We start from the raw sequence: 72,089 nt of genomic DNA, 5'->3' as shown, positions 1-72,089 counted from the left end.
CCTAATGCATACCCTGCTTTAAATATCGTCAAATATAAAATTCAGGGAGGCCAAAATTTCACAAATGAACATCATACTGCATTGAAGAAGGCTTTAAACTAGCGATTGAGACCATAAACACATTTTGAAAATGTTTACTGAGGTTAGAAATCAAGTGAGAAGTTGGTGAATTCTCCATTGACTTGTATAGAGACGGAAGTCCTTTTGACGCCAAAACGGTCGCCCCCTGGTGGCCTTTTGATAGAATGCAGTTTTAAGTTACTTCCAGACAGACAATGATCGCTCCCCGCCCCCGGACCACCAACACCTAGTGTGTCTATCTATTGTGAATGAACAAAACTTTTAAAAAAAACTTGCAGTGTGCGTGTGGTTACGACCCACAGGTCGCTTTAGCATTTTTTCATGTATTATTTGTATGTGCTTTAATTCTGTGCATTTGTTGTGGATCTTTCTCTCCCTCTCATGAGTGCGTAATGGGCTGTGTGAGCTGGGCTAGTTGAAGGATTGTGACTATGAGTCTGCAGGCTGTTCGTGGAAGCTGATTGGTTCCTGCCTCAATTTATTGAACTTGTTAGGGCAAATATCACTCCTTCCTAGCCGTTGGATGTGCTGGACTGTTTCAGACCAATATCATTGCAGGATCTAAGGAGCACTGTCAACTATGAAATCTTCTTCCTCCATCTGACAAATCTCTTAAACAATCAATAAAATCCACAACAGTTCTCTATCCTTTTGAAGCAAACTTCAAAAACCTTCTGCACGCTTTGGCCAAAAAACATCACCTGACGTTGGATATTATTTGGAGACGCCAACCATTTTCAGGTTAAGCACTGAGACTGGGCGAGTATCAGTTGTGTCAGTGGGCATCTTAATGCTGCTATCAGAGAAGCTACATGGAATAAGTTTAAAGGTCTGGACTCAGTTTTTCTCACCTCCATTGCTTACTTAAATGGGACAAATATTGTCAAGGAATGGTGCTCTCCCAATCATATTTCAAACAATATAAATTTTTCATATTTCATGAAGCTCCATCTCACCATAACTAGCATAATTGACAAGCATGATAATAGACTACACATATGTAGCTACCTTTGAAGATGAAATTACTCGCCAATTGAGTAAGCTTCCACTTTTCAGCTTTTCCTCAGCTGGGGTGCATCTCTCCAGTGATGCACCCCATCACTGGAGAGATGGGGTAAGTTTGGAGTTGGTGGAAAAATGTAAATTTGCTCATCTTAATCTGTTGTCGCTCTGTCTTCACATGTGTGTGTGCTATAGTCTGCAAAAACATCTTAAATTGGCTGTGGTAAAATCTCATATGCATGACCCACATACGTATAAGGTTTACTCACATCAGGCAGTGACAGGAAACATTAGTATGAACTCCAAGCTTTCTGGCAAGTAACATGCAAATGTGTTAAAAAAAACGGACAGAAAGGTGGATCATATGACAAATTGACATTATCATCATTATGTTATGCCATTGGCAAGGTAAGGCAAAGGCTTAGCTCTGGCTTGAGTCCAACAGACAGACCTGATGCTGTTTGTAGTTGGGAAGCCGGCCGGGAAAACTTTTGTCACTTCACCAGAATCTGGTCCTGAGGTCATAGTACCTGTTCACAGGGTTAGTTTAGAGAGTTAGCATTAACTGTTTTACTGCCCATACTCCATCCTGGAGCAGCTGTGTATCAAAGCAGGTAAATGGGAGTATACACCCTCCACAGGCCAAGATGGTGCTGCAACATTAAAGGTCTATTAAATTGAAATAGCACATCATAGAGTAGAGGCTTATTTCCATCCCCTCATGTAGTCATTTGAGAATGACCTCAAAATAATGGTCAATAGACAGAAGAGCTGATGTAGGTAACAACACAAACACACACATACATTTCTATTTAATAACAGGTACTGTACTGTGTTTAAGACTTTTCATTTCATCATCTAAACTGAAATCAAACACTGAGGCAGGTCATCTAAGGACAGGTGCAATGGAAGTGAACTGCATTCAGTCACTTCATTGCTGAATAACTGCTGTGAGAGCTTGGAGTTTCCATTGTGTTGCTCGGACCTCCAGTGCCTCTGGTACTATGAGCTGCCTGATTTATACTTATGCGTTGAATTTACGTTGTGTGGTTCCCTACGCTGTTGCCTGATGTGCACCTCGCCGGAAGTGTAATTAAATGTAATAGTGACACAGACCACAACAACTGTGATTGGTCCGTATGGTAGCATCGCATTTCCTCCAACGCATTTCCAACTGATGGATCGAACATGGACCAAATCAAGGAGTGGTTAACTGAAAAAAATGCATTTGTACAACTATGTTTTTCCCAGGTGTCATTCCATTTTATTTCATTACTTATTTCTATTTATCTTCTTCATCCAGTTTGAAAATCAGTGGCACCAAAAGTCAAGTACAGGTGGAGACAATTTCCTCAACATTGTATTGTTATACCCTACAACACACACAAGGACACACAAACACACTTGAAGTCCAACCTCCACACATACCACTCCTTTCCTTCATCTTGTGCGAGTGCATGTAGGGTGTGTGTGTGTGTGTGTGTGTGTGTGTGTGTGTGTGTGTTTGTGTGTGTGTGTGTGTGCATGCTAATACGTACATGTGAAATATGATATTATGTAACAGCTCTAACTGACACGTGAAGGGCTTCCCTCATCTGTGTTTGCTAGTGTGTGTGTTGCTATGTAACGTGCACCAGACCAAACAACAACCATGCGTGCGGTGTAGGCTGCAATGTCATGACTTGCCGACCTCACACTCCTTGTGACAGTGTTAACTAATGTAATGAACATAATGAAAGGCTTGGCTTAGCTTTTTTTCTTTCTTTTTTGTTTTGTGGGTTAAAGGTGCCTCAGATAATCATTTAATAACCAATTAAACTGTCACCTCTGCAGCCGGTGTGATGTATGACTGCGGGTTGCAGGGAAGAGGATGAGTCCTGGCATGTTCTCACAGAAAACTCACAGCCTTAAAAAAAGGACAACTAAGCAGGACCCTGCTGGAACAAATCATGGCATTGCTGGATTTCCCAATGCTGCACACAATCCACTTCTCCTGTTAAGTATATAATAGCAAGATGCACATTTTTGAGGAGTTTAAAATAATTGTGCCTTGTTCCATCAGGATTGAGAAATGATGGGGAATGTATTGCAGCAGGCAGACAGACAGGCTGTTTTGACTTTATATTTGTTTCAAGTACAGCTGTCAGTTCAACTCAGGTAAACAGACTGCTGATATTATAACGTGAGAAAAACAGGTTCAGTTCAGTTTATTTTCATTCATACATGTTAAAAACATTTGTTACTCAGGTCCAGTAGCATACAAAATAAATAACATTAAAAATAAAAATAAAAATAGACCCTAATATAAATAATTAAATAACCTAAAAACCTATGATAAATAGAACACAAGTTTTTGCACAGTGTATATTCTGACAGGGGGGTGACAGTAGAAGCTAACATAGTGGAAGACATCATACTGTGTGATATACAGTATAGGAGTATCTTTGCATGAGCTCCTCAGTATGCATTAACCTTGGACATGTCAGCTGGTACAGACAGGTATCAGGAATTCAAAGTGTTAGATTATCTACCAGAGGTTATATGTTTAATTAATTAATTATCATCATGATTTTTATACCGATACAAAATATTTGTGCATGTCAATATTGACTCATTATTGTTTGCTGTGTATTTGATTATCAAGATTATCTTGAAAGTGACATGTTAAAAATGTCATGTTTGTAAAATGGATGAAGTGTATTTAGTTGTTCATTTGGACAAATATGATGTATAAAGCTGCAGAATGCACACTAAGCCTTATCAGAAGAGCTAAAATGACTTGATGATGATGATGACACATGTTGACACAACCCAGAGAGGACCTTCATCTAACAGAAGTTGGCACAGCTTTCATTTTGTAATATATTTATGAGCCATTACAGGACATCTGGATGGGACATTCAACAGTCATGTCTCAGCGTTTGTTGGTAATATGTTCTGATTACCAGGAGAAATGACTAGTAACACCAGTTAATGCTTTGCCTTTTTTAAAGTGATTTCTGTTGTCCAAATGTGGAAGTCCCTGTTTTTTTGGCAGGGCAGCATTAAACACAGAAACATATAAACACAATCACAAAGGCAAGGCAGTTTTATTTATATAGCGCATTTCATACACAGTGGCAACTCAATGTGCTTTACATAAAAGAAACATTTAACAGAAAAAATTGAAAAAACATGGAATTTGAGAAATAAAAATAAAACCCAATCATCCAACACATACATACCCCCCCCCCCCCCCCCCCCCCCCCCCACACACACACACACACACACTAATAATAAAAACAAAGTACAGAAACATAGAAAGAGAGAATAAAATACTATAATATTGAGTATTAAAAATAAGATTGCAGCATAAAATAATGATTTGCTTTAAAATCATTAAAAGGACATAGAGTGCAAATGAAAGATTAAAATTTAAAGTGCTTTGAAAGAGCTCAATCATAAGCACAGGAGAAAATAAGTGTTTTTAACCTGGATTTAAAAATATTCACAGTTGGGGCTGATTTCAGTTCTGCCGGTAGTTTGTTCCAGTTGTGTGCAGCATAACAGCTAAAAGCTGCTTCACCATGTTTAGTCTGAACTCTGGGCTCCACTATCTGACCTGAGTCAGTAGATCTCAGCCAAAGGCCAACATATCTCTAAATTTGAATACACTTTTATTTTTTCATTTATGATGGATATAGGCTGATACGTATTATATGCATTTGAAACGTTGGAAGCAAGGTTGAGATCTCTTTCTGCCAACTTCTCTGAGAAACTTCAGTGAGAGTTTATAACATATTCATGATACACAAGAGTCTCTCTTTGCATGAACTCCTCAGTATGCATTAACCTTGGTCATGTCAGCTGACATGTATCAGAAATCAATGAATCACAGGACCTCACAACTAATCAGTCTTCATAACAGTTCACCTTCAGTACAGACACATGTTAGGCACGAGTCCATCTGGCAACAAGAAGCACAGATCCCCAAATCCTGCTGTGCTTATTGTGCATTTATGTGTTGTCAAGATAATCACATACAGGAGTTTACTACACTGTAAAAAAAAAAAAAAAAAAAAAAAAAACTACAATCTATTCAGTATAGTTGGTATTCTGAATTGTTCGAACATGAAAATTTAAATAGCTATACTTGACTAGAAAATACACATCAGACCAATAACGTGCACCTAAATATGTCATTGTGGGGCACGCAGGTTGTTAAGAGCGCATGCCATATACGCAGCGGACCACGGTTTGAGTCCCGGCCAGCGGACCTTTCTGCATGTCACACCCCTCTCGCTCCTGTAATTTCCTGTATCTCTACTGTCAAATAAAGGCGTCTGTGCCAGAGAAAACCCTTTTTTTAAAAATAAATAAATATGTAATTGTGAATAAGCTGAAATTGCAATTTGTTGTTGGTACAACAAAGTTGAAAAAATAGTTGTGACGCATGCGCATAATGCAGCTCAGACGTTGACCCACTGGGTTTCTCCCGCTTACAAGAACTCAAGTATGACCGAGAGGATTTAACTCAAAGTGGAACCTTCAATCAACCTTGGAAAAGTAAGTATTTTGAGTGAAAATCGACGTGTTGGCATTATATATAATAGTGAGTGATTTTGGGGATTTTACTGCTTTGCCAAATGCACTTGCTCGAGTAAATAGGCTACTTGGTCAGCTAAATTAACAATCCATTTTCCACAAAATCACAAACAACTGGCTTTGTGCTGCCTATTTTTTTGAGTCTCCTCCCGTCAGGTCATCGTGCATGCAGCTGCACACCACACAGATGCTGTGGCGCTTTGTTCTCGTTAATTTATCTTTTAATTACAGTTTTAGTTCTCTTTAAAACCATTTTGTTCAGTCATGGAGTAACAGGTAAACTCAGCAGGGTATTAATGGCTGAAAGTATGTAAACATGATTAATGTCATCTCAATATTGTTCAAAAACAATCATACAGATGTGAAGACTGTCCACAGCGGCACAGTCCAAGGTGCTGACCCCCCCCCCCCCCCCCTAACAAACATACACAGTAGTGGAAGGCTCATTCTCATGTAATCTTATTTTTACAATTAATTAAATATGATAAATATTATGACTAACCAATATGACATGTATTTTTTAATATGTTGATGTAATAGACCACTTTAATTTATTTATATTTTTGTATATTTGTGCTTGTGTAACAGGCAGAGTGTATGCTCATTGTGAACCCGCCTATTAAAATCTTACTAATGCGCTCTTAAAGTAACAGTGAAATATGCGACGGTGACTTCAGACCTGGGTTTGTTTGGTCAGTGGCGCAATCGCTTTCCTCTGCCTTTAAATAGCAGCGTGCTAACAATGTACCAGACCACACTTCATTTTCAGACCATCACGTCCATAGGCGCACAGATTCGTGCAAGTGCGTTTGCTATTTAGACAACGTGGACGCAGGGCGAGAAAATGACAACTGCATCAGTCTGAAACTAACAAAGACATGTGTCGCGCCTGCCATCCGCTGTGCACCGAGTTCAAGACCTAAGTCCTAACACTGATACCTGTCAGAGTCTATCAGGAGTTGAATCCAGGACATTGGAGAGCCAATCAGCACACAGGAAGCAGAGTCGCGGGCGGAGTGGGAGTTTGAAAGCCGGAAGCAAGCCAGGTAGCCTGGTAACCAGGACAACAGGACAACGTGCCCGCTGGTCACCGGACGATAGCTGAGCCGACGTTGGTATCGACAGGCCAATTCTACATTGCTGGGCGGAGGCCCTTTTTAAAAATATATCTTACATTGGTTTTATAGGTTAATCTTAAATTGTTTTATTCCCCTTTTAACCATTACATGTGTATACTTTGTGGGACTGCTAGACTGTGAAAAATAAATCTTCATTCATGCATGCAAGTAAAATATGTTTGCAAAGGAAATGAAACATCTGCTCAAAAAAAGAACCTTAAATAAATGAATAATTATGATTATTTCTTACATTTCAGCAGTTGTTCAAGTTGTCGTGTATACTACCTCTGAGCCTGTATCTGATCACAGGTCAGGTCTAATTTTAACGTGTCCATTGGATTCAGAAATTAGTTAAAAATAGTTATGGTTATTAGATCAGTTTGGGGGTACGGGTTTACAAATGAGATCCCTGGAAGGTAAAAATCATCCTCACACCTTATTAAACCTGTTTTAGCATGTTTTATTTTTATTGTGGCATATAAAATGAATAATTGTGTGGGTAGCTATTTCGGAAGTGTGGTTATTGTAGTCCTACTCTGCTTTAGAAGAACGACTCCAAACTGCAACTGTTTCAAAACGTGACTGCAAGCAGCAAAATGCAAAACTCATTAGTGTGTCAGGAGATTTACATTATGACTAAAGTTACTTCTGATGTGCCATCCCTGCTAAAATTACACAGGTCACTCTCTCAAATTAGAGACTGTACATGAAACACACAAAACATTCCTACTGCTGAGTGTAGCTTTCTATTCCATGGTATAAAACAACCCTTTAATTCCAAAGTGAGGAACGTAAGTGAATCCCAGAGACACATGGTGGGCACCTCACCCAAGAGATAAACTGACTGATTTTTTCTTGAATAGCCACCTTTATTTGACAGTAGAGAGACAGGACAGAGAGGGGGATGTGACATGCAGAAAGGTCCGCCGGCCGGGACTTGAACCAGGGTCCGCTGCGTATATGGCATTAGCTCTTAACCACTTGACCACCTGCACGCCGAAGTGACACCTCTTAACCTTGCCCAAGTGGAGGTTGGACAGTCTGACACTAACCATAATGAATACTGTGACAAAATGGAGACAAAACAGACTGCGTGAGAGACCATTTCTTACCAAATAACTAAAATGATTGCCAGAACCAAAGGCTTAATTAAGAATGAATAGGTCACTGGAACTAGATAACTCCACACACATTGAACCAGAAAACTCCCTATGTGGTCTCCTTGTCTCCACAGAGCACAGTCATGACCTCCAGCTCATATTCCTGAGTTTAATTTCATGTAGATTAAATATTAAATCATTATGCAAATCATGTAATGTCATAAAATGCATACAGAACATCTTTGATATGTGACATGTGACAGTACTGCCCTCTATTGATTAAGGTAGAAGTTTATATTGAATTTTTAAATGTTATGATAGGAGTTAATGAATATGTATATGGTCATGTATGGTATTTTAAAAATCACACATTTATCTTTGCTCTAACAACCTGATCGACAATTACACTTTGTTAGACATTAGACAAGAGGTCATATTGAATTAATGAAGTTTCTGGGATAATGAGAATGTTAGAAAAAATGTTTGAAGAATTTCAGGTGGAAGGTTTCTTTCATCATGAAATAACAATCACATTAAATATATATTTGGAATTATATTTCTGTAAATTGTATCTAGTCACATAATTGTTGCTTTAACTTTTATTTCACTATTATCTTCATTGTTTGAGAAGTAAATTAATGAAGGAATAATTTGTAAATATGATGATATAATGTTAAATATTTGGTCTATATATATATATACATATATATACACACACACACACACACACACACACACACACATACAATGTCAATAAGAAGAATTGGAAGAATTTATTGTTATTGTGATTATATATGTTATTATTATTATTAGTATTATTATTATTAGTAGTAGTAGTAATATTATTATTATTATTAGTATTATTAGTAGTAGTAGTAGTATTATTATTATTAGTAGTATTAGTATTAGTATTAGTATTATTATTATTATTATTATTATTATTATTATTATTATTATTATTATTATTATTATTATTATTATTATTACTAACACTATGGCTTGAACATCTTTCTGGTCCCTAACAAAAATACTGATATCAGCATACTACTAGAGGTAGGTGTGAAGTTCCATGTAAAGAAAATACCTATAAACTGAGCCTCATTCTACACAGCAGTGGTTAAATAGCTCAACTACACAGCTGCCCTGAGATTGGACATTTCTGTCTAATCCACCTTATAATGGTCTACTTACCACCTTAATCATACAATATGTCTCACTATATAGTAACTTCACCCACTTCATAAAACCATCCCCCCAAACCAAAGACTTAACAATAATAATAATAAATAAACATCCACTGTGTCAAAGGCCTTTTCTTTATCAAGAGATCAAATTCAAAAATGTAAACTATACAAGTCCAAAATGTCTCTAATGAGAAAAAGGTTATCCAAAATGCATGTCTGGAATGCACTTTATAGTCAGTGCACATAACTGCCACCAGTCACCAATCTAGCAGCACTAACCCTATCATCAGTAACCTTGACCCATGTGTATTGTTTTACAGTTGGATGTTTGATTCTCCATGCATCTACCATGTCTAAATGCTGGACCATCTTCCTAAAATGTATCCCAGAAAGTAAATGTGGCTCTTCACCTATCATATTTAATGTAAACTCACTACAAATCACTAATGTGTCTACACTCTCCAGTTCCAGATGCCACATCAGAATCTGTTACATATTCGACATCACTCAGCAGTTGGCTGCTAGGATGTGAGGTCTCTGCAGGCAACAAGGTGATGTCTTTTCCTGTACTGCTACCCTGCTCCTCCCCCCTCACTGCTGTGGACCTGACCTCATTCACCAACTCATCTGTGTGTATTCCACATTATCACCATGTCCTTTATTAACATTTGGCTCATCTGCTGCCACAGTCTAAGCCTGTTCACCCCTCTTAGCCACAACGCTTCCTGTGCAGGATGAGTCAGAGTGACTATCAGCAGCCTGTCCCACCAACTTTTTATGTGGACAGGCAAATATGACAGGCTTCATATTTGAGCTTGCATAGACCATATAATAACCACCTTCATGTTTCACCCTAAAAAACACTTCCAGAAATTGTGTTGAGGAGTCCAAAAACATGTAAAACTGTCTGCAGAGGGACTTAACATGAGAAATGTCTTTACACCCCAAACTCACTGTCTTAAAATCACTTGCAAATGTACCAATGTTTGTACCAGGAGCTCAGTCCAGTTCAGTCGGGAAGACAGGGCTGCTGCTTAATCTTATTCTGGTATTGATGGACATTATCCAAGTCAAACTCTATGTAGAAACATAGTGCTGGCAGTAGGGTGTGAGCTGCAGCAGTTCAGTGACGCACACACACTGTTTGATAGAGATAGGCAGTGTGTCCCAGGTGTAAGGGTTAGCTTGACACCTGCACTTCCTTACACACATGCCAACTAGCGCACACACACACCACACACACACACACACACACACACACGCGCACACACACACACACACACACGCGCACACACACACACACACACACACGTATCCACACACACAGTGAAGGTTAGGTAGGCAGAGCAGGATGGAGATCAGTATGGCCTGTTCATGGATACTGCTCTACCGCCTAAAGAACACAAGCTATGATTTCTGTAAAGATAACAATAACACACACGCACACACACACACAGTCACAACGACACATATGACTTTTGTTATGGAAACAGAGTTTTGTGTGCTTAAGGTTAGGCAGGAGAGTGTTGAAACTGTTCGGCCCATAAGTCCAGCATATCTGGATTTCATTTGCTTTAAATCAGATCTAATTTAAAAGCTATTAGAGCCAGAGCCCGTGGCAGCCCAGTGTTTCTGAGGGTTGCTAGGGGCAACCAGGGGCACTCTGGAAACAATAGCACAGCTGTATAGTAAAATGTGCTGGCATATCTCTAATTCTGCTAACATGCGAAAGTGAGTTTACAGAAATTACCTGCCAAATTCCGTTAAGCGTGGGCTGTTTCATGGCAGGTATCATATGTTGTTGCTGCACGCATGCATGCACCCCCCCACACACACACACACACACACACACAAACCATGGATGGATTACTAAAGTTGGATAGGGCTCAGTCTTGCAGCCAATTTTGCCCAGTGGCCATTTGCAGCATTGCAATGAAAATCCCCCAAAAGCTTTTTCCCTATAGACCACCATTGTAAAACAGATGTCTGTAAAACTGTTGACAGGACACCTCGAACTGCCGACAAGTTCAATTATGACTGTCTATTATCAATTTTTGATTCATGGAGGTTTTATATTTGTAAACTTTCCTTGAGCCGAGAAAACCATGATATCATTTCAATGTAAAGTCTCTGGGCCGACACACACACACACACACACACACACACACACGCATTTAAATGCTAGCACATCTCAGTTTAGCACAGTAATTTTAGTTTGGAAAAAAGACTGAAAAACCAACATTGCCATCCCTAGAACCATGCCACTAGCAATGCTGCTAGCAAAAAATCAAGATATTAACAATTGGATTAACTCTAAATTTAATTTTAGATTTGAAAGAAAAGGACTACTCAGTTACTACAGTTACAGCAAGGGCATCTACACTAACTGTGATGTGAAAACATCACCACAGAGCCCCTCTCCTGCCTGTTGCTGACAGTGATATCAAGCTGAGGGTTGATCACACTTGCAGTAGAGGAGGAGACAGCAGAGACACTGGTGGTATGTGTTTGTTTAAACAAAGGTTAGCCAACCTATCTGCATTTAACAGCGTGAGGTGAGAGATGCTACTGCTCCAAATTCTACCAAAGTTGAATTTGCTCTTTTTTCACTTTGCTTTATCAATCAATCAATCAATCAATCAATCAATCAATCAATCAATCAATCAATCAATCAATCAATCAATCAATCAATCAATCAATCAATCTAACTTTATTTATGGCACCTTTCATACATGGTAATGTAGTTCAAAGAGCATCACAGTTGATTGACTTGACAAGCTGATAATAAGACAGAACAAGTGTAGACCAAGGACAACATAAAGAGGAAGAATCAAAAACAAAGAACAAATTACTAAAGGAAAAAAAAAGAGACAATCTCTAGGTCTGTGATATAGCTCCCATCAATGTGTTTGGATGTTAGGTTAGGTAAGTTTTATTTTTCCGATCATTTACAACATAAATTAACAATCATTTCCATAAATCATTTCTTGAACAAATGTTCATGCAAACAAATCAAAATAAACAAAACACTTCATATATCATCATCCCTATATGATTCTCTTTCAAATGAATTCATCTCTCTTTCATTCAGGTGTAGACTGAAGCCTGAGCTTATTTTGTCTACCCTTTTTAAAATATGAATTACATTTCTTAAGTCAGTAGTAGTGACTTTTAAATATGACAAAGTAAAATAAATTAACAATTTAAGTTCTCATAACAAACTACAAGCATAAATATCCAGATGCTTGATTTCAACAATTTACAAATCCCCATATTCACTTCTTACATAACTTTCGAATGTTTTGGTTTTAAATAATTTCTTAAATGAAAACATATTTTTACTTTCTTTCAATTCAATGTCACAATCATTCCATAACTTCACTCCATACACTGACACACATCTACTTTTCATATTCTTGACCATTTCCTTTCAAAAATGAAATTTCCCCTCAGTGGATAAGTGCTTGTCCTCTTTGTGAATAACACTTGGATACAGTCTGGAGTGTTTTATAATGTGCTCTATACATTAACTGTAGTGTTTTAAAGTTAACCAAAACCATAAACTGCACAAATAACATATTGGTGGGGTGTGTATGTTCAACCTTGTTAACCAGTCTTATAGCTTTTTTTTGCAACAAAGAAAAATGCAATTTGTATTAGTTTTGTAAGTATTCCCCATATCTCTATACAGTATGTAATGTAAGGAAGAATACGTGAGGAATACAAAATAAATAATGATTTATGGTCCAAAATGTCCTTATATTATTATAAGGACATTTTGCAATAGATTTATGTGGGGTTTCCAGTTTAATTTGTGGTCTATCACTACACCCAGGAATTTGTTTTCATACACTCTCTCTATTTCTACTTTGTTAATCCTGAGTTTAATATCATTGTTGATTTTTTTGATTTCCAAACACTATGAATTTTGTTTTAAATTCAGTGACAGTTTGTTCACATCAAACCATTTTTTCAAATTATACAATTCACTTTCTACTATATCCAGAAGCTCATTCAGATCTTTATGTGAACAAAACAAATTAGTGTCATCAGCAAAAATAACAAAATGTAGCAGCTCTGATGCTCTGCACATATCATTTAGATAGAGAATGAAAAGTTTAGGTCCAAGCACTGACCCTTGGGGAACCCCACAGGTGACCTTTTGAGGCTCTGAATTTTCAGAGTTAACATTTACATACTGGTACCTGTTATCCAGATAACTCCTCAGCCAGGAATATGCTATGGATGTGTTTAAGTAATGTTTCATTCTGATACCAAGTTTTCATTTTGGAAACGATTATACCTTGATAAAACAAGTTTGGAGGTTTACAAATCTAATCAAATCTTTTGTCTCTACGCTGTTTTTTATTGGCAGTGTGTAAAACATTCAGGCAGCAGACATTTTTTGGCCAGCTGACGGTTTAAATAACAAACATCACTTTTGGCAGATTATATCAGTTTGTTAGCTTGTTAATGTTAATGCTGTATGTTACTTGCCAAAATGCCCGTTGCCTGGTTCATTGGCATCTAGTCATGCTTTAAAATGGGGGAGCAAACTTAGATGGTGGTGCATTAAAATAGTCCTTGATTTGAGATAATGTAGGTTAAAATGATCTGATTTTGAGTATTATTCTTTCCTGTCTAACAATACAACTACATCAGCTAGTGGGGCAACTGAGAAGAGCCGCCACTAGAACCTGCAACTCAATCTCATTGCAGTTCTTGAAATAGTCAAATGTAATCTATAGATTTGTGTAAATGGATATGACTCTTCCATTTTTTTCATGACACGACTTTCAAACTAATGTAGGTCAACTGTATTTCTTTATTTTAATTTTATCAGTCATTTTCTCAATGGTCCATGTCAGTGGTTGGACATGCTTGAAGCCTGACAATGATGGATTATTGCATGATGCTTATTGCGAATCCCACTTGGAAGGTAAGACAACAGTAAAATGTGGTTAATTAGCTCTATGTTAAAGACATACCACTCCATAATATCACACTATGAGTGTGAGATAGAATAATATCATGTCAATATTTTTGTTGTTGTGAATCAGGACCTCCATGAATCAAGTAGCTTGTGAAAAATAAGTTGTAAAAGACACTAGGCTCCAGCTGTTATTATGTGCCAGATACATATTTGATCAACATTTGACATCCTCTGCTGGTCAGTTACAGATTGTGAACATTAATTAGGTTCACACTACAAACAGTTATGCCTTCTCCAATCAAAAGTGATAACATTTGAACTGACACGTGGTAAAAAATTAAAATTAAAAAAATTAAAAAAGGGTTCAGATTCAAAGCAACATTCTGTGTCACTAATACACATTAGTATAAAATAAGTGAGCCATAGTTCCAAAAAAGGGGTTGTAGGTACTGAGTTACTTTTACATCAGCAAGTATAGTCAAATTTACACAATAACTCATTCCTACATGTCCTGTTTGTCAGGACCCGGTAGTGTTGTTATGCATTTGTAGGTTCAGTTTTTGTCTTGTCTACTTCCTGTTTTATTTTGGTGTGTTTCCCTTGTCTTGTCTAGCTCCCCTCCTGTTTGCCTCCCTTCCCCTAATGTGTTACACCTGTGCCTCGTTATTATCCAGGGTATATATGTGATGTGCTCTTTCTGTGCCAGATCGGCTTGTCAGTTTCGTGTCAGAGTTCCGGCGTTCATATCTTGATATATATTCTAGTGTATCGACCAGTTTTGCCTTTTGGATTCCCGAGTTTGCCTAGAGATTTTTTTTTTTTTACTTCTGCCCTGTGTTTTGGATTTCCTGGTTTTTGACTTCTGGACAGATTAAACTACTGAGAACTCTTCATCCCTGTGTCCCTGTCTCTGTATTTGAGTCCACCTGGTCTGTGCTTGACTGTTTTCTCACAGTAATGTGGTTTCATGTATTTAAATTAACAGACAACCTGAGACAAATTTATAAAAATGTTGTAATTTCTGGCTGAAAAGACTGCTGAAAAAAATCAGTGCAAGTTTAAGCCTGAATTTTAGAGAAAAGCCAGTTAGCGATTGTCTCCATGGTATATTTAATTTACCCGCCAAAGCCTGCAAAATTCAAACTGTTTTCCTTGGCCCAGAGAGGAAGATGGCTAGGGGAAGGCCAGAGAAAGACTTGCATGACGTTGTACCTGCAGTGTACCACAGCGTAGCCAACTTGTCTAGCAGCATTCTGTAGTCTGTTAGTGTATTTCTAATTGCAGCATAGCAGTTTGCTGGGTTAGACAATGAATGGACTGCAGTGCTTTTCCCCCTCCTCTTACCACAGCTTTAACTGCCTGTCCTGTAACCATCAAACACTGCCACTGGTTTCCTACAAGGCTTTGGAACGAGGGAACATGAAAGGAAGGAGAGGAAGACAGCTGAGGTCTCCACTTCTCCTCTGGATGTGGTAATAGATGGGTAGGGCTGGAGGCAGCTGGTAATTGGTAGCTAGGTGTTTAAAGGGAGTCCTTCAACTGGAAAAACCTCACGGGAGGTCTTTAATTTAAGCCAATAAATACCCTCTCCCCCTCGCTCCAAGTGATGATGCATGCAATGTAGAGTGAGCGTGTGTGCTCCACATGCACTGTGTACTGTACATGCATGCAGTTCCACATTGTGCATTGTAGGGCCTTTGCTGATTCAAGCTTCTTGATTTGGTATTGTCTCAAAGTCACACAAGAACACACAAATGCACACACAAACAAATGTGCCACATGTGGTGCTCAAAAAAAGTCAACAGTTCGGGGGTGAAACCACAGGTCTATTGGAGTGGCGTCACCATGTCACACCACACATGTACATACATACACACACACACACATTGTCTGCCTCGTGTCATTAGAAGCAGCATGGACCATTAAGTAGTTTGACCACATCAAAGCCAGAGGCCTCTACATAAGTGTGGCACTGCTGTTCTGTCGGTCAGCAGACTTCTTAAAGTCAGTGCAGGTATTCAGCAACGAGTTTAACACTTCACCTTGATGGGCTATATACATTTTGGCAGTGGAGTCAACTGGGCCCCTCTGCACTTCTGTAGGAGGTTACTGTAAAAACTGTACCTTGTTGTGTGTCACAATATAAAATTAAGATATGAGAATCAATATAACACATTTATTTTCAGTTACACTGAAAACATTTTTATATAAATAAAATATATTAAATATCAATATATTAAATATTTCATTAGTACTTTACTAGTATTTATAATTAGACAACTTATGATTAGACCCTACCTTACAGGATCTTTAACATTTGTCTTTCATTGTCATTTTCTATTTATCCCTATCAGCTGAGGCAGAATTCCCCTTCTCATGTGCAAGCATTCTTAAATCATTACTTCCATCATTCATGGCTGTGGTCTCTGGCAGCAGCCCAGAGACGAAAGCAAACATAAACATTTAGGAGCAAGGCCGTGCACAGGGTCCAGGCCTGTTCACGTGGGCTCCCAGAGGGCTTTTCTACCTTCGTCATTGGCTGACCTGTGAGTTGGCGGTTGGTCAGAATTGCTGACAGGGGAAAGCTGAGGACTTTGAATGGCTCAACAGTGAGCTCTCTTTAACTCTTGATGTCTTTCCCCTGATTCATTCAACATGTTTTCACTATCAGAAGTATTTTTTAAAGAGTTTACTCCATTCTTGTGTATTAGTATCTGTTTTACCTGAGCTTTATTATATTTATTTTATTAGATCAGTTGCGATAGCTAGCACTGTGTTGAAAAGGGGGTAAACTATCTTGTATCAGTGTTGGTAAGATATACAATGTGATGTTCTCCAGCTGCCTCCTGGCAAACCCTGCTCCAATATGTCAGTCAACTGCTGGTAGATGCCCACTCAAAGGCTTAGATACTGTTTCCACAAATATATCATCATAACATTATGACTTTAATACTGAATCACTTTGGCTTCATTTTTATACTAGAAAACAGACTTATCGTTAAACATGTTTATATTTCTCAAAGTAAGGCATCAATTAAAGTTTTGTTGGGTGTCCAATTCCAAACTACCTAACTATGATTCAACCTACAGCCAATTCATCAAAAGCTCATGTTATGTTACAGTTATTGTCTTTACAGGTGATGTGATAAGATAATTCACAGATCCTGGCAGTAACATGTTGAAACTAACCATGTGATTTAATTAGCAAGTGATCTCTGACTTCCTCTTCTACGACTCTTTCTCTCTGTCTGTCTTGTCTGTCCATGTGGACATTGAGAACTTTTCCCACTGCTGTGTTATACTTTCCTCCAAATGTGTTTTCCTTTCTTGCACTCTTGCAAAAGATTGTATCAGTGTCAAGAGTTGCAGCATCACTCTTTAACTGTTTCAGCATGTGGACAACTCAAGACCTATTGGCCTGATTATACAGTTCGATGCATAAATAACGCAGCTCTTCAGGGATTTAAGGCTGCCATGCTTAATCATGGCTCTCTGCTTGATAGCTATCATTAGAAACATCAGTTCACTCTGTTTTTTATAGTGTTTGTTAAAGTGAATTACATTGGTTCATGACTTGAGGTCTTGTTGGATTTTACTGTTGATTCGCTTCCAACTTTGCTTCATGTTGGAGCTGGGATTTGAGAGCCTAGATGGGCTCTTTAACCCACAGAGATCTGGTTCCAATACTTTTTGGAATCCAAGCACATTTGGTGAGCACCAGATGGGACAGGTTTGCTTGTTTATGACTAAACTAGATAGTCCATCAGCACCAATAAAAAGAAGCTAAAACATGTAGAAAACCCTTGGTCAATTTAGTCTTTCTGGTCATGCATCAGTCCAGAATTACATTAGAGAAATTGTCTGTTAAGCCTGCACAATTCAATTGTATTGTAGAGCTGGTCAGATGTGTTCTAAGCTAAAATCTAAGTTACTCCTCCACAGAGGACAATGTCTGTATACAAATATATCATCTTCCCTTACAATGCATGGGATTTAATGTGTATTCCCTCCACATCATCAGATTTACCGTAACAACTAAGCTGTAAGCTACTTATTTGTTATTACAACATGAGTTATGTCCAAGGCGGTTCACATGGCCGTAGGTCCATTGATGTTGGAGAATAACAGTTATCTTTCATATATATATATATATATATATATATATATATATATATATATATATATAATGTGTCTGTTAATCAGTCACTCAATAAAAATTGAACCCCAGACAATTTCAATAATAGATTCTCTAGTTGCAGCTTCTCAAATATGAGGTTTTCAGTTTTATATCATTGTAAACTGAACATCTTTAGGTAGTGGACAAAACAAGATATTTAAAGATGTCACTTTGAGGTTTGGATGAACATTTTTTTAAATCATGTTCTGATTTTGTATTTACAGTTAATCAATAATTCACAATGATACATGAATTATGAGGTCTTTATCAATCTGTGTTGTTGTATGTAATGTTCCAATACACAAGTTCACATTTCACCAAGAGCAGTTCAAATTCACACAGCACTGTGTGCTGTTATATGCCAAGTTACCAAGTCCATGGAGGCAGAGAGATGCTTTGTTGCTTCTTAGCTGGAAAATCCGTGGGTGAGTCAGGCTGAGAAGGGTTTGGCTTCGAGGCTGAATGATGCCAGCTTTGCTGGATAGTTGGTGCTCAAGTCACTGAGGAGGCAGGTGATTGTCCCTCTGTTGCTGGATACTAAGCAAGCTCTCACATCACTGCTTGTTTGTGTGTGTCTTCTGTGACTCTTGAGCAGGCCATGCATGACGACAGAGAGCTGAACAGCTGAGCTGCAGCTGCAGTAGGAGAATAGAGCTGTTAGAGAAAGAGAAAGGTGAGAGAAGTTGCTCTGGTATTATTCACATGATGACATGATAGGTCACATGCCTGAGTGACCAATGCTGGGTCAATGGGCAGAGTTAAAACCTGAGTGCGAACAACCAAGGACTGTGGGAGGTCTAGTTTCTTAAAGGTGCAGTTTGTAGAATATATTGATATCTAGCAGAAAGGACTTGGTAACAATGGAATATGATATTCATAAGTATGTTTTAATTTGTGTTTAATCAAACGAAGATACGGGCCATTGTGTTTGTAGTATTTGAGAAATAGCATTTTAATCTACATAGGAGCGCGTCGCCGTTTACGGAGGCGCTATGCTGTACTGCCATGGCGGCCTACGGTAACATCGAATGGACAAACTTGAGCTGGCTCTAGTAAAAACTGTTCATGTTTCAAATTTAGTAGGCCACAGCATTTCCTCTCCCAGTCTGTAGGAATGTCCATACAGTTACTGTCAGTACATCTTGGCAGCCATGGCACTCCAGTGAAAGGTGAGGCACAATGTCTACACTGATGCATCATCATGGCATCAACAATGAACCCTGGCTGAGTTCACCGGTGAGCTGCATGTGCTCCTCCAAGATCATCCCTTGAAGAAGTGTCTGTAAAAATATCACAAAGGAAAAACCCAGATAAAGTTTCCTCAGTTGTAACTTTCATGATATTATGTTGGAAATATGATAATATCAGTGCAGAATATGGACTGTAGGCTGTCCAGCGTTTTCCAACATGTCTACAACAATAACATGATTTTAAAAATCTAAATATAGATGATACTGGTCCTACATGGTATTTATATAATCATTCAGTAGTGTAGCGTAGTGTGGAATCACAAGGTCAATAAAGATTAACATAGAAGTTGGCTATGAACTTGGAAAATAACATTACTGTCTTCACAGATTGTGTCTTAAATTTTTAGTTTTGTTATTAAGTTTATTTCTGCTTTCTAATTTGAAGAAGTATCCGCTATTTTTTTCACCCTCCTCTAACCATTTACGTCGAAAGCGTATGAAAGCTCTTCTAGCCCTTTTTGCATAGATTTTATCCAATTCCTGTTGTCAGGAGATAGACTAGTTTTCATTGTAAAGATCTGAATACAATGCAGAAATATCTTTAAGTATTTTTTCTATTTTAGATTTTTTTTTGCAGACACTTTTTTTTTACCATATAAAATGGCCAACTTTCTAATTTCATATTTTAAAATTTCCCAATTCTTTCTGTATTCATTCATGTATTACAGCTTTATTCCAGATTACTGATTTCAGATACCAGCTGTTCTTCTTGTAGAAGGTTCCAATAATCCACATTCCTTCTATTATTACATTTATTGAGATTCAGTTTAAATTTCACTAATTTGTGGTCTGTTATAATAGCAGGAGAGGTGACTACCTCACTTACATTAGGCTCAAGCTCTGTTGAGATCAGCCAAAAATTGATTCTTGACTGAATAGAGAAGTCTTTATAAACCCAAGTACACTGTCTATCTGTTTCATTTCTATGCCTCCAAATGTCCAAGATGTTAAATCTATCTTTTCAGAAATCACTCTCCGTGATGCCTGGCCGTCATAGATATTGGACCAAACCATATTAAAATCACCCCCTAATATAAGTTTAGCCGAGGGAAATTTCTATAAAAGGGAATTAATTAGTTTCTCTAGTTCATTAAGTAATAACACATCCAATGCAAGAGAGTTATAACCATATACATTACCTAAAACAAAGTAAAATCCAGTGGCCATTTGAATCACACTTTGATTCTAACACTGTACCTTTAAATCTGTCTTTTAAAGCGATGGTTCGGCGTCATTTCAACCTAGCGTCATATGCACCATGAGGTCTATCTAATCACCGCTTAGTGCAAACGGACCCCCCAGGGTATCTCGTAAATTACTCCACTAATAATGCCTGTATTGTTATCAAACTTCTACAGTATTAAAAAATCTCGTGTGGTCTCACTGAAACCCCGCGCAACCACACAGGATTTCAGTGAATGTGCGAGATTTCGACAATTTTTACAGCTTTAGCACAGCAGAGTAAAAGCCATCATCAAGTGTTTATTTTAATAAACTCCTGGTTTACTTACAAACTTTCTAATGCATCGATTTATGAGTAAAGACCCTGTTTGTACTACTGTAGAAGTTTGATAACAATCCAGGCATTATTAGTGGGGTAATTTACGAGATACACTGGTGGGTCCATTAGCGCCTGTACTAAGCCATTCGGCTGATGGCTCTAACTCCACCAGTTTGCGACAAATGAAAAAAAAAAGCGGAGCGGGTGGTCAGATAGACCTCATGGTGCATATGACGCTAGGTCGAAATTACACCGAACCATCGCTATAAGGTGGCTACCCCAGCAGAGTGATTTCAGTCATGTGATAGCCAAAGTTTTAAATCATCTGAGCATGAATGGCACTGCTATAAAAGATCAAATCTGCTCTAAAAATTAATAAAAAAAGCTTTTCTCTTTACGAAATCACATAAACCTCTTGTGTTAATAGACATCAACATTAACTCCATTAAACCAGGTATCAAACAACTCCTATAATAAATCTATAACCCTGTGTAGAAAATAAAAGCCTTTTTAAAACTGTGGTTTGTTGTCAAAAGGGCTGTTCTTATGTATTCTTCATAAATAAAGTCTATTCCTTTAAGATATAGTTTAAAATATATATAGGTAATTAAGGGTTGAATAAGAACCAACCAAAAACACTGAACAAAAATGAAATTCCTTCAAAGAGAAATCATGTCTTATGAACATTTCTAATAGTCTCAAAAACATCTTAGATAATAGCCAGATATAAAGTGTTCAAAGCAATGCAATGCTAAATTATTCATTAATCATTCCATCCATATAGTATTTTTTTTTTCCTTTTTCTTCTTCTTTTTGTTTTTCATTCATGCTGGATTGCTTTTCCGTTGATGAAAGCCTTTGATCCAACAAAGTCTGCCTTCTGACCATCCTTGCGGGCTTTTTCAACAATAGGCCATAGAGCAGCTCTGGCATCTTTTTCAATCTTTGTTAGGTCCTCGGTCCTCACCGAAACAAATCTTCATCTCTTTCAGGAAGCTGTTCTTTGCTTTCTTCCAGATGAAGTCTCTTACAGAACAAAACACAAAGAGGATGATGATTGCACGTGGTTTTGTGTTTGTGCTCTCTCGCCTGCCCAGTCTGTGTGTAACATCAATTCCCTCCACTGCTCTCTCTCTCCCCAACTCAGGGACCACCTTTTGACAGATCCTAGATACTTCCTGTTTCACATCCTTACCCTCTTGCTCATCTACACCATCTCCGTTTGTAGCGTTCAGCTTCTGTCAGTCTGTCCGTTAGCGTGTTGATGTCAGTTTGTTGCTTTTCAAGTTTGTCCAACAGCATTTTCTTTTCTTTTTTAAAGTCACTGATCTCTTCATAAACAAATTCTAGTGACTTTTTAAGTTCCTAGATGGTGTTGGCGTTGTTGTCAATCATGTCTTCAAGCTTATCTGCTCTTCCATTCATTTTGAGAGACAGTGCACGTATTATGTTTGCCTGCAGTTCATATAGAGAGAGATGGATGGTGTTGCTTTTTTTTGGAGCTGGGCTAGAAGATGGAGATTTAGATTCAATGATGCTCACCTCAGAGTAGGGATGATCAGTTAGGAAGGGTTTGTTGTTAAGCGTTATCGGCGTTTTATCTTTTCTTTTTCCGCCGCAACTGTTAGCTCTTCTACCATTCATTTTCCGTTTTTTTTTTTTCCCCCACAACTGTTACACCAAAAAATGAGAATCCACAAACACACACAGGATTATTTCACCTAAACATATATAAAAAAAGTCAACATCCAATCTCCAAGTAGCGGTAGATAATAGTTTGGAGTTTGGTTGCCTGGAGACGTTATAACAGAGCTGCTACACAGACGCCATCTTGGCCGCCCTTTCACTGCTAGATACCCTTTGTTAAAGTCTTGACATGTGGTCAGCTGGTGAGACCCAGAAATTGTAGGAAAATTACATGAACATTTTGCAATTTGGCAAATATGTTAATTAAAAGCATTTTGTCATTATGTTGATAAAAACAAGATACTAAACTACTACATATTTGTAGCTGCACTGCAATGCTATTTATACTTCTGGCCAGTCTTTATTTCAGTTCTATAAATATAATGAGTTCATTACTGAAATATCAGAACAAAGTCAAACAGAGCAAGAAACAAGTAAAAAGTTTATCCAGATCATTTAAAGCACTTATTATGAAGATTAAACTGAAAGTGAGCATATCTGAAATGTTGGTGATAACCCCTCACTGTACAGTCCAATATAATAAATAAAATGTTAACATTACTGAGAGAAAGGTTCTTGTTTGTGGTTGTTTGAATCAAAATGTTAGGACTCAAATTGAAATAGTATCGTGTGTTACGCAGCAAACAAATGCCAACAGAAACTGTATACCATTTTCCCACATAGAAAGATGGCAGTCAGGCTGGTGTGAAAAAAAACACTGAAGAAAATTCACAGAAATTAATGAACCTCCAGAAAGAATTGGCACATCTCAGTCTCTGTGGAAAACTTAATGGAATGTGCTCAAATCATTGTTCAATGCCCTCAAGAGGCATAACAACTGCTGATTGCATAATGACCCATGTCTGATTTTTGCACCACACACTAAAACTCAAACTTAAAATTACTGCAAGCTTGTTGGTGAGGACTCAAACCTCAGGATGTCTCCAGGATTCAGTCCCAGATATAAATATCATGAAAACATGAATGAGGTCGAAACATGAGAACATGAATGAAGTGATGACAGAAAGGACAAGAAAGACAATGGGGGGAAACACAGAGCCAAATGCAGAGCAGAGAGTGAGAATTAGACTTCAGAGAGAAAGAAAGAAAAACAGAGAAGACAGTTAAAATGTATACACAATAGAAATGTCATCACTTACACCAAGGACATTAAAGATGACACAGATAAGAGTAAATGTTAGAAGAGGCAGAAATCAAGGAAGAGAGGAAGGGCAGGAAGAGGAATTGCCTCCTAAATCTTTGCCAAAGATAAAACACTGAATCCAATCGGTCAGGAAGTTACAGTGGAGGCGAGATATGACACTTTGTGTAAGAGTCCCCCCAGAGCACAACTCACATCATATAAATAAAACTGATGTTTTTATACATTCCATATGGCAGCGGATGATTTTAAGCTCTGGGAAATGAGGTTCCATAACACCAGGGGATGCATGCATCTGCACAGTCAATGTAACAAAGAACTTCATAAACCAAAACAGCTTCTCTCACACTGCTGTGACAGTGCACACATTCAGTTGTCTTCGTGAATTAAGACTGTAAAGAGCTACACTGGTGAATATTGTTTAAATATTGTTACAATGGCTGTTGCAGTCTGTATCTGCATCTTTATACAGCACATTTCATTGTCGCTGGTGGAGTCAACACTTGCAGGGCATGCATACACAGACAAGGAAGTCACAGGATTTTTATATTGGTGCTTTTTCTCTGCAATCAGTGTCTAATATTGTGTTGTTTAGTTCATGTTTATAGTACCATTAATATCCACCATTTAATTGCTTTGTCTTGTATTATTATACTTACATGTTTTAAATATTACGTAACAGTGTTGTTTATTAGTGTCCTGTATGATATGTTTTACTACCACTAATATGATTTAGGGTTAAAAGGAAGTGCAGGGATTGGAGTAAGTACAGCAGACCTTTAAATAATCACTGCCAATGGTGTCTCCCTATCACCCAGCCAGACCAAATGTTACCACAAGCAGTGTGATCGTCCCTGGAAGAGAGCTAGGATCAGAGCAAAGCTAACCCAGCTTGGACCTAGGGCTATTCCTCTACCCAGCATACTTCTGGTTAATGTCCGGTTGCAGAAAAATAATATGGATGAAATAACACTGAGGCTAACTCAGCAATGGGAAATCAGATGCAGTTGTGTACACATCTTTACAGAGAACTGGCTCCATCCCAACATCCGGATCAAGCTATTGCACTTGATGGGCAGACCATGTACCATGGCAACAGAACACAAGACTCTGGTAAGAGGAGGGGAGGCAGATTCTGTGTGTACATCAATGATGCTTGGTGCTCAAATGCAGTCAAAGTGGATGGACTATGATTACCAGATGTCAAGTTTTCTTTATGTTAAGACATCAATCATATTATCTGCCCAGACAATTCACTAGTGGGTTTGTTGTTGCTGTTAACATTCCTGAAAACACACATTTAAAAAAAAAAAAGCCTTACAGGAGTTGTATGAGGTCATCAACATTCACTTAAAAAAACAACTGAATGGTATTTTTATTGTAACTGATTAATTCAATCAAACTGATCTCAGAACTGTTTTATCTAAATTCCATCAGCATGTCCACATATCCATCAGAGGATGTAATACTCTGGATCATGTTCACATGAACATTCCTTGCTCTACAGAGCCCTCCCTCATTCCCATTATAGTCTGTGAATGTATGAAGAGGAAGCTGGCATCAAGGAGGCAAAGCGGAGACATCAGCAAAGACTGGAGAAAGACCTAAACTCCAACACACCAAAGACATGAGGCAGACGATCCAGAACATCACAGGATGCAGAAGCAGTAGTGCCACCATAATGTGTGTGGCCATTAGTGTTGGGAAAGTTACTTAAAAAAATGTAATATATTTTTAAAGTAATGCATTACATTACTTATTTACTCCCTGTGGAAAGTAATTACATTACTAGTTTACAATTGCGTTACTCCTTAGCAATGCCAGTGATGTAAAATAATATGAGTCTTGACCATCATAACACCATGTTGTACAAATAATAATTGCCTCAAAATAATACATAGACAACCTGTTTGAGTCAGCACTAGACTGTCCAGGCTGAAGAGCCTCTACACCGGTCCACTAGATGGTGTTTCCATCCTGACATAACACCGGTCCAGATAGCTCATGAAAGTTTTCCTGTCTATTGATGGCCGTCCGTTCACTATTATCATTACTGTGCTGAGTTTGTTTCTGACAGACAGAGATTAACGAACAATGCTCAAGCTTTGGCTGCTTGGTTGGGGTCTGCACTGAGCCTGGGCGTCACTGCCGGTCTGCAAATGTTTCGTTACTAGCTTTGTGTTAGCATGAGAGGTCAGGCAGTTGTTCTGCAAGCGTGCATGAAACCTTGGATTAGTTTTTATCTGCTCAATTTATACACAATAATTGAAGAACTAATGTAACGTAAGTAACGCCACGTTTCTTTGTTTGGTAACTAATGTGATTACTGACTGTAGACACTAACGTGTTACAGGTAAATGTAGTGCGATTACAGTAACGCATATCACCCAACACTGACGGCCATGTTGCCAGATGAGCGTAACTCATTCTATGCTCACTTTGCTATCTTCACCAAAGAGTAGCAAATAGCTGTTAAGTCTACTCCACTTCCAAAGGACCTGCCACTGTCAGTATCCACAGCAGAGGGGAGAAGAATCCTGCTAATAAGAGAATATTAATAAAGCTGCTGGGCCTGATAACATCCCCGGCCATAGCAACAGTGTTCTACTTGCTGCTATATAAAGAAATATATAATAACATGGTCTGTCCTGGAACCGTACCGAGGCGAGGCGAGGCGAGGAACTGTGTAGTGGAAAAGCGTCATAACAAACTAAAGATACACTGTGGTTGTGTCTCAATTCAGGGGCTGCATCTCCGAAGACCGCGTGCTACTGAGGAACCTCAGAAGGATGCATCAACCGTTGTGAAATGGGACGGTCTAGCCTTCGAAGCGTTTCCTGGTTGCGTCACCAGCTGCGTCACCTGCTGTTCCCGCCCAAAAAACACAAAGAAGTATAAGACAAACAGAAGAAAGAAGAAAAAAGCAGATAAATTCAACGGAAGAAGGAAGACAGACACAGAAGAATAAGAGAAACAGAAGAAAGAAGAACAAAAATGTTAGAGTTGGACAAATTTGTAATTGTATTTTTATTAACTATGTTGCTGGAGGAAGAGGAGAAGCGGCGTCTCCGCCGGCTATTATGTCTGCAGTTAAGAGGGGGCCGAGAGGTAAAACTGTCATTTTCACCCACAGTAATGTTATCATGATGTCACCATTATCATTATTAGCTAGTAAACAGTCAGGGGTAATTAACGTACCAATACATTACGTTAATGCTAAAAAGGGGGGGCAATGGATGGCTTCTGCCCTAATACCCCATCCATGAGGACAAACCAGGGCCAGGTAGCTGCAGTGGGCTTCCCGCTGGTCCCCTCTCCTGTCCCAGGATATTTGCAATCCTAAGGCGGTGGAAGTCAATCACGTCAGCAATTTTCAGCACAGTATTTAGTAACTTGCATGGGCAAAAGAAATCCACACCTGCACCTACTTTATATTGTTGTCCCATTTCTTTTTTGCCTGCTGGGGCTGGACTGTCCCACCCAGGCCCATCTTTTCCAGTATTGTTCTAAACACAGAGGGAAACAAGACAAAAGGTGAACACAAGATCACATTAACACAGGGATGCAAAGATTTACAAAAAGGGACATCAGCCATACCTCCAGCCAACAGCGGCCGAGTGACCTGGTGGGGGAAATCAATCAGACACCAGGGGACCGAAATAAGTTTACATCTAGCAGCTACAATAAACAATCAGTGCTACATACACACAACCATACACAAAGCAACTATGAAATACCCAAAGCAAATTACAAAAAAATGTGACCTACAAAACACTTGCCCCATCAAAAGTCTCCAGTCCAACCAACAGCATCTGCCCCAGCATACCAGACTCTTGCTCCTCATTAACAGAGATTTGCCTAGGATTTCTGTGAGCATTTAAGAGGAGAAAGACAGGAGGCAGGAACCGACACAGCAAGTGGAACAGGAAGGGGACATAAACTGGTAAACGTGTCCTAAACATACTAGGCCCCTCTCCCAACCCTTACCTAATAGGCCCTAGAGAGATTCTCCAATCCCTTTATATACCTAATGTCTAGCCAAAACCATCACCAAGAAAATCTAACTTTCAATTTCAGGACTTTGACAGTGAGTCCGCCCCCCCCAATTTACAACCAGAGGCAGCGAACTTGGCACCAACACAGCCATAGATGCACCTTTAGCCCTAGGTTGAGAGACAGACTGGAGGTTGGAGTTTGACTTAGCTTTGAGAGCATTTTAAATGGCCCTTTTTGTAACAGTAGTTAAAAGGTTCTTTCCTCACGACTACGAGCATCATGATCATTTGTAGCCTCACATGCAACCCCTTTAGCCGAACTGCCCACTGCATATGAACCTGAATGTGTCCTGTCTCCATGGCCATTACCATTATGAGCACGAGGGTGCTGGCTAAACACCGCTCACCAAATCCATCTCTGTGCCTCAGCACATATTCATCTGCCAACGCAGCAGCGTGCGCAGCGGTTTTCACTTTCTGGTCGCTGATGTGATTAGCAATATGTTCAGGTAACGTGTTTTTAAATTGCTCGAGAACACCAGCGGTCAAAGTGCCTTGCCAGATCACCCGCCAATTCCAAGTGAGTTTGCTTCTCACCTTTCCGCCACGTACAAAAACGTTTGCGTTATGCATCCGGAACCAGCTCAAAAGCTCTTAACACCGCATTTGTAACTAATGAGTACTTCTTACTATCCTCTGAACTTAAACTTGCATAGGCCTCCTGAGCCCTGCCAGTAAGCACTGCAACATTAATGTCCACATGGACTCTGGCCAATTACAGACCTCAGCGACACGTTCAAAGAGAGAAAAGAATGTCTCTGAATCTTTTTCATTGAATTTTGGTACAAGGAAAATATCGAAATCCTGATCATTAAACCCTGAAACCCACGAACTACTAGCGGATACCCCAGCTGCAAGTTTACCCTCTTATCAATTCAAGTTTAGTTTTTTCAATGTCAAGTCTGGATTGCTCAGGGGATGGTGGTGACGTGACCAGTCATCTGGCAACGCCACCAAAAACCATGGACATGCTCCCGAGACGACTGCTCTAACCGCTGTCACCCCACACTACAGACACGGACAAGCAGATTCCAAAGGGAAAATGCTGTAAGCCTAACAGGGGGAACGCATCTAGTGATGGGCAAACCGGCTCTTTTCAAAGATTCGGCTCTTTTGGCTCGGCTCCCTTAGAAGAGCCAGCTCTTACGGCTCCCAAACGGCTCTTCATTTAGTATCACTCTGAGCGTTCTACATTAGCCTTTATTTAGCAATTATGAATGGTTTGTGTATTGCTAAGCAAGTTTTCATTCAGTGTTTTCATAAAAGCCTTATTTGTATGCATTTTTTTCATTACAAAAAAAAGTTACTTTTGTTCAAACCTTTGAACACCTGAAAAACCTTGAACTGAACACAGAACAACTGAACACATCGACATGCTTGCACTCACATCCTCCTCTGTCTCTGCTGTCTTTGGAGCGTCTGCCCCCCTTCCTTCTTTCACATAATGGTGTGATTCCTGTCTGTCCTCGCATGTGATTGGCCGAATGGTGTGCCCATCAAAATAAACTCCCGCCACTGCCTGCATGGATTCTCAGCCAAACGGACTGCTGAGCAGGAGGCTGAAGATTCGGCTCTCTCCGACGGGCATCGGCTCTTCTCATTCACTACAAAGCATCGGCTCTTAGAGCCGGCTCGTTCGCGAACGACACATCACTAGCACAATCCAATGTGACACACACAAATCAACACCTACCTTGACAAGCAGCACAAGACAACAAGCCTGTGAAAAACACTACCACAGACAGCGCGCACAAACCAGGTTAACAACACAGACTGCCTAAAGCTAGAACAAATTAACCTTAAATATTAAACCATGCACCTCCTCCAGAACAACCAAATTACCATCAGAGCTTCAAACTACACTAACAGTAGTACAAAGAGGAAAAAACTTCTCACCTATCCACTTAAGCCATGTGTACTTCTAACAACCCCCGCTACCTTACATTAAGCAAGGGCAGAGGGTAATTGGCTCACAGGTGTGCGGCAATCAAGCAACCACCAAGAAAACACCAAGTTCAGTAACTATCCACTAAAGCTTTGGCAAATAGAATGACGACGAGCCCCCAATTTGACACGACCTGGCTCAAAGGCCGTATCAAAAAGGAGGAAGCACGCGGTTTTAAAAAGGTACCAAAGAAATATTTAATTGATTACAATAATCAAAAGCTGAACTGAATGTGCAACAAAACAATAACTGTGGGGTGTGTCAGTCAGTTGTGTAGTAATGTTGTAAATGGCAAATGTGCTGCAAGGGTGTTGTATGATGGAAAACATAAGAACAAAAGAGTAACGCCAACAGAACCAAGATGTGCTGCTGTTCTCAGGGAGCGAGTGAGCAAATGAGAAAGAGACAGGGCTTTAATCACCACCCCACCAGGACACTGGCCAGGTGTACTGAGTTGCACTAATCAGAGCCTCATGCTGCAATCAGCTCAGGATCTGAAGAGAGAGAGGCAGAGAGATAGAGAGAGACACACCGGAGTGCCCAGCACAGGCCCTAAAGCACCTAGCATGTAGCTTCCCTGAAAATATTCCGTTGTGTGCATTCAAAGCAACCCTCCAGTGTTACAGTCGCCTCCTGTGGCCACACTCTATTCTCCTTTGTTACTGGAGGTTCCTGTTTCACCTTGGGCCTGTATGCAGGTGTTAGCATCACAATCAGATGGTCAGATTTGCCAATATGAGGTAAAGGGTATGCATCCTTGATATTTGTGTACACCAAGTCCAAGGTATCGTCTCCCCTTGTAGCACATTTCACATGCTGATAAAATTTGGGTAAAACAGACTTTAAACTTGCCTGATAAAATCCCCCGCAACAATGGCATTGCTGACCATGTTCTACCAGCTGATTTAGCTCCATCAGTTGGTGATTACAGCAGTGGTTTTTTAATGTCTAATAGAAGCTTTTGACTGTACATCAACTTATTCTGTAACTTAGTTTAAAAACTTCTTTTGAGAAGCTGTCAGATAAACTATTTTGTCTCTGTAAGGAAAGGCCACAGCAAGCATCGTTCATACCACCATGCTGTTCCGCCATCTTCATTCAAGCAGCTCTTGTGGTCAACTTCCCTTTATTACATCTGGTGGGTTACAGTGTGTGTGTGTGTGTGTGTGTGTGTGTGTGTGTGTGTGTGTGTGTGTGTGTGTGTGTGTGTGTGTGTGTGTGTGTGTAAATTTCCTTTTTCATACTGATCTTCTTCACTCCACTATAATTAAGAAACAGACAATGCGGTTCTTTTTTTCAGAAATCAGACTCCAACACAGTAGAAATGTAACATTCAAACATTTGTTCACGAGGTACCAGCAACATTTAACCTCCACCGCCCCTCCATAGTTCAATACCCCTCCCCACAACAGCGTGCTCCCTTTAATAAGAACAGCCTGCAGAAGTACTCCCCTCACCCAGCTGCCACCACATCTCTGCGGCGTGTGTGTGTGTGTGTGTGTGTTTGGTACTTGCTTGAACCTTGGGGGTCTTGCCTCAGGCCACATAATAGCTCCTCATCACAAGTGATCTCACAGTAATAGCAGGCCTTGCAGCAGCTAATGGCAGCATCTCTCTAATGATGTCTCCATTGATCCGAGTCCATGCAGCTATTTTGAGAAAACTGTGGCTTCTCCACCACCCACCTCCCCTCTCGTCTCTGTCTTTACAAGGTGCCATTAGTTGAGGTTGAGCCAGTGAGGTGAATGTGGCCAGGTTAGAAGTGGATCTGGGTTCATGATGATAAAAAAGCTTGGGCTAATTGAAGGCCGCGTCACTGGCTTTGGTTTCACAATAAACCCTGCTGGGCTGGTGAAGGTTTGTGGTTCAACTCTTAACAACTGACTGACTGAGTTTATTTTTACACTTATACTAAACCAACAGCAACACAATAACTGCCTTGTTATCCATTTCCTCTTAACAAAACCTACTGACTGAATCATGTCATCCTTCTAACAGCAGGGCAGCATACAAACAGTTCAACTACTAAGCTTCAATTGTGGGATTGTTTCGATGGGAAAGTTTTTGTCTTTTGTTATTTTGTCCATCAGTTATCAATTATAATAATATTGCATTCACCAATTTAATAGCTGAGATGAGGGAGGTAACATCACTAAAAATGAGTCCAACAGTACTCAGACAATACGACAGGTTTTAAACAAACTAACAGTTTAACCAGATTGTCTACTATTATCATTATCTATTCATCATCAATATTCTCTAATTATAAAGGAAGACAGTGGACGCTAGGACTGTACCCAAATCAGATTTTTACAGGTCAAACTTGATTAGCCAGTTTGAGCTTCAAATATTCAGTAGGTGACTGAGGAGTTCACTCAGCTACTCTATTTTATTCACTTTGGTGGTTCCCGCTAATAATTATTTATAAAGACAGATCTATCATGTTTTTCATTTTAAAAAAATACTTAACAATATATGTTGTCATCTTGTGATGATCTGTGTCCCGTGTTGCAGCAAAAAAACAATATGTAAAAAATATGAGGTTCAAATTAAAGATGATGATTTGAATCAGCAACATTTAGGAGGCAGTGGTAGTGTGCATGAAGCTATACATAATACAGTGGTCAAAGTTGAATCTGTACACTGATGAATGCTTACAAAAGGTAATGATTTTATTTTTCATCTTCATTTCCTCTTCAAATTAAGTGAGACTAATTGGAGGTTTGTTTATTTCCTGTCTGATCAGCTGACTACTCCTGTTTCTAGACCGGGCGGTCAGACTTCTTAACCAATACTCTGGTGAGCACAATGTTACCATTGCTGACTGAAATTAAAAGAAAAACTCAAGTTATAAGTTGTCTTTTGCGCAATGAGTGTATTTTGTGTCACATTCAATGTTTCTAACATTCTATCTCATATCTTTGGGCATATCATTATTGTTTTGAGATAGACTTGAAAAATGTGAATCTGTCCTTTAAGGTGGTGAACTGAGAAAACCCAGTAGACAAACAATAAGAAAATATACACTCTATAGTGTCACTGAACACACTAACATTGAAGTCTCAAATCTGTCTCTGCTCTCAGCTGCATTATCATGACCATCACTGTAAAAATAAAGAAAACTAAACACATACAGAAAGATTCTCAGACAAACAGATGGATGCAGGTGTACATAATAAGCTAAAACATTCAAAATACACTGCTAATACAAGAAGAGAGTCTCTTAGAAAACATCATTTGAACAGTTTCATTTGTCTGTCTGGTCTGAATCCGACAGTGTGAGTCCACTCTGATTGTTACCCACTGGACACAAGTTCCAACTCCTGGAACTGTAAAATATGATTACTCAAACAACAGAGCTCCATTTCATTCCTAACTCTTACTGTAGCTCTTTCCATAGGTTTAAGGGCTCCCAATTCTCAGAAATTACAACCAGCACTCTTACACCCTCAAGAAGGTCAAATATGTGCAGTTCCAGGGCATGGCAGCGTTCAGCTTTTTCCTTCATGGTCTTTCTAAATCGAAATCATTTTAATCAAAAGGAGAACCAATCTGTAGCTGTAATAAATGTCATACATATCTACACTGATGTAACCTTGTCTTTTTAAAGGTTTCAGGAACTAAAAACAGCACTGACCTCTCTTCATCAGAAAAAATAAAGCAAAGACAATGTATGATCAGAGAAGGACCATCAGTCCTCTACCTGTTGCTTTGGCCTGTCTTCTCACCTACAGTCAACAAATGCAAGTGCTGCCAAACAAATTCTGCACCTAATGACCTCAGTTCACCCTGAGGTCTCCCTCAATTTCCTCTTAAGTGTCTTTCCCATTAGAAAAAATCACTTACCCCGCAATCGGCAGCATGCATGACAGATTTTAATTCATCTATGAAGGACATTTTTCATAAAAACACTTGAATGTACTTCATGCTACAACAACCCTTGTTGACTCCATGTTTTGCCCATCAGAGATCATTTGGCTGCAGTAGCTCAGTTTGGCTATATAAGTGTTAGCAGACAAGCTCTTGCTATCATTAATTAAGCATCTCCTCCAGCCACAGTTTTTTCAGAGTATGTTTTGGTTTTTATATGATAGACAAAAAACGTGAATATGACATGCAACAACAGTCAGCAGCTGTAATCAAACCGTGGATGTGGCTGATATGTATGTGTCTAAACTAATTGCAGTAAAACACCATGACATAAAAGCTTGGGCCAAAATATCCATGCAGCTTCATTGATGCTTAAACTGAGTAAAACCCAAAATGTCATATGTTTGAGGCCATATCAAAATGCAGCCTGACATACAGTATCTGTAAACAATGGCATTTTAAATAAAGTTTTGTGAGTTTGAGTAATATTTGGCCACACAGTTTGTAAAACTGTGTCTAAATGGCTTAGATGTGTGAAATGTGTCAAGCACAGTGTGTGACCTGCTATCACTAGTAAAAAAAAAAAAAAAGAAGAAAAAAAAGGGTTAGGGTAAAAATTTATTTTGTAAGTATTTGTGTATGTATATACAGTCATGTGAAAAAATTAGGACACCCTATGAATACCTGTGGGGGTTTTTTTTTAAACATATTTGGACATATGGATATTTAATATCAATGTTAACAATACTGACACATTCAAGTAATATAACTAAACATTTAAACTGAAGAAAATACTTTTTAAAACTTTCTGTAAAATGTAATTTTAAAAAAAATGCAATTTCTGGTGAGGAATAAATTAGGACATATTCATTCCCACTTAAAACAGCTAAAATCACACAGAGGTGTATCACATTAGGTGCAAATGATCAGAACATTGTTATTCAATATTTCGAAGGAGGCTTGCCCTATTTAAAACTCAGACATTTAGTTTGGTGTGCCCCTGACTGTTGAAATGAGAGTGAGCCCCATGGTGAGATCAAAAGAACTGTCTGAGGCCTTCAGAAAGAAGATTGTAGCAGCTTATGAGTCTGGTAAGGGATTTAAAAAGATCTCAAAAGAATTTGAAATCAGCCATTCCACTGTACGGAAAATAGTCTACAAGTGCAGGACATTCAAAACAACGTCCAACATGCCCATGTCTGGCCGTCCAAGCAAGTTCACCCTGAGAGCAGACTGCAAAATGCTAAAAGAGATCAACAAAAACCCTAAAATGTCATCACGGGACCTACAGCAGACTCTTGCTATTGTTGATGTGAAAGTGCATGCCTCTACAATCAGAAAGAGACTACACAAATGTAATTTTCATGGGAGGTGTGCAAGGAGGAAACCTTTGCTCTCTAAGAAAAACGTGAAGGCCAGACTGAAGTTTGCCAGAGAGAACATAGACAAAGACCAGGACTCCTGGAATAATGTTCTTTGGACAGATGAGTTTAAAATTGAATTATTTGGACACCAGAACAGAGGACATGTTTGGCATAAACCAAAATACAGCATTCAAGGAAAATAACCTCATACCAACTATGAAGCACGGAGGTGGAAGTGTCATGGTTTGGGGATGCTTTGCTGCAGCAGGACCTGGCCAGATCACCATCATAGAATCCACCATGAATTCTACTGTGTATCAGAGATGACTTGAGGAACATGTGAGACCATCGGTAAAATTAAAGCTGAAGCGGAACTGGACCCTGCAACATGACAATGTTGGCGAGTTGAGGCGAGTCGTGCTGGAACTGTGTAGTGGAAAAGCGCCAAATGACCCAAAACATACCAGTAAATCCACCAAGGAATGGCTGAAAACTAAGAAATGGAGAGTCCTGGAATGGCCGAGTCAAAGCCCAGATCTTAATCCCATTGAGATGCTGTGGGGTGTGGGGAACGGGCTGTACATGCAAGAAACCCCTCAAACATCTCACAGCTGAAAGAATTCTGCGTTGAGTGGGACTAAACTTCCTCAGATCGCTGTCAGAGACTGGTAGATGGCTACAAGAAGCGTCTCACTGAAGTTATTTCAGCCAAAGGGGGTAACACTAGCTATTAGGGGGTAGAGTGTCCTAACTTTTTCCTCAATTAGAATATACATTTTTGTTGATATATTTTGTTTAATGAGTAAAACAAAGGTTAATTTTTGTTGTTTACCTGCAATTGAATCACTTTTCTTTTCCAGAGATAAATAACAATGAGATTAGACATCGATATGTGAACATTTTTTAATAAAGAACTGAATATTTAATGGGGTGCCCTAATTTTTTCACATGACTGTAGAATAATCGTGGTCTTTTTGGTCATTGCTGTTCTTTACCACAGGTATCAATGTTGTGAGGAACAGTGAAGGTTTTCCTGCCTGGACTCCATTTGTGCGTCTATTGTATTGACAACCTTGCCACCCTGTGTCTGCATCAGTCACTGCACACATATTTACACAAATAGGAGAGTGACCCCTGCAGCATTACAGAAAAACTACAAGACATCACTTCCATACTGAATTACTGACATAAAAGAAAGGCTTATAATGGACATTTCTACAATCAGACAATCTGTAGAAGTTCTATTTCTTACCTGGAGGCCAGATGTGGTGAAATAGGGCATCTCAAACTTGACACTGATAGGAGGCTTGGCTTCTTTGTCCTCTGCTTCCACCCTGGAATTCAAAAGGTTACAGTGGATGTTTAAAAAAAATACATTTACCGGGTTTACCATGTTTTTATAATGGACAGTAAAAATAAACTGATATTTAAAACATTACATACAGCCATGCTGAAATATTGTAGTTCATGACATGGATTATTAATGGAATTGTTGATGGTGTATTGGAGAAGGACTTAATAGAGTAGAATACCTCGCTGTTCCTTGGGAATCCACTTGCTGCTGCCTACATTCAGCATCAGTGAGGACTGGGATGTGGATTATCTGAAGACATCCTCTTGAACTGACTAGCCTGATAGACAAGAGGACAAAGTAGAGATAAGAGGAAAGGCTAAGATCGTACTATAGAGTGTACGTTATACAGTGTGTTGTATATGTTAGTAGTGTGGATAAGAGCTGATAGTTTACCCTAATTATTGACTCAATTCTGCTGTGGGAAGGTTTCTCGTTGACTAACTCAATCCAGATCAGTAGTTTGACCTGAGGACAAACAAAGAAATATATAGTATAAAAATATCTCATGATAACCTTGGTTGGAAATGTTATTGAGGACAAAAAGGGAGAAAGTTTGATGTATTTCCATGGAACAGTTCTGGTAGTTATATATGATTCTAATGAAGAGACCATGACCTATGAACATTTCTTCAATTTCAATTTCAGTTTGATTTACAGTGTGTAACGCCAAATCACAACAAAAGTTATCTCAAGGAACTTTTCACACAGAGCAGGTCTAGACTGTACTCTTTAATTTAAGGAGGCCCAACATTCTCTCATGAGCAGCACTTGGCGACAGCAGCAATTAGGGTTGGCCCAGCCGTGCCTTGGATCAGCCTCTAGTTATTCTGCTGTAGGCCTAGACTGCCCTACACTTCCCATGATGCACTGAGCTCCTCTCTCCTCCCCCCGTCCTCCATCTATACATATTCATATACCATAAATGCACTTTATACACTGTCTTTTTCTGTTTTTCTTCGTTCTTTCTCATCTCACATTTTCCTTTGAATTAGAGTTGTGGGTGACCTAATTGGACGCTGGCTTCCATCAGCCTTGGCTGCAGGGACTCCCCTGGTCCCACGTCTGCTGCTATTATTATTATCATTGTTATTATTGTTGTTATTATGCTTCTTTCTCTCTCTCTCTCACGCTCACTTGCTATCTCTCATTATTTTTATGCAACATTATGGAATAAACTAAATGCATTGTTTAAATGAGATTTAGCAGTGATATGACTTATGAGAGCACCCTAATGTGTCTGAGGTTATAATACAGGTGCACACAAGAGCACTTGCATTATCATCACTATTGTCTGTTCTCAGCTGCTGACCTCTGGTTTGATGGCGTTTTTATTGTGAGTTCTCCTTCATTTGGTGAAAAGCTCTCCTGTGTAAACTCAGTAAGCTTTCCCCATGCTCAAGGAATTTAAAATCCAGTCCAGTGATGGGCTGTCTCACTCTTATTTCAGATTGTCATCATGCTGGCGGAAGTGTTTCAGCTGTGATGTCTTCAGTTAACCCATATTGACATGATTTTTTTCACAGCACATTTAAGCTGATGGACCTTTCACATTTTCAACTCTGGAAATATGGCAGAAAAAAAAAATACCAGTAGATGGATCAGTTCATTACAGTTAGTCTTAAACTGACCACGAACCATTGGCGTCAGAACAAAACTGATCTGATGGATGTAGTGAGTTCTGTTTAATTTGCTTACACGGTTTGTGGAGACAAAAAAACCCAAACAATTCATCTCATATTCTGATTTTTTTGTTCTGTGAGATTTATTTTAATACTACAACTACATGACAGACTTTCATAACTCAGTTCAGGAAGTAATTACATGAAAAAGTATCACAATATTCAGCAGTGAAAAAGATTCAAAAGATCAAGGAGCCGTCTCACATTCTTATTCTACATTTTGTCTTCGAGCATCAACTTACACAAGAAACCAAAATGTCTTCATATTTACACATTCTCCCAGTGATATCTAGCCATATAAATATCTTCAGTTTTGATGCAGAATTTTGGAGATCTCCACTAATGAGATTACCGACACTATCCACAGTGAGCACTATTTTATGCTATTTATTCAGCAGAAAATAGTTCCATATTAACATCTATGAATTAGTAAGTAGGACATTATTCTTGTAAACAAACATTGCTGTTGAGTCTTTTAAATACATTTGCAAAACTGAAATTATTTTTGTCTCCCAGCATATTAAACTGAACACATCTATATGGTGCATAACATGAGGGATAAATGAGAAAATATTGTTTTATTTTTTGGGTGAAACTGAAACTTAAACCAAACAACTAGAGAGAGGAACCCATTTAACTGTGTACATCCCACTTTAAAATAATTGAACAGTTCACGTGTGCGTGAATCAAATCTCTGCCTAGCTCTTTTCCTGCAGCTGTCAGAAATGCGTCTGATTAAAAAAATCTTTTAAAATCAGAAACACTGGAAGTGAAATATGAGATCAGTTACACTGTAGTTGCAGTGTTCCAGTAAAGACTGCTGAGTTCTGTGGTTTTTGTTGTGTTGGTGCTGACGCTTTTTGCAGCTGCTGAGAGCAGAAGAGTCTGTGCTTCTTCATCTAGTGTGGTGCTACTTTGTATCATCACTCTGGTTTCTGAGGAATGAAGAAGACTTCTGACAAGAATCCTGGATGGAATATTGACAGTGAGAGTCAGATCCGTGATGGAGGTGGCGGTGGGGCAGATGGGGAGGTTCTTTGATTGCGTTTGATGACATCATTCGGTTGGTGGGGCCTCCTGGGGTTCCCGATTGACTGAATCAGGGGAAAAAAGTATTGCTTAATTTTGTTTACAGATTATTCAATCAAACTTTATTTCTATAGCACCTTTCATACAGACAAGCAAAGTGCTTTACAGTTAGTTAACTTACAAGCTGATAATAAGACAGAACAAGTGACAAAAAAACAAACAACTTAAAGACAAATATTGAGACCAATGCACGCAAGAGAAAATAGAAATTATAAAAATTTAAATAATAAATAATTACATAGATAAAAAATAATTAAATAAAATGAGAGAGAAAAGGTTTTTTTTAAAAATAGGTTTAAAAAAACGGAAAATAGAAGATGAAGTTTAATATTAAAGCTGCAAGCAGCGTTGGGCGGGACATCGCACCCTTGCGCACGTTGGGCCATTGGGAAGCGGAAAGGTTTTTGTTAGGGGTATTTAGATGCCTTCAGACCCGGGCTTTTAAGTAGACACACACACACACACACACACACACACACACACACACACACACACACACACACACACACACACACACACACACACACACACACACACACACACACACACACACACACACACACACACACACACACACACACACACACACACACACACACACACACGTTGCCATGGTAGTTAACGACTGGAGAGCATGACAACAGAGAGCAGCAGGGAGATTCAGGATTGAATGGGAGGGGAATAGGGTGCACATGTGGGTGCGCTGATGGTGAGACTTGTGGCTACATTTTGACGTTTGAATGGAGTCTGTAACTGAAAGTATGAAGGAATGGTGTAAATATTTTGAAAAGCCTGAAAAGTCTGCAATAATCATACATTTAAAGGCAAACTGTGCACTTCCTGTTGGATTTAGGTCAGTGGTGTCAGCGCGTGATTTGTAGGTCTTGATAAGACAAACAATTGAGTTTTGGTTTGATCTTTCTACAACATTCCTATTAGGTGTAGTGGCCTTCTAAGTGTTTCAAGGTGGCGCTAGAGAGCACATTTTGGCACTTTTGGGGTTAATTTTGACCTGAAAAAAAGACCTGATGTGCATGGTAAATTTGGTCTGTCCTGGAGCATGTTTAGGTGGTCAAATTTAGGGCAACGTTATTTGATTACAGGTCAGAATGTAGCATCACATCAGTACATGTCTACAGACCGGGACTCTGAACAAGCATATACAATTTGGAAAAGATTAGAGCATGTGGAGTCACGTTATAAGGCTTTGAAATTTCATGGCGAGACATCGAAATCCGCCGCGTTGTCATGGCAACATCTTTTGATATAGAGTCACCAACTTCAGAATATATCATCTCCAAGGTCTTGAGGCTTTTCTGAGTAAATTTGAAATGGATCTGATTAACCCGCTACCCACAGGGCGTCAAAGTGTAAAACACACAACTTCCTGTTGCCAGTAGGTGGCGCAATGCCCAGATCTAGTATTGACACATGGATCTGTTCAGTGCGGGACTCTTATCAAGCACAAGAAGTGTGGGCTTCCTAGGAGCCCACACAGAAACAATAGGGCCCCGCGCCAGCCAGCGCTCGGGCCCTAATAAGAAACGATACAAATACAATAGGGTCCTTTGCCTTTCGGCTCGGCCTCTAAAAAGCTGGACTAAAACTAGGTTTAAAAAAAAGAGATTAAGGGCGCTTTCACACCAACAGCAGTTGGTGCGCACTAAACAGTCCATTCGGACTTAAAGCTCTTAGTTTGGTTCGTTTTCGTTGGTGTGAAAGCATCAATCGCACTTGGGTGCGCACTAAATCAAGCGGGCCGAGACCTCCAAAAAGAGGAGGTCTCGGTCCGCTTGACTCCGCACCAAAATGCCGACCTACCGGAAGATGAGGGAACGTCAATCGGATTGATTCGTTTGCAGGTCTGTATGCTACATAGTAACAATTTTACTGCCTGGTGCGGACCAAATAATCAAACTAATGGTGTGAAAGCGCCCTAAAAGACAAAAGAAACTTGATAACTTGAAATTGATAAAACTATAGAATGATAATAATAAAATAGTGTAAAATAAAGTAGACGAAATAAAAGATTTTAAAAAATGAAACATCAAAAACAAACAAGAAAATAAAAAGACTATAAACTATGAAATTATTAATTAAATCCATTATTGTAATGGAAATACTATGCTAGGTTACATATTGTACCAGCATACTGCTTAGTCTTTTACACACCTGTGTATATAACTAATGATCTGACAATTCAGTAGTTGATGAATGATATGTAAGGACAATGTGCCCAGACATTCAGCTACTAAAAGGATTCACACAATCCCTATATGAATGTCATGTCAGCATTACATTAAAGTACAGTATGAATAATGCTGTATTGAACCTAAATAATGTTTGAAGAATTTAATCACTTATATAAATTTGAGTTTCATAAAATAAGATTGTTTCAGACTGTTAGTGTACCTTCCTCCCGCGCCTTCATGCGGGCAACAAAGTTGTAGCTCTTGTTCCTGCGGTAGTTCTCATAGGGGTCGTCAAGTGACACCCCGACTCCTTTATACTGGTCCCATTTATCCCTGATGTCACCTCCTTTGATGGGGTCCTGGATGCCTTGTTCTTTTGCCCCCAACCCTCCTGAACCACTCCAGCCTACAGCAGACAAGTCAACACAGAAGGACTGGATGGATATGTGCTCCACAGTACATGCTTTATGTTCCCAAACACAACCTGGACATTTCAGGATTTAGAACTTCCACATTAAAAACACATCAAACATTCTTACTGGACATTATAAACATGCAGTTTAACTTATTAAAAAAAAAAGACAAAAGCATACCCATCTTCATCAGCAGCTGATGGCCCTTGTTCTCCTCTCCTAGCCTGTTTTCTGCAGGCAGTTTGGAGGGAGTAGCGCCCAACACTGGCATGGGGCTATAGAGAGAGGTGGTCATCTATATTACTCTATATACTTCATGTATACTATTATAAAGGATAAAAATGAAAGCAGTTGTCAAAGTGTGACAGTGTAGAGGACTTACGGAGGGGAGGAGCTCCTGGATTTAGCACCGCGGTGTCTCTTTCCGGGTGACCGAGAACGAGATCTGGATCTGGAGCGAGAGTGACTCCGAGATGACCTGGATCTACTCCTGGACCTGAGCAGAAGCAGGTTAAGAAAGGAGGTTTTATTTACTTCCGCTGCTGCAAAAAAGCTGTGATTTGTTAACCTCTTATTTGACACCTGAAACTTTTGGTAATCTAAACCTTTGTTTTTTGTTTTTTTTATGTACACACACATATACATCTGTACATGTCAGCACAGAGGTAAACATACACATGTCTGTGTGTCTCAGACCTGGATCGTGAGTAGGAGCGTGAGCGGCTGCGGGAGCGAGACGAGCGTGAGCGTGACCTGGAGGACTTGGACGAACGAGAGCTGGAGCGAGATGAAGACCTCCCTCTGCTGTGAGAGCGACTTCTGGAGCGACTGCCTCCACGTCCACTGGAAGGAGTAAACCACAACATTTTTAGGGGGGGCTACCGAGGCATCTTGACACATCCAAATCCAAGACCCACCTCTGAGTTTCCCCACTTCTGATGTCTGAGCTAAGTTTTGTGAGTTTTCAAGCATGTTTAGGCCCCTTCAAAAATGCATCTCACTTGTAAAAAATAAAAGTCATTATCATCAATCAGGGGGTCGTTGGGCCCCTGGTACTTTCTTGGTTGGGTCCTAACAAGAGACAAAGATCCGGAGACAAAGATTCAGATGAAGATGAGGCTTACCTGTTGCGTTTCTCTTGTCCCTTTTTCCTTCTTGCTCTCATCTTGGCCCTGAAGAACTCATACAGGCCATTCTGTTCCCAGCCTTCACTGGTGAAGGAACAAACACAGCCAGCTGTTAACTCCACGTCCTACACTTATTTCTATCAATCATCTGATGATTTCACTGTGCTAGTTTCATACAAACTGATATACTCCATTCATAATTCAGTCTTTAATACAAACACACAACTGGAAGAATAATCTTATTGTGGTTGGACATAGCGGATAAAAGTAATGGAACTACCAAGTGGAGAACTTGACAAGAGGAAATTAAGGGAATAAGGGGCCAATAGTGGAAAAGTAGACATTATGACATTATATGTGCGGTTCCCATAGCCAATTTCATTTGACTTCAGGTTCCAAATTAATAAAATCTCTCACAAGCCAATCCTTTTTTCCTCCTCACTCTTTTTTTTATAGGTAATGTTACTTAATGTGTTATTGTTGGCAGACTTCTCATTTTCAACTGCCACTGATAGTCACTGTTGCAGGTTTACATGACAAACATTGCATATGGCAGATAACATCAGCTATACATAATTAACATTAATGGCTTTATTTACAAAAATAAAAAAAACTCAGTTTATTTTTTTGGTTAGTGTGCTTTGAAATATTCTGACTTTGATTTGATAAGAACATTTTAAACTGAATTCAAATTTGATACATGTGCTATCAAACTGAAAACAGGGTTTCACATTCAGTATCAATAATCCTCTTAATGCCACACACAGCAGTAAAACATGGGCAGGTCTATCCCAGCTCACTATGTTTGTGTACAAAGGATTTTGATTTAATTACTTACCAGTTACATAGCCGACATTTTAAACATCTAAAAACTCAATTTGTATGTCAAACATGCTTCTGTCCACATCAGTGTTTTTAGCCTTCCTAAATGACAGAAAGTGGTACATCTCTTCTTCAACTCCTTCCTTCAATTGCCAAAAATGATGATACTACACAAATCCCCTTCTTCATTTCAGTCACACATGTCCTGCACACGGGGTTAAGGTGTGTACCTGTTGCGGGGTCGATCGTGGGATGGAGGGCTGTAGAAAGCTTCCACAGCAGCTAGCAACCGATCACTAGGTGGCATGGGAGGAGGCAGCCGGATGTCTTTAGGATCCAGAGGTTTATAATCATAGTCCTCAAGCTGAGCAAGACAGTACAGGACAGTGAGACATGCAGACCTGGTTTGACTTTTAGTCTCAGACAAAGTTCAATTTTTCTAACAGTCTTTTCTATGTTGAAAACTACAGTACTACTCCATTATTATAATCTATTTATACTCAACAAGTTACTGTCATTTTTCATTCATTCTCTTTTCCAAGTGTTCCTGTCTGTAAACGACTGTCACAGTTTTTGAACCTGTGAGCCAGTGGCTGTACTGGATCTTTCATGCTGACCTTCACTGTCAGCTGAGCAGTTTCACAAGCTGATATAATTCTGATGTATTCTCACACTCCTGTAACCAGATCAGAGGTAGGTGACTTACTTTGACCAGTGGAGCCATGAGACCAGCTGGCAGGTCAAAGTAGGGTACATTAGGCACCAGACTGGGGTCATCTTGGACAGGATGCTGCCTATGACGAATGTGGGGTGAATGGCCGTTGAAGCCATGAGGAGGTGGGCCAAAATCTGGGTGTTGGCCGCCGCCGCCGCCGCCGCCACCGCCGCCGCCACCGCCACCGCCACCACCCCAGGGAGGATGATCAGCCCCCATACCTGGGGGAGGGAGCCTCTGATTGGGATGATGGTGGGGAGGAGGAGGAGGAGGAGGACCTGGCATGTCTAACAAACGGTGAGGAATATGATTAAAATACCCATCATTAAATGCAAGTAGAGATGCAGAAAGAGGCAGCTTTACAGCAGAGTTACTGATCAGTATTACATACCTCTGCACTCACCTCCAGGATAATCTCCCTGAGCGTAGTCAAAGCGGTGTGGGGTGTACGGTGGCCTGTCGTAATGGTGTCTTGGAGGAAAGTCGTCCTGCATGAAGCGTGGTGGGAAGCGTCCAAAGTTGTGTGGTGGTGGGGGGGGCTGGTTGAAAGGAGGTGGCTGCTGGTGGGGAGGGAAGGGCCCTCTGAAATGGGGAGGTCTCTGTAAAAATCCAAGTTAGACAATACAGTCATTCATGTAAATGAGCAGCAAATCAGACTCAGATATACTGTGACTACAGATGGTTAATGTAAAGTGAACCATGCAGTACAATAAGAACTGGTCACAGAACGTAAACAAAGCAAGTCAAACCACATGCCTGCATGCGTGGAGGAAATGGGGGCTCCCTCTGGCCCCAGGGAGGCTGGTCAGGCTGGTTCCCCCACGGCGGCTGCTGTTCATAGTTAGAGTTCCAAGAGGGGGGCCCTTGGTCAGACCCACCTGGACCGCTCCAGGGGCCTCCTTCTCTGGGCGGACCTCCGCTCCAGTTCCCTGGGTCCCTCTGATCATTCCAAATCCCTTCATGGCTGGTCCAGGGAGGACAAGGAGGGGGAGGCTGGTTTGGGTCAAAAGGAGGCTGGAGAAAGACAAAAGTCAGAAAGGAGGTGAGAGTTGCCTGAGGTCAAGCAGGGGATTCTAAAGGCCAGCAAGACCTGTCACTAGACGACATGAGCAGAGGAGTGAAGGCTGCTGCTAAGACAAGGAGGTGGGACCAAAGAGAAGCCCCTGTGTGCACTGCATTAACTACAGCTTAATGCATTTAAAGGACTTATCAGATGCCAAAACACCTCAAACTGTTTGTAACAGTCCCAGACAGGATTTTACAACTCTGAAAGTTATCACAGCAGCAGCTTTATCTTTCATTGTGAGGTCAACAGCAGAAACACGCCAATCACATTTCAAAGTAATTCATCATGTCTTGAGATTACTTTTGTTGTGATTTGGTGCTATATAAATAAAGATTGATTGATTGATTGATTGAATATAAGCTTGCATGTATGTGACTGGCCAATGAATCGCCTTGCTGGATCAGCACCTCCCTGTGTCAACACTAACACAATTCAAATGAATTGTAATGCGTTTTATCACACAGAACGAATACTGGTCTGAACGTCGCCTTAAGGCAAAACCTTGTTAACCATTTTAACATCTCAGTTCGCTGTTCTGCCAGAGATTTAAATCCCAGTATCCTAGTCCGCAAACCTTCCCTACTATTTCACAGCTACACTGCTCTACTACACTGGTCATCTTCATCTCACACTCTATACTCACCATGAGGGAACATGTGGAGCTGGCTGATTTCAAACTTGTGCTATACATTCTTGTAAATTTGACCATTTATAGTTTAAAATAGATTTTCTTTGGGATGTTAGGTGGACATGATGGATAGCAAAGATGAGTCATCACTTTCCTGTGAGCTGCTGCATCTCAAAGCTCCTACAAATAGAGACAGAAGAAAGTACACACACACAGATTCTTACCGGCTGGTTGGGGTTCCAGGGACCCATGTGCTGGGGGTCATACCAACCAGGCTTGTTGGAGGGGATATCTGAGGGTCCGCTGGGGTTGCTGGGGTCTGGAGGTCTTGATGAAGCTCCATCAAACTCCCCTGGAGGAGGACCTGGCATGGCAGGCTTAACATCGCCTGCACACAACACACATATAGACACATTACAGCAATTACATAAAAAGACATACTTGCCAAATTTATACCAGAAGCCAGTATCACAAAGCAAGTGTGACTCAGTCCTGCTGTCTTTGGTTACCTGGCTTCACGGAGCATAACACTGGTATCCGGCTATCATCTGGCTCTTTAAACTCTGGGCTTACCTTTCCAACTTTGAATGTGTTCATGTGAAGAGGCAGAGATCTTAAAGGGTAAATATTCTGCACATTTACAAGTCTATATCTTTAATCTGGAGTTTAACTGGAATATCTCTGCATGAATTATAGTTTAAAAAACACATTTCATATGTGTAACAGATATCTACACTGTCAGGAATCCTGGAGGAACTGAAGGAAACTACGCACCACTAAACACAGCTGTTACTCTTCTTCATTATGTATTTAGTGTGTTACTGGTAAACTATCCCTCTTTGTTAAAGACTCTGTTTCAAACCCAGAGTAGACTCATGGAGATCCTGGGACAGCAATGTCATTGTATTACTCTTATAAACTCAGTGCTTCCAGTACAACTCTGTCAGGATCCTGTGGAGTGATTTTTCCAGAAATCTGATTGGTCAGTAATCGAGCAATTTGATCCAGTCCTCTGAAGTTAACCTGCTCTGGAGCAAATTAACCCTTCACCATAGGTTACCATGGTGATCTACCCCAGTTAAAGGTGAGCCAGCTTTGAATTACTGGAAAACCTGAGTTATGTGTAAACATAGCCAGCTATAGCCACCAACTCATCTTACTTCATGACACAGACAAACCTGAGAGGAAATTAACTTTTTTAATTATATGAAAGTGTGACATGATTTTACTTAATTAGCTAGTTTAAAACTGAATGACAATGTGACTGGAATGTATTAATGTACAGGTCATTAACATTAGTGTTCATTTAAACAATATATCTGGTTTTCTGTATCAGGCTGAGTCTCTGCTTTTATTAAATGTGTGTCCTCACCAGCTTGTGTAGTCATAGGAGGAGCCTTTTCAGGCTCTGCAGGGATTGGCAGTTGTGCTACAGGGGCAGGCTGTGGCTGTGGCTGTGGCTGCGGCTGGGACTGGGACTGGGACTGAGGCTGAGGCTGTTGATGCTGCTGCTTCAGGCTGGCGACAAACTCTTCATGCTGGGTCTTCAAAGCCTGAATCTGCTGCTGGAATGCCAGCTGGATGGGCTGCACCACCGCAGCATACTCCGTTATCAGAGATGCCTGAGAGGACAAGGGGGAGTAAAATCTGAGACTCTGACAGTGTTATCAGTCAGTGAAAATCATTTCAAAGTGGTAAATCTTGGCAGCATGGAACATCCCCAAGTACACAGGTTATTTTGGTACATGGGTGTGCAGCAGTGCAGAAGGCCTGGATCAAGTGGATTATAGCTCAGATGGTGTGGTGATTATTAAATACTCTCTCAGCCACACGGCTCACAGCTCTGAAACAGCTGAGCCAATCACAGTGAAGAACAACATTAGCTCATCAAATGGAAAGATGCTTGTTGTCTGGAGGTGCAGAGAGGCACAGTGTAAACACAAAGCAGCACATGTCTGAAGCCAGAGGGCGGTGGTTTAGGGTTTTCAATAGTTAATTAAAGTACAATGATGATCAAAAAATATTCATTTATATGATTGCATCAATCCAATGCTGTTTCAGCTTCAATTCTATTTTATTTCATTAATGATGACATCGCACTGTAATTGATGTGACAACAGCATTTGCACAGAGATGCATTTAAGCAGTAAAACATGAGACATCACTTAAGCTAAAAACAAAATTGGCAAACAGGGATTGGCACTAAGGATTGATGAGCCTACAATAATCAAATATCTTTCACATAAAAAAAAAAGCGTTGTAACCACCGGTGTGACGTGAGAAGAGATGTGTGGAGTTATTTTGTAGCAGCAAATTTCCAGGTCAGCAAAATACCAAACTGTTTGTCGGGCCTGAATCTTCTTCCACTCACCTGGTACTGGCCGAGGCCCAGTGCTGGATTCTGGAGCTGCTGAATTGTCTCGTCATTAAAATAGCCATTCTTCTCCCATAGCTGCAACAGCTGTAGAGAAAGTGGAGAACGGTAATAATCAGAGAAAAATAACATTAGACTGAGGGATAACATTCTGATATACAGGTTCTTTCTTAGCTTTCCAATTCAGTAAATGAATAGCGAAACAGACACAAAACTGCTGCGTAAACCTTTATTCACCACAGCTGTAGACTTAATCTGTATTTGTATGAAGCAGTATTAACGTCAGACTCCTGCACTGTCCGCTGATATAAGGATGTGGTTGACACTACAAGACAGACTCAAGTCAGTGTAGCTGACATGATGACGTTCACTATACCATCATGACACCATCAACTTTAGGTGAATGTGTTTAAGTATTCTGGGTTGAGTTTTAGTGAACTAGGATTTCTTATTTTACTGCCAAGAAGTATTCTTGAACTGGAATAAGAGTTAAATATGTTAAAATAGGACATGGACACAACGTCTTTTGGCAGCTTCAGTCCAAACCCACACTAATGTTGTGCTTTTAATGTGCAGATGTTTACCCTGGTGATCTTCTGCTGCTTCTCCTCCTCCACAGCCAGGAAGCTTGTACAGTAGATGGGGACCACAACCTTCTGCAGCGCCGCCAGCAAATCCTTCTGCTGTTTCCGCTGGCTAGGAGGATATATTACAACAAACAGCGCATTACAAGAGAAATACACAGAATGCTGCCCAAAAATGTTCTTCTCACTAAATTTGCCCACATCATAAATGCCCTTTTAATACCCAAATAACCTACTTTATACAAGATTTCAAAATTGGACCAAGGCTGCAAATAATGGCTCTATTTATTATTGGCCTATGTCTCCATATATGTACAAGTTTACGTTAATGAATTAACAGTGGATGCCTAATAGCCAAAAGCTATGTTTGATCTATGTTAGATACTACTGTATAAACACAGTAGGCTACATGGCTTTTATTCTTGTCTAGGTATGCGTTGTTGAATCAGAGTCCATCAGGAAATATAACACTAATTAACAGTCTGATTTCAGTAGTCCTCTAATGAACTGAGTGTAAGAAGGAACATAGTGATCCAGGTGTGTTAATGTATGTATTAAGGCTTGTGTACCAGTGGTGGAGAACGTCATTGGTTAAATAGATGAGATGTAGGCGGAGCTCAAAATGTGCTCCATCAGCAGCAATGCGGTTGCGAAGATGTGATGTCATCAGTTCACAGTGCGGTGGAGACTTGGCATTGTTGAACATCCAGTTCTTCCCAGCCTAAGAGGAAAAAACAACATGTGACTAAGATGTAAAGCTTTTTTTCAATTATTTTAGGCCCACATAAGCAACCCTAAAATAATCTCCATTATGTTGAGCTTACAGAGATGGCATCTTTGGTACAGGTGTCTATAATAGGCTGCAGCAGGTTGTCAAACTCGGTGATGTCCAACTGAGTTTCCAGCAGCAGTTTTTGGGTCTGCTGCTCCGTAGCCAGAGCTATGGCTGCAGTCACCTGTTCCTACATTGAGAAAGGCAGAGAGAAATGCATCAACTCATCCCAGTTCATTAGATGTTCAAATTCAAAACAAATTTCAACTCAATCCAGTGAAAAATAAGCAATTGATGAAGCTTAGAATACTTGAAACTTGAAAAATCATAACTAAAAAAGTATTTGGATTAGAGGTAGAGGATTGTGCAATGTCCAATTAATTTGAACTGGGAAAAATTCTGAAATGTGGGTGAGTTGACGTGGAATGACCCATCAGAAAATACTATCAACCATTCTTAGCAGGAAGTAACAGGGATAGATACAACAGACACGTATTTATTTCCCCAGCATAGCTTCTGACCCATATTACAGGGTTACTCTTGGATATGTGTTGCGTTTGAATTCATTAGAGTTACATACAGCACATGTAGTTGGGTTTATTCACTTGATAAACCACAAAAAATCCCTCAGCTGATTTGCTTTTCCGTTCTGTCTGGATACTCATACATTCAGTTGACTCCACAGCAGTACAAAATAAATAAATGAATAAATCATCCCTAAGAAGAAGATGTCAGATTTATTTTTTGGTGTCTCTCTTGCTTGGTACCTGTCTCAGAGTGTGCATATGCTGCTCCTGCTGCTGCAGATTCCACTGGCTCTGTTGGATGAGCTCATCAATAGAGGGCGTAGCAGGTGGAGCAATTGGAGGTGGAGCAATCCTCTGCATCGGTGGAGGCATATCAACCACGTCTTTGGCACCTGGGTTGTACATGTCTACAAAGACAGCAGCAGAGAACAGGAGATTTTGGAGGATTGGTAAAGCTTTGATTTCAGTTCTGGAGCTGGAAGAGTCAATGCTGGAAGACTGCTGACGTTATGCAGATGCCCAAAGAGAAAGATGTATTATATAACATACAACAACAACAAAAATAATATACATGGCAGATGCTTTGTTTGTTAATCAAAAAACGTATTGAATCAAAGTGACCTCTGAAGCTGGAATAGGATGAAAATAGCTAACGCACAGCAAGCAGATGAAACGTTCCAGGGACGAAGCAGAAGAGTGAACAGAAGTTAAAGAGCACAACTGCTGCTGTCAATCCTGCTGCACACTACTGCAGAAACAGCTGCTGAAAGGAAACATGTTGGTATAAAACAACAGAAGCACCAAGGTTTCCAAACGTGGCACACAAATTCTAGATTACTGCACTATAGCCGGGCTGCACAACTGAATGAAAAAGATGGCAATATTTAACAATGACAGATCATTTTATGTTACTGCCCTACAAAAAAGCAATGAGTCACAAAATACTGCAACACATATTCTGAATTTCCCAAATTGATAAATTGATCATATCAGCCATATAACACCTGATCAATTAATCCTTTGTGTGATGGTATTCACTATGCTAAGTGTGCTAACTGGAAACAAAGCACCACTGCCCTCTGTTAAACACTGGCTCCACAAATTAGAATGCAGGATGAATTTTCTCACACTGTAAATCAACATTGTGTTGCAACATACAAAAAGTGGAAAGGGACAGCTGACACTTGGTATAAAAAGAATTCTCGTGTAATTAAAAACAATGAGCTCAGTGGGTTGTCCCTCTATATTGTATATATAATATTTAAAAATCCCATTTCACTGTCATCTCTACTGCAATTTATTCACATCATTTAGTCACGAAGCAGCATTCTGGTCATTCTGTAGTTACTACATTGTTCTCTTACATCACAGAGTATCTGTATAACATTACAGGGAATCAGTGTGTGCATCCTATCCAGAGACTGTCCTTATAACAGGGAGCGAAGGCTGAATATTTATAACACATCAGAATCAACAAACCAGCCCAGTAATGTGTGCCAGTGCAAACAGGACAACACACACACCAGCAAGCCGTAATCAGCCACTGTTGCCACTTTATTGTTGTGTGACTAAGCCTGAGACTGAAAGTAAAACCCAATTTTTCCAAGAAGTGAGATAATTATGCAGGCACTGTTGCCGTAATCCCAACATTTGGACCTTTGTTTAAATCTTGCAGCCTTTACACTTCAGCTTCCATGATTCATCAGCACAATGATTCCAGAGATCTATTCCAAAGATCCAACTCAGGTCACCAGGCTCCTCCCTGTTAGACTGATCTAACTGACTCAAGAAGGAGGATTAGGCTACTATTTTATCAGCACCATCAAAAAGATTATGTCAGAGATACCACCAATCAGGCTCAATACAACAAAACAGCACAAACTCAAACAGAAAAACATACTAACATGAGAAATGCAACTGATAAACAAACAAAAAGAGCTTTCATGCACGAGTGTGATGATGTCCAGCAAAAATGTGCAAAAACAAAATACGACTTTCCAACTGAAATTCGGAATTCATCCGACAGATCTGGTTCCCAATAAATACCTTCAGATTTATACTCCTCACCATCGTGGGTAGAGGGATCTGAGTGGAGAAAAGCAAACTTTAATGCAGTTCAGTGGTATTACATGCATACTCATCATAAAATGTTGAGTATGCTACAGTTATGCCACAGTTAAATAACTTGACTAATTTTATTCTGTTCCTTCCGCTCAGATCCACTGCTTCAGTGAATTAAAATTGCATGTACACTATTTTACTCTCTTATGAGACATTCAGTGTTCCCTTCTATTTTCCATATTTCCTTGTTCTGATATTGTTAATAATGTATGTATGTCCCTTTTTAGCCTGGAAAGCCAGCTTCTGTTGCTTATATTAAGATAAGAAAGGTGTGTCTGCAGTAGGTCTGCAGCTGAATCTCTATCAGGTGATAATCTTTTGTTTTTACAACTTTTGAGCACTGCCAGATACAGTAGGACATTGATGATTTTGTGAAGTGACCAGCAGGTTGTTCATAAACAGAGCAGTACGCCACTTTACAGATGTTGACGGATCTTATTCTACTATATTTTCTGCTTTTGCACTTTCAACAAACAGGACTAAGTTGTGCAGATGTAAGCTTCTCACACTGAGTGAAAAGGAGAATACGCATTCAGCAACATACACACACTATATCTCATTTGGTTTAGAGGATTAATAATAAAAATGATCAAATAAAACATATCAAATATTAAAAGAAAATTTAGTTTAAAGTTTTATACATCTGACTTATTTTTGGGCCTTTAGCCACCACATCCAACGTGATTGCTGATGGCAGCAATGGCGGCCAAAAAAACTACTACAGTAAGACCTGGTGTGTATTTAACCAGAACTGACCTTTAAAGATTTGAACAAAGCACATTTTGAGTCACAGCTAACAACAACTTGGTTTCCACTACAAAACCACAAAGGCTGAGCCTGAATTCATGTCAGTAAGTCATGCTGGTCAGTTTTCAACAGGTTTAACACATTATTTACTAGATCACAGATTTGGGATGCTTGTTTCTGATTTAGGGGCTACTTTGTTTTGAGCCCTATGAATCTGGTTACAGATTCCTGCGGATATATGCTTCTTATAATAAACTGTGATGTTTCATACATACAGCTGTACATGAACGTCAGGTGATACATGATGCACATTTATACTGTATATGATTAAATTGGGCAGCATGGTGTTGCAATGGTTAGCACTGTCGCTGGGTCACCTGGGGCCCTTCTGTGTGGAGTCTGCATGTTCTCCCTGTGCCTGAGTGGGTTCTCTCCAGGTGCTCTAGCTTCCCCCTCACAGACCAAAAACATGCAGATGTTAGGTTAATCTGTGACTCTAATTTGCCTGAAGGTGTGAATGTTCATCTGTCCCTATATATATTAATTGTCCAGGGTGTAACCCACCTCCCGCCCAATGTCTTCTGAGATTGGCTCCAGCACCCCCAGCTCACCCTCTAGAGCAGGTATGTCCAAACTATTCCATAAAGGGTCGTGTGCCTGCAGGTTTTTGTTCCACCCATCAAGAGCATGCATAATTCGACCAATCAGCTGTCGTAAGACTCTGATAAGTTGAATAAATGAGTCAAACCTGGTGTGCTCCTGGTTGGAATGAAAAACTGCAGCCACATGAAACTTTATGGAATAGTTTGGACATTCCTGCTCTAGAGGAAATAAATGAATGATTAAATCTGTTTCTATCTAATACAGTATATCAAAGCTTTCAGTCAAATGTGGAAATCATATTGCAATTCTAAATTTCTACTATTAATCTGTTTCATTGATTTTCAACATTAGTCATGCTCCATTTGGTCATGCCAGCCTGCCAGTTGTTATGTGTTAACAAGGCACAGAGGTTCCTACCACTTAATACGACTAAAAAATACTATGTTAAGAATTAGGGAAAAAAGTTAATCTGTGCTAAAACCATACAGAGAATCCATACCTAGACCTATGCTGGTTTCAAATAAAGAGTGTATTCTATGTTGGACTCAGTTCATCTCTGGTCAGCTCAATGTGAAATATGAAGGCAGCTTGTGGTTGCACTGCTGCTCCACTGAACATTATTCATATGGTCCTGGAGGGTTCAATTAGCAGTGTATTACCGTTTCTTAACCTGGTCTTTTTATTCTATAGAAGAAGCTTTTTTGATTATTTCTTAAAGGTTTTTATAGTTCTGGGAAGAATTTATTCATCTTTAATACCAGATGAACTGAACATTCCAACATCATACAAATATCTGTATGTAAATTCTGGTTTTAGGGTGGGCTGTCCCTTTAACTACATACGCTGCTGGTGCTCCATAGCAAGCTTGCACTTGTAGTAGCTGAAGTATTCTCCTCCAAAGAGGAAGGAGAACTTTGGGTTGTCCTTCTGCTTCTCCATTGTCATCTTTTCAAATTCTGGCCCATTCCGAGCGACAAACTGGGCCAACTTGTCGATCACATTCCTCAGTTCTTGATCTGCACAAGGACAGAAAAGAAGAGAAAATACAATCAGAGATTAGAACATTTTTGATCTGTATAAAAATGATCACCTTCTGACAGGTTCACAATTTTTCAAGTCTGTCTGAAAACAGTTAGGAGCCCAAATGAACATGGAAACCTGTTTTTACTGCTGCAATCATTCTTCATGTTCATACTGACCATTAGAAGATCCCTTCATAAAGTATGAAGGGATCTTCTAATGTTCTTCTAATGATCTTCTAAAGTGCATTATGTATTTAAATGTTGATCTAAAGCCAATATGAAGTTTCAGCCATCCAAATGAGTCAAACCAAGTCTTCTATGTTTCAATGTTACAGTGTTTTTAGTGGTAAAGTCCCTCTTTGTGTTACTATACTTCCACCACAGCTCAACAGGGAAACACTAAGAGGGAATTTGATGCTACAAAGACTGCAAATGTGTCAGATATCACTTGATATGACTAACTCAGACTGCTGAAGATGAATATAGGCAAATGCACTTTTGCAATAAGTGACTATGTGGACATACTGTGGAGCACATTTGAAAGAGCTCTTTTAATAATCAGTATGAACAGGAGGAATTAGCAAGGAAAACTCAAAGTCTTCAAAGTCTTGAAAAATTGTGGACCTATCCTTTAAAAAATAGAACTCTGATTCATATCCAGGTAGCATGAAGTGTAACATCTCCCTGCTACTTTTGTACAAGATGAATGTATACAGTTTAAAATGAAAAAAATAGAATGAAGCCACAATGATAGATAGATAGATAGATAGATAGATAGATAGATAGATAGATAGATAGATAGATAGATAGATAGATAGATAGATAGATAGATGTGTAACTTGTTTTGGTTCACGGTACCAGTCTGCTTTCACACACAACACTGACTGTAGGCTACCACATGTGACCATAACATACACTACTATGACCAATTTTTACATTACTTGACTATGTCGATGATGACACCAAATTGATAAACATAAAGAAAAGAATAGTCAACAGTCAACTTGGACACAAAATAATACTTTTAGCTGTTAACATTAGCTAACGTTGACTTAAAAAAAACCTTCAAACAACGACGTAACTTGGCCAGCTACTGCTTAGTTGCAATAGTATAAGCTACATAAATGCTGTTAGATGGCTACAAACATGTCTAACATTAAACAGCAGCGGTGTTAAATGTGTTATACATGGATGTATTCGGTTTTATACAACAGTAGCTCCGATTAGCATGCGTGCTAGCTGGCGCTCAATGGAAACCATACAACAGCACAGCGCGACGCTCACCTTCAGGGGGGTTGGGGATATCCATGATGGCTTTAGTTACAGCGAACCCGCTGAACCTTTATAGATAGTCCAAAAATATTCAAAACGCTCTGTATTTCTCTCAATGCTTGATAAAATTGACCAAAGCCACTTGCATTGCCAATGTAATGTGCACCGGAAGTATTATGATACAGAAACAGCGCCACGAAAGTAACCATCTGATTAGTCTACAGCGCCGCGTGCGGGGAGCCGCAGAGAGAGAGAGAAAGAAATAGATAGATAGATAGATAGATAGATAGATAGATAGATAGATAGATAGATAGATAGATAGATAGATAGATAGATAGATAGATAGATAGATAGATAGATAGATAGATAGATAGATAATTTGGATATATCTGTATACAGACTCTCCTGTAAGGTCATAGTCCACAGAGAGGTTGTTATGAAGAGGGGACAGGGACAAATAAAAAATGTGTGCACCAAAATCTTTGCATGTTGACTGTTACATATGTACACAGACAGAGACAATTAGGCCACGCACACACACACACACTCACACACACACACACACAAATTATATATATATATATACACACACATATTTATATAAATGCATACACATATATATACACACACACATATTTATATAAATGCATACATACATACATATATACATATAAACACAAACACACACACACACACACACACATATATATATATACGTATACATATACACACACACATATATATATATATATATATATATACACATATTTATATAAATGCATACATACATACATACATACATACATACATACATACATACATACATACATACATACATACATACATACATATATGCATATATGCATATATACAAAGATTTCTGCAATCTGAAAAAGGTGCAGGCTGAAACTATTATTTATTGTGTCTCACAACATCTCCTATGTACAAAGACTTAACCTCAAACAACAATAACTTATACAACTAACCCTAACCCCAGCTCTACGGTAATATAATAAATATAATATAATATAAATAAAAAAACCTGAGATTATTTTTGATGCCAAAGTAGATGGTGATCACAGTCCAGTGGTCATACATCACCTGCCAATTACACAAGTTCAGTCCTATATCTTAGTGTCCACACTGATATTGCTTTAACTTCTACACTATACAGTACTAATGTATGTTTAAATATATCTTCCCATTCACTTGAATGATAAAGAGTGTCCAAACTTTTGACTGGTACTGTATACATAATTTTGTATCTATGTCCAATCTTCTACAACCAGAGCCCTCAGATCCTCAGATCAATCATTCCTCACCTTTTCAGTAGAATAATAAAGGTGACCAAGCGTTTCCCACTTCAAGAGTTGCTTCCACTTTAGCTCTCACTATCAGATCTTCTTATCTATGGCCATTTTAAATGTCATCCCATTTTATATCATTCACTACTTATAGGTCCCCTCAACCATTGAGAGGACTCAATCATTTCTCTTTATTTAGTTTATTTACAGGTGAATGAATTGATAACTGACTCGTAAAATCTATTTTGTAGGTCAGCTTTTCAGTTCATTCAGGTCAGCTGAATGGTGAGAAATGTAGAAACATTTTTATTCTGAAAACTTCCCCCGGAAGCGGATGTGGCAGGACTGAAGCATGCAGTAAGAGCCGCTATCCAAACACGCATCAGCTTGAACACAGTCAGTAGAGGTAATCACTGAAGGTAACTGAGAACTTTTGCTATCGTCACCTACGTGTTTTGGTGTTTGTGAATTCAGTATGAGCTAATGTGAGGAATGTTAAGTCAGAGTTAAATAAAGTTTGAACTAAGAAAGCTAACAGTTAGCTTCAGCTGGTCAACCAGAGCTGCGTCTGTGGTTTACGTAAAGAACGCCCTGTAGACGGAAACGTGGCTGGCAGCCTTGTTATGTAGTGGGGGTTTTTTGTATACATATTTTATTGATGTATAGGAAACATTACAAAGAGACAATAGAACAATACAAACACACAGTCGTTAATATATAACAACATAGCAGCCAGTGGGTGAGTACACTTGTTATGTAGTGTTAGGAGCTGATGACAAGATGACTACATCACTACACTAACAATTCAGCACTAACAAAGTACATCACACAGTATTCACACATGTACTGACAGCTAGCAAATGAACCGGCGAGGACTGATGATGGTAACTTGTTTCAGGATTTTAACAGAAAACTCAAAGTTTTTCTTCTAATTTATGTTTTAAAAAAAGAAGGCGGCTTGGGCTGTGCAACAATTTAATATGATGTCTGAGCAAGCTGAAATTTAAAATGAACACAGGTCTTTATTGAAGTTTTGGTCTATAATATATGAAGAGTTTTATTTGATGTAATGCACAGGATTTATTTATTTTACAACAGGTTTATATATCATATCGTAACATATGATGATTTGTCTGATGTTTGGTAAGTTAGAAGCAAAATGACTTCTTACAGTGTTGTCTTAGAACAGAAATGAAGCAGAGAAAAGCAGCAAACACTCTCATGTAAGAGATGTTTTACTTAAGATTTGACTTAAACGATTCATGTTTTGAAACGTTCACCAGTCAGTGTTGATTAGCTCAGTTGATTTTGAACAGTAATTGACCCCTTCCTTTAAACTGGGCTGGTATAGTAAATGCATTTCTACCACATTTAACCTCATTGCACCAACTGAAGAGAAAGGAGTGGGTTTAAAAATGTGAGCAAATCCGTTTAAATATTTAACAGGAGGAGTGATTAAAAGAAGAAGCAGCAGCTTCAGTGACCTTGTCAGATCATAATTGCAGGTGACTGTGGATTAATGCAGTGCACACAGCAGCAAATCTAATACATACACCTGTCTGTCTCTCTGTGTTGCAGTATGGACAGTGTGCAGCAGGTGACAGCAGTAGGACAGGTTCTGGTGGACCAGAGTTTGGACCTGACTCAGCGGTTCAGAGCCTTATTCACCCTTAAGAACCTGGGAGGTACAATATGCCCACAAAACACATCGTTGCATGACTTAACATTGAAACAGATGTATGTTGAGTTGAAGAAGCCACATATTTATCTGCCTCCCCTCATGTTCCACCTGTACATAATTATTGGCTGATCTTTGTCAGTATACTATACTAAAGTAGCAGGTAGCTCTTCTTGCTGTAGTGCATCCATATTTCACTGTATTTCACTTGGTTCAGTGAATTCATAACATGCTCCCCACACCAACCCATCACACAGAAACACACATGTTTGTGCTCATTTGTCCATCATGATGCATAAATGCTGTAAATTAGGCAGTAACAGTGGAATAACAGTATACATCTGTGTAACATCTGGCTCGGAATTTTTTCTTTCTGCCTCTGGAAAGTTTCACAACTTTAAAATGGAACTATTGGTTAAATAGTAGGAAGATACAATGATTCAGTACAGGACACGTGTAGTCAAATCCACAAAAACAATGAATCTTCAAGATGGTGACTCTACAGAGGAAATGTGTGTAATGTCTTGTACTGTGTGGACTGACGTGTGTATCAGGTATTGAAGCTATAGAATGGATCAGTAAAGCCTTCACTGATGAGTCCGCTCTGCTGAAGCATGAACTGGCTTACTGCCTTGGACAGATGCAGGATAAACATGCCATACCTGCTTTGACTTCTGTACTCAAAGACACACAGCAGGAACCTATGGTCAGACATGAAGCAGGTAAACACACACACACTCACACAAGTCAGACAGCAGCAGCATGATTATAGTATGTAGAAAATGTGTTACAACACACCATTACATAACATACATGTATTTACTATTCAGTAATCCCCAGGAGACTTAGAATTGAAACAACAGTGCCTTGTATCTCTGTATGACTGTCTGTCTCTTTAACCGTGTGTTTGTCTCTAGGAGAGGCTCTGGGAGCCATTGGTGATCCGGTGGTTCTGGATCTACTGAAAGAGTACAGTCAGGATCCTGTTGTAGAGGTGGGAATTGAACACTTAGTCTGTAACTACCAAAGCAGTCCAATCATGTCAATACACACCCAGAATGTTTCTTTTTTCTAATTTCAACAGCATTAAAGTAAACATCTTAATGAAGACAAGGATCTGAGTGCTATTTTTTTGCTGAAGTAATTTAACATTTCACCTATCCATCCTTCCCTTTCTTTCTTTCTTTCTTTCTTTCTTTCTTTCTTTCTTTCTTTCTTTCTTTCTAAAATGTTCTACTTTATACTGATGAACTGGAATTTAAAATGTCAGTATGGACATCATTAACAGATTTAATGAAGTACAAAATATTTGAAAAAATGTAGTTAAAGTATCAATGTGATGAGTAAAATATTTGTTCTGTGGTAATATGGAGGAAAAAAAATGTTGTACAGTTCAAGTTAGTTAAACTTGTGCTCTGAAGTATTTAGACTATGACAGGTTTGATAAACTGTAAGTAAAAAGTAAACTTGATTGAGATCCATGTGACAAACAATTTGAAAGCAAATGGAGGTATGTTTAAGGTTTGTTAGTATTGATCAACTAATGGAGAGTGCTTCTTCTTTAAATAAACTATCTTTGACAGAGCATCACAGACACCAACATGCAGAAAACTGGCAATCAGTTCAGCTTGTATTTTGGGCAACTCACAGACGTCAGTTAGCTCATTTGATAAGATAATTCAGTTTGCCAGTGTGACAAAGTTCTTCTTTTTTAGCTGATAAAATGACTGACCAGCTAAAACCTCTTAAAAGTTGTTCAGACTACAGGATTTAATGAAAATCATTGCATGCACTTTAAAAATAACTCCCAAATCACAATTTCAACATAAACACAATTCAGTGCACAGTTGTATAAACAATATAGCATATTTCATATCATCACACACATTTCTGCAGATTTTTACTGTCCACCCTCAACAACCCTTCCAACTGTGTTGTGACCTTGCTTCAGTCTTGAGTCTCTGTGGTGTCTTGTCACAAACATGTAACCAAAACTTGTGTATTTCATGTCATGTTCTCCTCTCTGCAGGTTGCAGAAACGTGTCAGTTGGCCGTTTGTCGTTTGGAGTGGCTGCAGAGTGAAGGAGATAAACAATTAGAGGATGGAAGCACAGATAAGAACCCCTACTGTTCTGTAGACCCGGCCCCTCCAGCTGTTAGGAAGAGTGTGTCAGAGCTGCGCTCCATCCTTTTGGATGAGAGTCTGCCACTCTTTGAACGCTACCGTGCCATGTTTGCACTCCGTAACCTAGGCAACAAGGAGGCAGTGCTGGCACTAGGAGACGGTAAGATACATCAATAGAGAATGCAGTCCTGAAAACCCACCCAAAAAAGACCTGATAACCTTCTGATTACTCTGTTTCCCCTGTTGATATATGCGACGTCATAAACAGAAAAATAGGCATGTATTCTAATATTCAAAAGTGGAAGGGTTGGCTGAAACCTCTTGCAAAACCCAATATTGCATTTATGGTTAACTTAACATGACATGAATAGAATAATAAAAGTAGTGTTATATTTCAATAACAGTTATACAGTTATTTAAAATTATAATGGCAAAAGCTCCATTGGAAGTGGGAGTTTAATCTCATTTTCCATTCAGGCATACAGACACTGAAGATAGTGAAGTGCCTCTCAGCCTCCTAGTGAAGCAGCAGTGTAATGATGCTGACAATGTTTGTCTCCAGGCCTGCAGTGCTCCGGCGCTCTGTTCCGTCATGAGATTGGCTATGTCCTGGGTCAGATGCAGCACCCAGCAGCAGTACCAGCCTTGCGCGCAGCTCTGGAGCTTTCTGATGAGAACCCCATGGTCCGGCATGAGGCGGCGGAGGCTCTTGGCTCCATCGGGAAAGAGGAATGTCTGACTGTGCTGCAGCATTACTGTGGAGATAAAGAACGTGTCGTCAAGGAGAGCTGTGAGGTTGCTCTCGATATGCTGGAGTACGAAAATAGCGACCAGTTCCAGTATGCAGACGGACTGGTAAGGTTACAAGGTTAAAGGTCAATGTCACAACTGAAGGACCTTTCACTCAAATGTCTTTCACATTTTGACTTAATATTATAATATTTACAGCATAGACAGATGGTCAATGAAACTACTGGTTCTCTAGGATGAAGCTTTACATTATAAAAGATACATAAATCAATGAGTGTGGGAGTGAGTCTCAGCTGGCGGGTGTATAGATGTTGCAGTGGGGTGGGGCTGTGCACGGACGTTTCTGTGACTTTCCAAAATGGACAAGCAACCATTCACACTCATTTCATACCATGATCTGTGCAGAGACATGGACATAGTCAGGTTTGAACTTCTCTCTCTGGATGTCCTTTTTCTTTCATGACACAACTATTTTTGTCACTTCATGTGAATAGCTGAGTGCAACACTCTAACTGCTTCTGAAAGACTGAAATATGCACCATGATCCCAGAATGTAAACAAATCACGGCTCCCACCTTCCCCCTCTCCTCTCTGTGACAGTTGGCTTAATTCAAATTCAACATGGAGCAAAACTCATCATTCTCTGAAACTGTGTTGGTGAATGTCAGTGTGTCTGGACTGTGTAACAGCTCAGTGCTGATTTCTCAACTTTACCTAAAGTGTTTTTAAAATAATTTTCCTCCAACCATATACTTGTTTTCTGCTGTTATTTGCAGTTCTGATCCAACCTGTACTGTGGTCTGATCAGGTCTGATGCTCTTTCATTCTGCCTTAATGAAAAAGAGTGACTACTCTTTAGGGGATTAACAGTATGTTGTGAATGACACAGTGCATTATGTTTGGAAGGTTCATCCCATTAATCTGCTAATCTGTTGATTAGCACTTAGATTACTTATTTTAATTGGTTAAAGGTTGAAATATCATCAGGATTTTTTGTCAGCCAGCTGTGTACTGTATATATAAAATAAAAACTATGTTGTATACATTCATGCTGTTGTCCTTGATCTCAATTTCACAAAATGTGTGTCCCCAAAATCATTTGTTCCTATTTTACTTTTGTGCAAGGCAGCTTTTCTTCACAGGGTCAGTGAATACACAAAATGTTCATAATGCGGAAAATACTTTGGGTTGGTAATGAGTGACACCAGCTTTTAACAAAGACACGTGTTGGCCGGGTGCAAGATGGGGTCCCTATAGTTAGCCTACTTTTTGACGAGTCAGTTTCTGCTGTTGGAGGAGCAAAGGAATGATCTGTGATTGGTCAAACACGTCAACCTGTAGGACTACAGTCAATCACAAATGGCCATAATGAAATAAAGTTAAGACATCAAACCCTGATCACAACAGCTCACAGTGAAGAAAAAAACAGATGTGTGAAGAAAAAACTGACCTCAGAGCAGCACATATTAAAACAGTGAGCACTTAGATTGCATTAGACTTCTTAGGTATTCTAACTAACAGCTCTGCTATTAAATTCTACTTTACTATATGTTTTCAGTTTCATAAAGGTGATGTAATTGAAGTGAAGTCATACTACTTTGTTTTTTTATTGCATTGTAGTGGGTGGTGGTGTATTGGAGTGCATTATATTGAAAACGTGTTTCTATTTTTTCCCCCTCATGTGTTAATGCCCTTGTGATAAATGAACCTAAATGTAGATGTTTGAGGCGCAATAACAGGCCTATACTTTTAACAACGTTGACATAAAATAGGCCAAGTCCTTTTATGGCCAGGTGATAAGATAATCAGCATTTTTTAACCTGAAGTTGGATAATGTGACTTGATTTGTTACATAGAAAGGATTCAGAAAGTATCCAGAACCCTTCCCTTTTCATACACTTTATTCTATTTTTGTAATCAGTTTAATTTTTGGTGTTTGAAAAATGAAGATTTCTAAAAGCATGTTTTTTCATGCTAACGTCCACTGCCTAGCAACCGTTCTGTTACAGAAACCATAGCAACAAGTAGGGGGTCGACACTGCCACTGTTATACCATTGGTATAAGTCAGTTAACTGGAAGTTTAAACGTCTGTCGCCGTCTTGTAGCTAACGTCAGTCGCTCTGTTTAAAGTTAGTGTTGAAAGAAAACGTTAACCGTTCAGAAAGAGAAATAAACGGAGGTGAAGAACGATGGACGCTCCGGAGGAACACCAGGACAGCAGTCAGCAGAGTGTGCAGGCTGCTGCCTCCTTCAAAGCTTTCATGTTGAAAAACAGCATGAAAAGTAACCTGAACCTGTAAGTAACGTGTGTGATATTATTATCTAGTGTTCATATGAACTAGTTAGCTAGCTTGGTTACAGCGTGTGAATATAAAACAATCACAACAGAGGAACTGAAACCTTCAGAGAAGCCCAGCCAAGAACTGCTCCTTAGGACAGGATACCATGTACAAACTAAAAGTCACATTGAAAAACTAAACAGCTTAATTGAGACTTCAACTAAACATTTTAGCACTTTACTAAAAAAACAAGATAAATACACAAAATGATGACTGTCATCAATAACTCTTCCTTATCTACAATGTGGGAATAGAATAGAACGTGGTTGAGAAAAGCACTTAGCTGAAGTCTATATTCAGCTGTTCCAGTGATGTTGGACAATAAGGTCAGTGTCACTGAGCTGGAGCTGACACTGGTTACTTGGGTCAATGACGTATAAGGATTTTCAACAACTCAATTTTAGAATAATAAAAACCAGCATATCTAATGCAGTAGTTCAAACATTCAGAATGTTGTGAACCTGAACATTCATATTACAATTTGAAAGTGATTTTAGTGGGTTTTTCAAGATTAATTGGCACTGGCCTGAAAAAAAAGTCATTTGGTGCGACCATGATTCATCTTGAAATGTCTTATATAAATAAAAGACCATCATTTACAAAGATTTAAAAAAAAATGCAAATACTTTGTTTCCAAACATTTTATATTACTGAAAACTTGTAAAAAAAGATGTGAAGCGTGTTAAGTAAATTAATTTATTTCAAGATGAATCGTGGTCGCACCACATGACTCTTTTTAAAGGCCAGTGCCAATTAATCTTGAAAAACCCACTAAAATCACTTAATTTCAAATGTATAATATGGATCTTCAGGTACACAACATTCTGAATGTTTGAACTACTGCATTAGATATGCTTGTTTTTTATTATTCTACAATTGAGTTGTTGTAAATCCTTATACGTCATTGACCCACTTACAGATATGAATTAAATCATGTACCTGTGTCTCATCAAGGTAACTATTGTTAACTATCTTCTCAGGATAATGACTGTTTTTTACACTGGTAAATTGGCATGACATGCTTATTCTCTGCTTATACTATATATCTATTCCTAATAAATAGTACATACAAATAAATAAACAGAGCAATTAATGTTTCACATGTAAGGTAGCAGCTGCCTGTTGCTTTTAAGAGAGATATTTGTTCAAATTCACAAACTAAAACACTAAAGCTATACAACCTTGTAGAAATCATATGAGAGAATTTCATATCTGGTTGGACATTTTCTAAAAAATGAAAAAGGATGGTGGAACTGTGAGTAATTAATGTTGTTCTTTAATCTTACAGCTATGACCACCTCACCCAGGTGCTGATGAAGGTCATGGATGAGCGTCCACAGAATGTGGTGGATGTGATTGAGGATATAAGCTGTGATGTGAAGCGGGGATTATTTGAAGACAAGTGGAGCACCTTGCGAGACCTTCCACAGACTACAGCTGCTGAGCTGCTGGCTGAACATCAGCGCCTGCTGTTTGCAAGGCCAGAAGAGGCTGACCATGAGGAGGAACTGGTATTGACCGCTTATACATTTGTTTTCATGATTTGTAGGGGAAAGGACACAGACATTTCAGCTTACCTGTAAAAGAATCAGTTGAACATTTTTTAGACATAACATGAAGCCAGTATATTATAGTGTGCAGGTTACATTTGTTTAGAACAGAACAACACAACTGTTAAACATACAACGTAATGATCTTTAATGTAGGTTAACTGGAATCTCACTGTGCTCAGAAATCTAATAAGCATTAATATCAGTATCAGTATCATAGATACTCAGTATTGGCAGATGCGTATTATTTAAATTGTCAGATTAGCATCAGAAACAAAAAAAAACATGATCAAGACATCCATACTTTTGACTGAGCTCTTTTATTTTCCAAAAGATTTGTTAACAGTCACCTCATACATGATATCTGACTTTGGGCACCTGTACCTGTGCCCACCGGGTAATCTATTCATGACTGCTTGTGTTTAGACAACATTTAACATTTGAGATTTTTGACTTCTTTTCTTTTCTTTTCTTATATTTATCAATGTAAGGTATTGAAAAAAGGTGTTTTTGTATGAGTACCAACCCTTTTAATCATAACTTTCATAAACCTTGAGTGGAGACGTTAAAGTTTATCATTGACCTTGGGATCAGTGTATGTAACTAAAAGTCAAGGCTCAAAGGTCCACTTGCTAGCTTTTCTGAGTTTTCAACAGCATGTCATGGTCTTGAAACTGTCTCAGATGTTGTACATTTCACATTGTTGGAAATTAGGTATATCTATTATAGTGTAAAAAATTACCCATCCCAAGGCTTGTAGCCTTTTCCCCAGAAAATATATTAAGAAGACAATCTGTAGTTTATGTTATGTAACATGGTTTGTTTCTGTCTTCCATCAGGTGGAAACACCACTTCCTAATGTAAGTGAAATTGGCTTCTACATGGAGCAGGCTGGAGTTAGTGTGGGCAGAGAGGAGATGCAGAGAGTCTTCCTTGCACTGAAGCAGCTTGTTGAGTCCCAGGGCCTGCAGCGGTGCCGACTGTGGGGCAAGATTCTGGGCAAAGAGAGCAGCTATATCATTGCTGAAGCTGATTACAGAGAGGGTGAGGAAGAGGAAGAACAAATCAATGGAGAAGCAGCCGAGGAAGAGGAGAGAGAGGCCGAGGCTCATGAAAATGAGAATGAGGTGGGGAAGTACTTCTTTAATAATAATAAATATGATTTAATATATTTAGCCTTTCTGGCTGCAACCACACATTTATTCTGCTAACTAAACAACATTTCACTGTAGAGTGTCATTCATTCATTCATTCATGTATTTTCTTAACTACCGTACAAACCAGTAAATAAGTCACACCAGTGTATAAGACGCAGTCTATTTTGGGGGGTGTCATACTGGGAAAAATGCTTTTCCAACAAAGACTGGTTTATTTGAATGTACCAGTAGCTATTCATTAATAAACACTTACATTTATACTCCAAAACTTTTTCAATTTACTTTTATTCAAATGATGTTCCTAGCTTTGTGAGGAAATCTGTCAGTTTATGGAAACAAAGGGAGAGACACCTCAGAGCTCTTGGATGAAAAGTGACTGTGTGAGTTGATGTTTCTGTGAGACATAACGAACCATCTCAGTGTACTAAACCTCCAGCCTCAGGGGTGAGACTGTGTGATAACTGACATGTATGCTGCAGTGAGAGCTTTTAAAGCCAAGCTGCAACTGTAGGAGACGCAGGTGTTACATGGAAACTTGGGTCACTTTCTGTGCTGCTAATCCATGACAGACCGGGTCTCTACTGCTGTGTTTCCAAGTGCACATTTTGCTGAAAAACTGAGCATTTTTAGTACTGAGATCAGATGGCAATTTGCTGACTTTGGAGCTCAGAAAATTAAGTGATGTGGTGCAAATGGAGCTGATTAAACTCCAGTGTAGCGACACACTCAAGGCAATGTATGACTCTGGGCGCTGCACACTTCCCATGTTTTATTCTCGAAGTAATGCCCCAACTCCACCTACAAGCTACTCAAATGCTCTTCATGTCACATAGCTGTGTGAGTAACTTTTCTATGTGGAGTCGTCTCACTGATGCACGTCTTCACTCTGTCCCGAGAATTTCCACAGCTCAGAACCTGACCCCAAACACTGACGAACGTGTAGACAAGAAAAGATGCCAAGCATCTGGTTTGGGTTAATGGGCATCAGAGTGTGCTTAAGATCTAAATGTTTTCTTTTTGCGTTTTTCTCCCGTGATCACAGAAAAGGTAGGTAGCTGTATGTTTGAAAGATTTTCAACAGAATGATCATCAAAAATATTCTCATTTTGTTCGTTGATGTTGATAATCAACAACAGTGATTTTAGATTGTTATTGAAGTTTTTTTGTTGCTATTTTGATTGCCTGTGATTCAGGTAAAAACTGCTGATAGAGAGAAGATAATGAAAATAATGTCACTGATGTGTAGTTTTACTTTAAATTTGATCTCTCATTTGTTTGTTGAATCTTTGTTGAGTCTGTCTTTTAATAAATAATGACCCTGTTTGGCCCTTGACCGGGACCCAGGTTTTAATTTGGGCCCCCTCTGTGATTGAGTTTGACACCCCTGGTATAGAAGGTTGGGGGGGGCTGCAGCCAATCTCAGCTGACAGTGGACGAGAGGCGAGGTACACCCAGTCAATCACAGGGTTAACATATAAAGAGACAGGCAACCATTCACACTCAAATTCACACGTACCTATTAACTGGTCTGTGGGAGGGAGCTGGAGTGTCCAGAGAGATTTAAACAAAAAATAAAGAGTTTTTATAAAATGTAAAAAGATATTGTTGAACCTATATCTAAACCAATCAGCTCTTTGAACAGGGGAAAGCCGATCATTTCCCAGCATGCCCTGCACAACCGATGCAGCCAGTGGACGCTTGGCTCCAAAATCTGCAGGACCAACTGCTCAATCTCTTGAGGTTATTGTTGCCTACATTTGCATGACAACAGAAAAAGTATGGATCAAGTTAGACAGAAATCTAACCAGCATCCATCATGCAGTGATTGCCAGGGACTGATTCTGTGCAGGTCTGGTGCAAATGATCTCCTGTCTTCATAGGCTTTTAATGTGAAACAACTTTTATTAACCAGAAAGGTCAAGGATTGGGGAATAGTATTTCTCCTGTACAACATCAGGAGGATTCATCCCTTCTTCACTAGGCTACAGACTACTGCATCACCAAACCAAACCAAACCTCTGCAGTTAGTCCACAATGCTTTTTAGACACCACCTAGAAAACCCATGCTAGAACCCACTGATGTTTAATTTCATATTTTTTAAAACCTTCTAAGCACTTCTACTATGCACAGATCATACCCTTAGTCATCTGGAAGGTATATGTTTACCGTTTTTGATCACAAATGGATTATTTCTTACATTTTTGAAAGCTTCTTCCTGAGTGTCCTTCAATCTTTGCAAGTTAAAGAAGTGAAATGAATTTGCTGAGTGAGTTTTCTGATCTTGTGGTGATCTGTTTGCAGATGGATCCACTTCCTCAGTCGACCTATAAACCCCCACCATCTGTACCAAAGGAGGCAATAGGAACAGGCACTAACAAGTTTCTTTACTATGTGTGCAAAGAACCTGGTCTACCTTGGGTAAAGCTTCCTACAGTCAGTCCTGCACAGATCACTGTTGCTCGCCAGATCCGTAAATTCTTCACTGGGAGACTGGATGCTCCAGTTGTTAGCTACCCGCCTTTCCCTGGGAATGAAGCCAACTATCTGAGAGCGCAGATTGCTCGAATCTCTGCTGGTACTCAGGTCAGCCCACAGGGCTTCTACCAGGCTGGGGAGGAGGAAGGTGATGAGGACGAGGAAGCTCCCCGGGACAGCTATGAAGTGAATCCTGACTTTGAAGGTCTTCCAGTTTCTGAAATGGCTGAGTCTTTGTCTACCTGGGTGCATCACGTTCAGCACATCCTGCAGCAGGTACGGGTCTGATCAAAGCAGTCTTTTCTCTGTTGGTATAATATTTGAGCTTTTCTCATGTGTAAACATGGACTCCTTTAGGGTCGCTGTACTTGGGTGAACCTGGCTGTGAAACCAGGGGAAGAATCCAATGAGGAAGGAGAGGCTGAAGAGAAAGAAGAGGAGCCTGATGAGCCTGAGCCAGAGGTTGGACCCCCTCTGCTCACTCCCCTTTCCCAAGATGCAGGTCAGTCTTTGATTTAGGGCACTTTCCTTTGAAACCAGTAAAGGTAGCCAAGGATTTAATTTTTACTGTGGATAGACTTTTTTTTTGTAGATTTTTTACTGTAGATTTCCACTGGCTCTCTTATTAGCTGACAGAGACAGGGATCATTGATCCACTCAGGCAACACATACAGCAATAGAATTAACACAGAATTTCCCACACAGTAGTGGCAAATAGCTGTGTGTGTTCTCAAGAGTAGCAGGTACTTACTGCTGTCATGTTTATAATAGAGACAATGGCAATTAAAGCAACTGCTTACTGTCTGAAAGCAAAGGATAGTGTTCTTTGTGGTAAAGCTAAAAATACAACATAATCTATTAGAAAAACAGTGAAAATATAAATGAAATGTTTGGAAGGGTTGGTGCACTGAAACAATACAATGATTTACATTACCAGTCATTTTTAGTTTGAACATTATTATTGGGGGAGAGCACAATGACCATTACTCTACTACTTATTTGCCATATTAATATAAATGTATTTGGTTAATCGATGACTTTATTTTACCCCCTCCACTTCTGAAACCATACTTGGCAACTAAGTGTTTTTAGTGTTTGTACCTCAGAAATGTTCAACACCCCTCCCTGGAGCTCCAAGATGTCCTCCACTCTCACCTCTCAGCATGCATTAGCTGTGGTGCGTTCCAACCTCTGGCCAGGAGCATATGCATATGCTTGTGGAAAGTATGTGAAAAGAACAGAATAGCATGACTGCCTGTTTGATTTCTCACAGTATCCTGAAGGCAATGTTATAATTTACAAACAACCATGTGGTGTCTCTGACTTTAGGAAGTTTGAGAACATATATGTTGGATGGGGTCTGAAGTATTCAGGGGAAGGGTACAACCCACCAGTCCCCCCATTACCACAGAAGGAGTATCCCAGTGGACCAGAAATCACAGAGGCCCTGGACCCAACATTGGAGGAGGAGCAGACACTGCAAGAGGCTTTAGAGGAGCAGCAAGCAGCCCAGGAGGAGATGGCAGAGACAGATGAAGAAGAGGAAGATGATGATTGAAAATAAATAAATTATAAATTATAAATAACTGTATTTGATATAGTATGTATTTGTAAGCCAATGGCCAAATAAACCAGTTTACTCAGTCACATGGTTTGAAGTTTTAGTTTTAGTAGGTTTTGGTAACTATATGTATACCATTATACTATGTATAATAACCCTGGTCTAAACAGGACCTCTGGCTCCTTGAACTTATATTTCTTAGTCACTAACACTGTCCTATATCTCTTCTCTTTAGCCAATTACCCACGTAGCATTAAAATATATTTATATACAGTGTTATACACACAAATAAAATCAACATTTATATATTTAATGTCATTTTATTTGTGATTTATTTATTTATAGTGACAGTTCAGCATTAAACTACATTCATTTATTCAGGTATTTAATTGTATAATTATTTATTTTATTCATTTATTTACTTATATAAATATGTACGTATCTTACGTATATATTTAGTTTCAGCCCTTTAAACCCTCCATCATTTTCTAGCTGGTATCCAGCTCTTAGACCAATGACTATAGAAGCCCGTATTAATATTATAATATGTATTTAACATCATTGTTCTATTTATTTATTTTTTTTAGCTTAGTTATTTGCTTGTATTACTTTCATGGGGAGTAATGCTGCAATACACTGTACTCAGAACTCGTAGAAAAAACGACCTTCAACAAGGAAAAGTATTTATTTATTATTTCCTTTTTTCAATTCTTTATTCTTTGTTAAACAGAATGTACAATAGAATTAACAAAGAAAATACTAATAACCAGACATTCCAGTTAATAGATAACATTAAAGAAGGAAGTATAAATAATAAGAAAAAAAAGACAGGAAAAAATGGAATAAGTGACAGACATCTTCAATTAAAACATTTTGAATAGATTTTGATAACAGATGAACTTTCTTATTATTTTTCATATATTTTAGAGAGTCAAACTATTTTATTTCAAACGAGGTAAAGTCTAATGAAACACACACAGTTACATCTCAGCTGTCTGACTGACCACAGGATGTAAAGCAGAATGACCT

General features: G+C 39.3%; 3 protein-coding genes across 5 annotated transcripts; 2 read left to right on the top strand and 1 right to left on the bottom strand.

The window, feature by feature from the left end:
• Nucleotides 1-38,098: 38,098 nt before the first annotated feature.
• Nucleotides 38,099-56,272, bottom strand: cherp (calcium homeostasis endoplasmic reticulum protein). Of its 3 annotated transcripts, XM_062423650.1 has the most exons (21): nt 56,132-56,272; nt 54,668-54,841; nt 52,401-52,439; nt 50,595-50,761; nt 49,880-50,017; nt 49,625-49,776; nt 49,056-49,167; nt 48,469-48,558; nt 47,470-47,719; nt 46,322-46,485; nt 45,160-45,417; nt 44,795-45,002; nt 44,593-44,690; nt 44,395-44,553; nt 43,919-44,052; nt 42,864-42,950; nt 42,436-42,582; nt 42,122-42,235; nt 41,920-42,014; nt 41,547-41,732; nt 38,099-39,139 (listed from the first exon to the last, which is right to left on the bottom strand). In XM_062423650.1, exons 1-21 carry the CDS (start codon nt 56,154-56,156, stop codon nt 39,102-39,104), a joined length of 2,835 nt encoding a protein of 944 aa, XP_062279634.1. In that variant the 5' UTR covers nt 56,157-56,272; the 3' UTR covers nt 38,099-39,101. The 3 variants fall into 3 exon arrangements, with proteins under 3 accessions (XP_062279634.1, XP_062279631.1, XP_062279632.1); XM_062423647.1 differs by having other exon boundaries at nt 44,395-44,690; XM_062423648.1 differs by having other exon boundaries at nt 44,395-44,690; nt 44,807-45,002.
• Nucleotides 56,273-57,748: 1,476 nt separating this feature from the next.
• dohh (deoxyhypusine hydroxylase/monooxygenase) lies at nt 57,749-63,017 on the top strand. Its single transcript, XM_062424066.1, has 6 exons — nt 57,749-57,842; nt 59,002-59,108; nt 59,656-59,823; nt 60,019-60,095; nt 61,131-61,386; nt 61,789-63,017. Exons 2-6 carry the CDS (start codon nt 59,003-59,005, stop codon nt 62,097-62,099), a joined length of 918 nt encoding a protein of 305 aa, XP_062280050.1. The 5' UTR covers nt 57,749-57,842; nt 59,002; the 3' UTR covers nt 62,100-63,017.
• A 1,149-nt stretch (nt 63,018-64,166) lies between these two features.
• rsph4a (radial spoke head component 4A) lies at nt 64,167-71,057 on the top strand. Its single transcript, XM_062424144.1, has 7 exons — nt 64,167-64,273; nt 65,605-65,827; nt 66,706-66,993; nt 69,326-69,775; nt 69,857-70,001; nt 70,606-70,723; nt 70,829-71,057. The coding sequence occupies exons 1-7, from the start codon at nt 64,167-64,169 to the stop codon at nt 71,055-71,057; spliced, it is 1,560 nt and encodes a 519-aa protein (XP_062280128.1).
• Nucleotides 71,058-72,089: the final 1,032 nt, after the last annotated feature.

Source organism: Scomber scombrus, chromosome 8 (genome assembly GCF_963691925.1).
Source record: "Scomber scombrus chromosome 8, fScoSco1.1, whole genome shotgun sequence".
Classification (NCBI taxonomy): domain Eukaryota; kingdom Metazoa; phylum Chordata; class Actinopteri; order Scombriformes; family Scombridae; genus Scomber; species Scomber scombrus.
The sequence above is the reverse complement of the archived record's forward strand: the minus strand, read 5'-3'. Positions and strand labels throughout refer to the sequence as shown.

Bases quoted from the DNA above. Each gene is read 5' to 3' on its own strand.
- cherp (XM_062423647.1), bottom strand. From the start codon at position 56,156: ATGGATATCCCCAACCCCCCTGAAG. The intron at 46,486-47,469 runs GTGAGGACACAC...TGTTGTGTGCAG, and splicing joins TCCTATGACTACACAAGCTG to GCGATGTTAAGCCTGCCATG. The intron at 42,951-43,918 runs GTACACACCTTA...TTCCTTCACCAG, and splicing joins CACGATCGACCCCGCAACAG to TGAAGGCTGGGAACAGAATG.
- dohh (XM_062424066.1), top strand. From the start codon at position 59,003: ATGGACAGTGTGCAGCAGGTGACAGCAGTAGGACAGGTTCTGGTGGAC. The intron at 59,824-60,018 runs GTAAACACACAC...GTTTGTCTCTAG, and splicing joins TATGGTCAGACATGAAGCAG to GAGAGGCTCTGGGAGCCATT. The intron at 61,387-61,788 runs GTAAGATACATC...GTTTGTCTCCAG, and splicing joins AGTGCTGGCACTAGGAGACG to GCCTGCAGTGCTCCGGCGCT.
- rsph4a (XM_062424144.1), top strand. From the start codon at position 64,167: ATGGACGCTCCGGAGGAACACCAGGACAGCAGTCAGCAGAGTGTGCAG. The intron at 69,776-69,856 runs GTACGGGTCTGA...GGACTCCTTTAG, and splicing joins TTCAGCACATCCTGCAGCAG to GGTCGCTGTACTTGGGTGAA. The intron at 70,002-70,605 runs GTCAGTCTTTGA...TTTGTACCTCAG, and splicing joins TCCCCTTTCCCAAGATGCAG to AAATGTTCAACACCCCTCCC.